The following is a 72089-nucleotide window of genomic DNA, read 5'->3' on the forward strand; positions in this document are numbered from 1 at the left end:
TTTATATGAAATAAACTCTTCTAGACTATGGTGTAGTTCTAGAAAAGGTACCTTTGTTGTGTGATAATGAGAGTGTTGTTAAAATTGCTAATAATCTTGTACAACACTCCCGCACCAAGCACATTGATATCTGTCATCACTTTCTTAGAGATCATGTTGCTAAAGGAGATATTATATTAGGAGTGAGATCAGAAGATCAATTAGCGGATATTTTCACAAAGCCTTTAGACAAAACCCGCTTTTGTATGTTGAGAAATGAGCTAAATATTCTTGATCTCAGAAATTTTACTTAATCATAAAATGGTGATGTCAAGCTTGCACTGCATATTTAAATTTCCTATATTGCATCTAGGGCTTGTCTAACCTAGTTGAGATAACCGCCAACAAAGCGAGTGAAAAAGCTTAACTCGGGCTCAAACTTGACAAGTTCTAGCTTTTAAGCTTTTGGTACTTGAATTTCATTTACTATGCAATTGTTGGTTTCGGAGATATGCATGTGGTACTACACTTAGGGGGAGTATTCAAAACTCAATTCATACATGAAACCTCTAGTGCAACGCACAAATGCAAAATCTCATAATTTGCCTATTTTCTCTAAAAACTATCTAGCCTATGGCACAAAATTTTGAAAAATATGAGAGAATTTGTGAGGATACCAATACCTATCCCAACAGGTGTTCTTTTGTGTGCTTATAAGTTGGGATTTGGTTTGGTTCAAAATTTCCTAGAAAATTTTAAAATTCCCACTGTATGGGCTCACTGGACAGTCCGGTGTGCACCGGACACTGCATTGTGCAATATCCAGTGCACCGGCTAGGCGCGCATGGATCTGTCACTGTGCAACCGTGTCCAGTGGTGCACCGGACAGGCACTGTACACTGTCCGGTGTGCCCATGATGTGTTTTTAAAAAATGTTTTCTTGCCCGCGCGCTACCCAGGGCCTCTGCTCTCTTCCCTATGTCGTGCTCTCTCTTCCTCCACCCTTCTCTCACCCGTCGGTGATCACCGGTGTCGTGCTCCGGCGAGCACCTCTGCTAGGGCTCGTGCTCTTCCCCCTCTGGGGAGCTTCTTTCCTCTCCTCTCTCCTCTCTGTTTTCTCTACAGTGAAGGCAGCTCTCTCTCTCACCCTTTGATCTCAACTCAAAATCACTCAAATCCAGTGCATCTCTATGAAATCCATGTGTGCTTGTGTGTCCCTATAGCTTCCCTGCAGGTTCCCCTCTCCTTTTGGGAGGTTTTCCACTCTAAAATAGTCGTTTCACCGTCATTTGATAAACCCACACGCCAAGTGCTCGGAGAAATGCATAAACCAGTCAAAATAGCTCAAATCGACCCCAACTTTTTACAGCACACTCCAGCTACTGTCAGTACCTCTCACGCCAAATTTCACACCTATCCGATATTCCAGACACCCGTTTCACAACCTATCTATCTTTATGGTGATCCATTTGGAGCCGAGTGCCAAAAATGTTTTTTCTCTGCCAAACTTTAAACCAAGCACTCACTTCACTCATTTTCATACATATATACCTATCTGTGAAGTATCGGCTCATTTCCCAGTCATTTCATGCCCCGTTTCGAATTTCAAACTCTCTGTGACACAATTCACTGTTCAAACATCGTTCTCACGTCGTTTGACCTCTGTTTCTACAAAACTCTTAGTTTTTGTGTCATAACTCTCTATGTATGTATTTATTCGCATTTCATATACTTATGACTATGTGACTAATATGTGCTCACCTGTTATGTCATTTCAGTGATTCCGCCTGCACGCCTGAGCTACTCCTGTCTTGCTTGGTTACTCTCTCTCGAGACATTCCCAGGTAGTTATTTCCCTCTAATCAGCCTTACCTACTGCTCTACTGCTCTCGCTTACCTTTTCTCATTATCTTGCAGCTTGTCAGTATCCAGTTCAGGATGGTGCGGACGAAGAATGTCACACCATCAGGGGGGAGGAGATGACCAGGACCCTCCTCGCCCTTTCAGGCAGGACAAGGGGAAGACTGTCTACCTTGAGCAGCAAGGGGGCAAGAAGAAGAGATGGTTGGACAGAGCCACCCGTGCAGCGATTGCCATTGTAGCAGCATCAGATCAAGTAGAGCAGGTAGGTCAGTTGAGGATTTCCTCTGATAAGATCGCCTTCCGAGTCAGTCGCCTCTCGTCTCAGACTCACTCATCCGCTGCTCGATCCACTCCTTCAGACCCAGTCACCACTCCACCTCCCTCTTTGCCAGCTCCTGCCGCTCTCGAGCCTTCTGCCACATCCGCTGTGACCACCTCCTCCACCACTCCAGCTTCCACTGCTCCTGCTCCCGCTTTCGCTCCACCAATTCCTCCACCTCGCTTTCAAGAGCGTGACAAGACCAAGGTGCGACCACTCGCTGTTGATCCTCGACTTCTTGACCTTCAGCGGGCCACAGCTGCCATGGTATGTCGGTTCAGACACGTACCCGTGCACTCGTGGTTGCCAACTCAGAGAGACCCAGTGGCTGCGCCACTTTTCAGCACCAGGACACAGGAGTCCTTCTTTAGGGCACAGATGTCTGGTCAGATTGCCCTGAGAGCTCACTGGAAATTGGATCTCTCTGCCTTCTGTTCAGTAGCCGGTGCAGAGTCAGAGGGTCACATCACCTATCTGCCAGGTTTATACTCTCTACTGACCTTCGGTGGCAGATATGTTGAGGAATGGGTCAGAGTTTTCTATGCCACAGTTTGGATTGACCCAAATCATCAGTGGATGAGGTTCAGATTTGAGCGTGAGGATATTACTCTGCATGCTGCTTAGATCATAGAGCTTTTTGGATTTCCTGAGTCGTCGATGAGGTTTCACAACTTGTGCTATGGCACTTCAAACCCTCCTCATCGCCCTCACGGCGGACTAGCTCCTGTCACTTCTAACGTTGCCGCCCTATTTCGACCTCCATTCACAAATGGGTCGCGACGTTCTCTAGCAGATTTCACTCCAGCAGTGAAGTTCTTATATGAGCTCATGAGGTGCACGCTGCTACCAAGGATGGGCTACCGAGAGGCTACCACTCATATCCAGCTCTGGCTCCTTGGTCCTCTGATCTCTCACTCAGAGTTTGACGTTGTTGACTTCCTGATCTGTGAGATTTAGGATACAGTTTTGGATGGTCTTTGGGCTCGGCGTCAGCTGCCTTATGCACACTATCTATGACACATATTTACTTACCTGATCTGGCCTTCTCAGTTCTAGGCCATCCTTGAGGCCTCCAGATTGTAGTTTGGTTTCTACCACCCAACTCCTGAGGACACAGCTCCAGCTCCTGTTGATCCACTAGCACCAGATATCAGGGTTGAGGACAAGGCCATCAGACAGTTTGAGGATCAGGATGCTGCTACTGATACTTCCTCTGATGAAGATGAGGATCTAGGTATTCCGCCACCACCTCCTGTGCCACCTCGTTCCCATGATCACAAGGCTGGTGGCTCCAGTGCTACTCCTTCGGCTGCTCCTCCAGCGATAGACCCCGCTCTGGCTGCCATCCTTCAGTCACTCACTCAGCAGCAGGCTCTCATGGTCACAGAGCAGGCCCGTCAGGCATCAGAGCAGGCTAGGTAGGCAACCATTCAGCAACGGTTGTCCGAGCGGATGCTATCTACGTTCTAGACTATTCAGGACCAACAAGACACTATCTAGCAGCAGCTTCTAGCAGACAGTGCAGAGCACCAGGCGTTCATGGCTCATATTCTCTAACACACCGGTGTTCTGATCCCTCCAGTGCAGTCTGCTCCTCCTCCAGCTCTTTAGGCTGCAGTTGTGCCAGCCATTCAGTCCGGACCCCAGCTCCACTCCTTTGGTCCATCCATCTCTCCACTCAGGCTGGTCACCCTGGACTTCTCGACCCAGGTTGTCGGTCCTATCAGCGCTTAGCCACCATTGCCTCTAGCGTCTGCTGTCTCCACTGCTGTCGTGGTTGTTTTTGTGTCTGCTCCAGCTCTAGCAGATCTGCATCGCAGCCAGCGTTAGAGTCAGCACCAGCTCCAGCCTCTACTACAGATCCTAGATCCAAGATTGACTCAGATACTCTACTCATGTTTGCTCTTCTGCCTCGACCGCGACCTGATGCGCCATGTCCTCCTTCTTCTTCTTCTGGGATGTAGGTTCGGGTCACCCTTTTGGTGTTTTATGCCAAAGGGGGAGAGATATGAGTTGTCAGAGCTAGGGGAGTTAGGGAGTTAGTTGAGAGAGCTCTTGATCTTTTGATATAATATAGATGCATGATACTCTCTGTACTAGCTCCACTTTTGTATGATGTTTAACTCACAAACTCTATGATATGCTCTCAGAATGTTTGTTAATGAATGTGTGTGTATTATGTTTTCACCTATGATGTTGTCACCAGTCATTCAGTTCTTGTTCATGGACTTCATTTCATACTTATGTGAACAAGAAACTTATGTTGTGTATGCGCTTATACTTACTATTCTATTACATGACTTTTTCTGTCAAACTTGTTGAGTATCACTAACCATCTTCACTATTGACTAAAAAACAAATAAACTACTCTCACACTCTTGTAGGGTTGTCATCAATCACCAAAAAGGGAGAGATTGAAAGCATCTAGGCCCCTGGTTGGTTTTAGTGATTAATGACAACATAAGACTGCAATGGTGAAAACAATCCCTCAGATGAGAACTTGAAGCGACGGCTGAAAAAGGCAAATCAAAAGATGAAGGTCTTCATATTCCGAGTGTCGGAGGAGTTGTGGACACTTGGTATAGAATTAGGTTTTCTATGTTTATTTTAGTTGTACTATAAAGAGGGGTTGTGATGAGTAGTTTGACCAAGAGAATTCTAATGTAGTGTTGGTGCACATTCACACTCACAACTATCACTAGGTGTCACTCTATAACACACTCACAAGTTAGAACAAAAATGATTTTGTAAAACCAAAGGAAAAAAATGGTTTGTTGTCTTAGGGGCACCGGACTGTCCGGTGTGCACCAGACTGTCCGGTGCGCCCCCTGACAGTGGGGCCAGCCTGCCCCAGGGGTAGCCCCTCTGCCCACGAGAAACTCGAGAGCGACGAGTTCATAGAGCCGAATTTTAGTGCGGCGCACCGGACTGTTCGGTGCGCCGTCAGAGCAATGACTAGCTATCAGAACTAGCCGTTGGAGTGCACCGTTGGTGCACCAGACTGTCCAGTGCGCCCATGCACAGATAGCTCCAGCAACAGCTAGTTTGGTGGTTGGGGCTATTTATACACCCTCCACCAGCCACATTTAGTGTCTTGCTGCCCACATTCAAGTGTATTCATTTCTAGTGCATTGCAAGTCCCACAAAGCCTAGTGAGGTGATTAGAAAATCATAATCCCAAGTCAGGACATCATTAGTGCGCATAAGAGCCACCTAGAGCACACACCACATGCATTAGGCTTCTCTTGGTCAAGTGAAAGTGTATAGCTTGTTACTCTTGGTGATCGGCATCACCTAGACGGCTTGGTGGCGATTGGAGTGCGGTGATCACCCTAGAGGACTTGTTGGTAACCCGACTCAAGTTTGTACGTGGTCGTGAGGGATCCACCGCGCCGGAGTGGCAAAGGATCATCTCATAGAGAGCACTTGGTTCTTGCGAGGACCAAAGGGGAACGATAACCTTGCGCGGGTGCTCCAACGAGGACTAGGGAAGAGTGTCGACTCTTTGATACCTCGGCAAAAAATTGGAGGAGTCTTCTTACCCTTACTTTACATTTCGCATTTACTTTGAGCATTTTACTTTGTGAAATTGCTTAGCTAGTATTTGTAGTAATGACTTAGGGTTGTTGTTTTCTAGTAGTATTTGCTTGTTGCTAGTAGTTGGGTGAAGTTGGGCTCATACTTAGGGTTTTACTTTTGTTGGGAGTTTAGAAAAGCCTAATTCACCCCCCCCCCCCCCTCCTCTTGGGCATCATGATCCTTTCAGACCACACACCTAGAAACGTATCCATAAGTACAGATCAATTGTAGTAATTAGCTCATCCTCCATTAAAAAGGTTATGTGGTAGCACGAAAAAGTTGCTCAATCCAACATTAACAATGGATAGTCCTTAATCAACTCAAGTGGTTTATGTCATCGAGACTCCTCTCGTGACCCTACAACCTATTTAAGTTTCACATTCTTTTTACCAACAACTTCCATTTAGCAACAAATGACACTACCATCATGATTAAAAGACTCTTCTAGAAATGTGGTTGATTAGCTTATAAAGATTCCATACTATAACCCATATGAAACTAGACTCACTTTAAGCATGACTAAGCAATAAACTAGTAATCATTGACCCAACTACATGAGGGACAAGGCATAAGTTAGTAAAACAAGGAAGGTAAAATGCATGAAATCATATCTACTACCCAAATACAGAACCATAAACCACATGAAATCCATAATATAAAATAATATCAAGTTAACATTGCAAAACTTGGGAATACAGGACATTTTTAGTTGGATGCCTAGTGCTTTTGTGGATTCCTCAATTTGATTGCCCTCTGACTCATGTTCTTTGGTTTCGGGCTCCAGAATTTCACTCTTTATCATGTAAACGGATGCATGCATTAGAATGATGGCATGATTGTAGGTGATCATGAAATGCTTATGAACTTGGATGATGCAAAAAAAATTAAACAAACACAACATTTCAAACCATTCAAACATAAAGGTGGTGGCTAGGAGGTGCAAAGTTTAACTTAGTGAGGTGAGGAGTACATATTTCAACATAATTTCCAACTACAGGGGGCATTAACAACTCGATTTAGTTACTAAAAACTGGATATGTAAACTTCACAAAGTTATGTTTAAATTTACATAGAACAGGGGAAATAACTTCATGAGGTAGATTGTCCATTTTAACACCATTCAAACTTATCTTTTGTTTAACTTCATTTTGAGGTTACAAGTGTTGGGGAGAAGGCTTTGCCAAAGGTCCTCATGTAATGATACCTATTGTTTTAAGTTTGTCTCATAAGTTAGTTTCTGAATACTTTGAACATCTGCTTCAAGTTACGAAGGATGAGATTAAGCCCCGTTGGTGAATGAATGTCTGTGATAAGAAGTGAAGGGCAAAACGAAGCTTCATTTACCTTGGGTCATGAGGAGACGAATGGAGCACGACACATCTTATCTACAAAAAGATGGAGATACCATATAGCAATTGTATAAATATTGTATGTAGGAACTGAGGCATTTTTGTATCATATGAAGATGCACGCCTTAGTATCCCTATAATTAGGTGAACAGTACCTATGCAAATGGGATGACATTATTTCTACTCTCGAGTCTATGCGACCCCCGGAGAGCTTTGCCTTTGAAGAGTGGTCAGTGTTTACCTCTCCAAACGCCCTATGGGACCTTCAAAGGTAGTTGTACTCAATAATTTGTAATCCTTCATGTATGCACATTCATATTCGATAAGAACACAAGAAAAGAAAGAAAGGAATATGGAATGCAACTGGCATCATTTTATTTACTGACATACAATTTTGACAGGTTAATTTCTTTGTTGTTTTGTCCTTATCCTCTTATCTGCACATCTTCAAGGATAAGGGAAAAAGATTTTGTCCTTCAGTTGTATTGCCCTAATATGGTTAGCTTTTAATAGGTGACCAACACATAGAGAGCAAGTTAATTCACAACAGGTGTTCATAATTTTACAAATAGCATCAAGATGATTTTTAAAGTTCTAAGCAAGGAAATAAAAACTAAAATAGTTGGTTTTATATTTTTAGCATTTTGTGCCAGTTTCTATGTCGTTAACCATTTCTAGGCAATAAAAAGGAATAAATACATAAACAATAAATATACTTGTTTCATGAGTATATAAATATAAATATGATAAACATAAGTTAAAAGGGGTCGGTAAAAATGGTCTCAGCGTTTTTATTATTATAGGCATTTAGTTATGCATTTAATAAGGTAATACATTTTAAATATATATTAGTTAGGTATCCGATGCGTCGCTACGGTTTTTATATATTACATTGTTAGATTTTGTTTAAATATGATAATTGTTTAAACGCGTTGCAAATTATTGCAATAATACTAACCACAAAAATCCATATATTTCAGCTTTGCTTGTCTCTGGGCTTCTAGATAAAGGATTGGAGCTTATGTAAAACAAAAATTCATTATGAACCAACTCGATTTTGTAGTGACCTAAGGCAGACCCACAGTGCGCGGGATCCAGTCCACCCACCTTGCCGCGGCCAACTGAGCTCGCAGATCAACTACTTCCACCGCCGATCTACGCCGCTCGCCTGAGCCGCTCTCTAACAACCGACCACCAGCGCAGCAGCCAGGGAGCGCGAGAAGCGCCGAAGCGAACCGCTAGGACAGCGACTGCCATTCCTAGCTACCGCCCTCCATTACCAAGAACCACACCAGATGCCAATGCCGTCCACCATCTTCAATTCAGTGACTACACGACTGGCAAGCCATATAGAACCCCTCGTTCCTATATTCTAAATGTAAGCCCTAACACTAGTCAGGTCTTCATCCCAAAGACTAACGGGAGATTCTCCGTCCTCTGCATGAGTATGAACGAGCAGATAGGTCAGCAATTTTAATCCATTTCAGCTGAGAATTCCATTTAAAGTTTACATTAGAACAAGCGTCAAAGAACACATAAATGTAATATGGGGCAATCTCAAACATTTAGGACTGATTTGGTGACCGAGAAATTAAAATAGATCCATGAAGAGAATCCACTTGCTATTCAAAATTGAATAGCAAGTGGATTCTCTTCTATGGATCCCCTTCAATTTTCTGTCACCACACTAGCCCTTATGAATGTCATTTCTGGGTCGAACAGATGACCCACAATTTAATTTACAACAGAAGTCTGACAAAAAACATAAAAAAAATCCAGTCAACCTGCTTCTGAGCAACAGTGACAGAACAATGAAGAGCTTTTTGACCAGGCAACCAAGCAACACAAAGTCGATGGGGCTTTTTGTCCAAGGAATCGGAGCGACAGTCAGGGAGATCATCACCAGTTCTTTCCATTCTAATAGCGGCTTTTGCCGGGTCATTATCCCACTTGTGGGGATTGTTGTGACTTTCACCTAGCAGCAGTTCAAAATAGTATATCTAGAAGTTTCTTCCTCTGTATTGTTGCATCTCCTGCAAAACATATTTCAAACAATAGTAGTCTGATTGCTGTAGTCCAATGTCATGGTATGTACAAAGGCATACAAGAGTCATTTTTTAAACTTACAGGCGCATAATAATAAACAGGACGATTCTGCCCTCCTCCCATCATCATCTGCTGCCCATACTGCTTCATATAAAAAAGTTTAAAAAAGTAAACTTAGGTGGTGTTTGGTTCGCCGAAATGTAACGTAAATGAATTACATGGGGTAATAGATACCGATACTTCTGTTCGGTTGGGCTTTTTCTAGTAATACTACATACTACTATCAAATCTAATTATAACTAGTAACCATTACCGCCGGTAAGAGATCTCATTACCATTCCCTTAACAACGTCTGAACTAAACAGCACCTTAGCCCAGCACTAACTTGGAGCAAATTAACAGTTCACCAGCAAGTTTCAATTTAGATTGAAGTGCTCAAATAAATTAAATATGTGAATCTGCTTGATTGATGATTGCGATGTGTTGTGATTTGTGAATCAATCGAAATATTGAAGACATTACAGAAGAAAGAACAATGAAAGGATAAAGTTGTATTACTCCAATAAAAAAGTTCATAACACTAACCTCCGTTCCAAAGTATAAGACGTTTTAGTTTTTCTAGATACATTGCTTTTACTATATATCTTGTGTAGACTTAAGTGCATGGCACAAGCTATGTATCCAAGAAGGCTAAAACGTCCTATAATTTACTAGAATGGATGAGAGCTTAAAAATACAGCAATTCATGATAGTATATTGAAATCAAATTTAACTGGTCAGTCCTACATAAGAACCCAGTAGCATCTGAAGAAAAAAAATATATAGGATTCAAGATAGTGCAAAAAAAATCGAACAAGTATAGCATTACTTCAGATTAAACAATTCACCAAGACATGATATCCAGGGATGAACTAAAAGGTGAAAAATGCAAAGTTAACTTCACTACAAATAAAGCTTTTCTCACCTGTAGACCAACAGGATGCATGTAACCCTGCTGTGATGCTCCAGGTTGAGCATTATACATGACAGGCTGGGTGCCATATGCCGGTGGGAACTGCAAATTAATTTATGTAAATGCAATGACTATAACGTATTGCACATTCAGAATAGAGGTTTGACTAGTGAGGTACAACCTTAGGAAAAGAAGGAATCAAAACAGTTACACTTCATTAATACTCAATAACAATAAAATAGTATTCCCTCCATTCCAAATTATAAGACGTTTTGACTTTTCAAAACAGTTAACATGATTTATCTAAAAAAGCCAAAACATCTTATAATTGGGAGTACAAACATACCATGAGATACTTTGAGAGAAAAAAAGGACATGAAAGCCTACTTGTTTCAGTGAATATCTGTCTGCAAAATTGTGATCTTACCAACATACTGGTCAGTAAACTTTCAGGTTCTACTTAATATCGTAAACAATTCAGGAAACCAGAGATACCAGTTCAGAAATCTAATATTGGAGAGTTTATAGGGCCAAAACAATAACAATTACATTAAAAATAACAATAAGAATCATTATATAAGGTGCCTGACAAGCAGGTAACTGCTTCTTAATGACCAATTATTTTTGTCGGTAAACTAGTGCTCTCTTCAGTGATGTCTACTGAGAAAACTAACTCATTAATCTGAGACCAGAATTTGACAATCTGCATTTTTGAAATCATGTTCCATCTATTTCATACAAACTTTCAAAGAATAAACACGAAAAAGAAAGAGTGATACAAAGGCTCACCCCCATGCCCACTGGCAAACCAGGTCCAAGTGGTGCTGCTGGAATGTTATTAGTATAGTAATATGATGCATCAGATGATGCAGGGTGTGGTGGCCTCAAAGATGCTGACGGAGTGAAACTCTTGGCATTAGGATTTAGCTTGAATTCCTGATTGAAAAACAACTATCATTTTTTATAAATGCAAAAACAACTAAATGGACAGATGTTCATAAGCATGCAATTATTAAAAAAGGACAATGTACTACCTCTCATCATCACAGATACGAACCATTTTAGGTTCCTACCATATTTAAGTTTGATATTAAATACATAAAAGGTGTGTAGATTAAAAGATTTGGTATTAGCAGATTCATCATGAGAAGTGATCAAAGAACATAACTAACTTTATGTCGGTCAGACCTTAGCATTAGGGTTCAAAGTTGATTTTTCAGAGGTAAGGGATCCTATTGAAGAGCTTGGTGACAAGCCAAGAGCACTCGCAGCTGAGTTTGCAGCAATGCGCTCTGATGTTGACGATGTTGAACTACCAGGTCTTTGAGAGTTAATCACATGTTCCGTCTTAGAAGGATGTTTGACAGATACTGTCAAATCAGGTGTTTCTGGAGATTTGAATCCTTGGCCAGAAGATGAGGGTTCATATGCATATGAACTTGAGGGTGGCCCATCCGACCCTGCAGAAGTACATAGCATCACATATTATGCTATTGGATTGTTGCAATTTAGTAGAGCCAAAGAACAACAGGAACATGGTTTTTGGGTCCCAAGGCGTTGAGGCGTACACAGGCGCTGCAGGACACCATAGGGTTTTAACTACACCATATCGCCTAGGCATCCAGGCCCCAGCACCACAGGATGCCGCAACGTCTCAAAAACCATGAACAGGGAGTCCAAAGGAATTTAATGGAAGGAACTAAGTTGCAGCTATAAATAAGCTCAAAACTATAGAAAATACACATGCCAGGTAGCAAAAAAGAACAACTCCTACAAATTAACATCTCGTACGTAACATATTAATGGATAAATTGGTCGGAGCCCAGGGGAACTGGTACCCCCATAAGATTACAGTGGATCTAACATATCCCGAAGTTTAAAAAATCATGTAATGCATAACACATGAACATGCAGCACGCACACACACACACCCACACAGAGCACAGGTACAATCCGTAAATGCAATGTACATACTGGAACCATCCTTTTAGAATCATATCTTCATACAATTGATAAATAGCAAAAAGGACAAAACAACAGCAATTAGATCCAAGAAACAATGCTTACACAAAGAAAAGGAGAGCTGACATACATCCAAATGATCAAGATAAATGGGATGAGTCACCAAGTCTACAAATACAGAAAATTTCCAATTGATGCTTAATTTACTACTCACCTTCAGAAATAAGAGGTCTTGCACCATCAGATAACTGCTAAATAAAAAGAAAACAAGTTTAATTCTGGTGTGCGAAGAAATTTTTTGACGACTGTATTAAACAAAGTAACATAAACTTACATTATTCTCAGGTTGCAACTTTCTCTTATCCATATTTTCATTACTCCCTTTGCTCAGCTTTCTGTCCAACCTAAGGTGCACAACAATATGTAAAATATGCTTTGTGCATCAGTTATGCTGTCATCTGTGCTAAACATGTTACTAGTGATCTACTTCGGAAACATGTCAAGATCAACCAGTAAACACTGGAGCACACCAGTTCAGGAGTGATTTGATTTAGCTCGCTAACAATTAGTCTAACTGTTGGTCAAAAGTTATTAAGTTGAAATCTTCAAAGAGTGTGTATACCATCTAATTTTGCGAGCATTACTAGAATTTTCGGTTCAGAAACCCCACCTACTGATATACAGGATCAAGGAGAGGAACAAGTACAATGAGCATAGCAGTTATATGCCAAACAACATTTACACTTACACATAATCTGTATTATGCAAAATAGTACACTAGTTGAGACCGCGGAAGGAGTTTTCAAGGTTATCATAAATGTTCATTAAAATAACATGTCAACTGGAGATGTTTATGCTGATAGATTTAATTCGCGTTTTGAAGAAATGATTAGAGAGGACTTTGCTTGGTTAGTCTACATCCTGAAGTTGCCAATGTAAATACTCTAGTGTTATCCAGAGTTTCAAATTTTGGCTGAACCCTGAAGTCAAAGTTAGTTAGCATAGCAAACCAAAAATCAGATATGTACAACAGCATGTATGCAAGATAAAAAAAAATATTGCTAAGTCGGTGGTGCGCATGCTAATTAGCAAGCCCAAAAATATGTTTGTTCCCCATCAATGTATGTGACTAGACATTGGCAAATGAACAAACAATTTCCATTTTAAAAAAATACCCTGTTCTGTTCTATTTCCTGTTTAAAAACTCGACCTGCGGGGGTTAAGACTGCCCCCACGGCATTATAACAAGAAGACCTTCTCATGCAGGTCGACAATGTTAGATACATGTCCCGTGTTCCCTTGTAATGGGCCTGGCCCAGTTGTTTGGTGGTCTATTAATACATTGTCCACCCTATTAGGGTTAGGGTTTTTCATTCCAACTTGGTACCAGAACCAGTTTTACCTTCTCCCAACCCACCCCACAGCCGTCGTCGGACCCCCGGGCATCTCTCCGGCCACCGGCCGTCGGCCCTCCCCTTCCTCCCCCGCTGCTGCTCCCCTTCCACCCGCTAGCGCTGCAGGTCGAGCCAGCAGCCGCGCCACCTGCTGGCCATCGCGCTATCGCGCCTCCCCACGCCGTCGGGCATCCAGACCCGCCGGATCCGCGCCACCGAGACCCTCTCCAGGCCGCCGCCGCGGTGGCGGGACTCCAGGTCAAGGTCACGGCGGCAGCACACTAGCCCTACTCTGCCCTCGCCTTCTCCCTTGGGCGGAAGGCCGGACCTGCTCGTCCACTCTAGCGCTCCAAGCGGCCGGCACTGGCGCTGCCTGTGTGTCTTCACCCCCCTAGGCATGCCGCAAGCCCGCATCGGCCACCGCTGCACCAGCCCCTCGCAGGCTTCGCAGCCTCGTTCTAGCCTTTGCTGCTGCTCCGGCCAACCGCGCCCAGCCGTCGCGCCCCTACCCCGTGCAGCCCCCCTGCAACACCGCCGGTAGGCGGCCCTCTCCCCGCCCTGTGCTGCTCCGCCGTCGCCGCCCATCGTCGGAGCAGCTACAGCCCCCAGCCTCACTCGTGCCTCGGTCGTCCACTCCTTGCCTCTCGCCTCCGTGCGCTCGGCGCGTCACTGCTCCCTCCATGGCGGTACCCATCCCCTACTCCTACGGCGCCACCACGTACGACCTGCCCCCATCCGTCCTTGCCCCTACTCCTCTGACTGCAGCACTCGTACCTTCCACTTCTCCCGTTGCACCTGGCCCCTTCGGCCCCACCTTCGTATTGGCTGCTAGCACCCCCTCCTTCCTAGCTCCGCCTGGTTCCGACGGGATCACTATGCGCGTCTTACTTTACGACGGCCAGCTTGTCCGAGGCACTTTTGTGTCCTTCAATCCGGCCTGGAACCCTGTTCTCCGAGACTGCGTCGAGCTACATCCTCAGGCGGGTCGTCACATGCCTGGACCGCTTGTCTTCCCACGTGCTTTGATCGCCTCCCTAGCGATCGAGCCCCCGTTGTCTCCCTCCCTTCCCAGTAACCACGTCAGAGCTCCTCCTCTGGCTCTTTCCGCACACCAAGGTTATTAAAGCGGTAAAACGTTAAAACGTTATGAACCAACTTTTCAACGTTTAAACGTTTAAACGAACGTTGAAACGTCTTTTCAGACTTGATATAGAATTTCAAATATAGAATAAGTTCATACACAAGTTGAGTTCACAAACCAAATAGCATTAGCATAAAAAGAAACAGATCAAGTTCAACAACACAAGTTCAACCACACAAGTTACAACTTTTATGCATGTTTAGTAACCATCATCGAACTCATCAATATTAAGACCATGAGCAGCCACGCCTTGATCATCACCATCTTTTCCACTATTGAAATTCATTGTGAGGCTTGCTAGTCTTGCTCAGCAGAAGTGAGGCAGAGTAGAGCAGCGCAGTGACAGGTGAGGCTTGCGCACTGGTGTCTTGCTCAACACTGGGCAGTGGGCAGCGGCTACTGGCTGGGAGCAGCGCAATGAGGCAGAGCAGCACAGAGGTGAGGCAGAGGCGCAGAGCACTGGAGGCTGGCGGCTCTGGAGCACTGGCGATGGCGGCGCACTAGACTTTGGAGCGACGGCGGTGCACTGGACTTTGGACTGTGGGCGGAGGGAAGAGGGAGGAGGGAGGAGGGGGGACAGCGGCGTACCTGGCGACTGGCGGCTCTGGACGACGGTAGCGGCTGAGGACGACGCACGACGGTAGCGGCTGAGGACGGCAAGGTGGCTGGTGGCCTAGAATTTAGGGTTTGAGGACGGCTAAAGGCCCATTAACATCTAGAGCGTCCATAGAACGCCTAAATGTCCAAAATGGACGTTCTAGACCATTTTCTTAAAACGTGCGGATGTTTTAGTCCCTAATCACGTTTTACTGCTCGACGTTTTAATAACAGTGTCGCACACCCTGCAGCCTCCCCACTGTCTCCCTCTCCCACCGATTGGGTGGTCGACTCTGGAGCCTCCTTCCACACTACTCCCATAACTAGTTCGTTATTCCACTCCCATCCACCACACCCCTCACATCCTTCCTCCATCGGCGTAGGCCGTTCCACCCTCTCGATCACCTCAGTAGGTGCATCGGTTCTTCCAGGACCATTCTGCTTTAACGACGTCCTTGTTGCTCCCGGTCTGACTCATCCCCTCCTCTCGATTCGTCGCTTTACTAGTGACAACCACTGTTCTATGGAGTTCGACCCCTGGGGACTCACCATACGCCACCTTCCCACACATGTTGTGATTGCTCGCTGTGACAGCTCCGACCCCTCTATTCTCTTCACTTGCCCTCCACTCCCCCCATCAGAGTAGCCTCATCTCCTGCACTTACTACTACCACCACATACTCTTGCTACTACCACCACCTCCTCCGCCATTTGGCAGCGTCGCCTCGGGCACCCTGGACCTGACGTAATGTCCCAGCTTTCCAGCCACTCAGACATATCCTATACTCAGGGCTCTTCTGAGCGCCTGTCATGCTTGTCAGCTCGGTCGTCGCTCCTATCTTCCTTTTTCCACTTCCACGTCCAAGGCTGTTCAGGCCTTTGATCTTGTCCACTGTGATCTCTGGACGTCTCCTGTCCTCAGCCTCTCTGGCTACAAATACTACCTGGTCATTCTGGACGACTACTCCCATTTTCTTTGGACTTTCCCCCTTCGGCTGAAATCCGACACATTCACCACCCTCACTCACTTCTTCGCCTGGGTCTCCACCCAGTTTCGTCGCCCGGTCCGTGCACTGCAGTGCGACAACGGACGCGAGTTTGACAACCACGCCTCTCGGTCATTCTTCCTCACCAATGGTGTTCAGTTGCGTCTCTCGTGCCCCTACACCTCCGTCCGTCTCTCGTGCCCCTACACCTCCGTCCAGAACGGTCGGGCAAAGCGCATGATTCGCACCACCACCAACATGATCCGCTACCTTCTCTTCCAGGCGTCTCTCCCTGCCAGCTACTGGGCAGAGGCCCTGCACACCGCCACCCACCTCCTCAACCGCCTCCCATCGAAGGCGGTGAGCCACCCCACCCCCTACTTCCCCCTGTACGGCACAGCCCCCTCCTACGACCACCTTCGCGTGTTCAGATGTGCCTGCTACCCTAACACTTCCGCTACTGCTCCCCATAAGTTGTCTCCACGCTCCACTCGCTGCCTCTTCCTTGGCTACTCTCCTCACCATAAGGGGTATCGTTGTCTTGACCTCACCTCCCATCGCATCATCTCTCGTTATGTTGTTTTCGACGAAGATGTGTTTCCCCTTGCTGGCTCCTCCCCACCCACCGATCTCGACTCCCTCCTTGAATCTGATCCGAGTACCCATCCTTCTCAGGCACCTTGCCTCGCACCGTTGCCAGCACCTCACGCAGCTTCACCGCACTCGCACGCGGCCCCGTCGACCCCGTCCATGCCACATGTGGTCTCGATGCCCCCGCTCGCACGTCTGCATGCGCCACACGCGGCCCCGTCGACCCTACCAGCGCCATGTGCAGCTCCGTCGACCCCACCTGCGCCACGCGCGGCCCCGCCAACCACGCCTGTGCCACGTGCGGCCCCGGCTACTCTGGCCCCGTCGACGAGCGAGAACCGCTTCGCTGACCCTGCCCTCGTCTACCACCGCCGCGGGAGCGCTCCTCCGTCGGCGCCCACAAACTCGGGCCCCTCAACGAGTGCGGCCCGATTCGCCGACCCCACCGTCGTTTATTATCGCCGCAGGCTGGCCACGCTAGTGGCCCCTGAGCCGTTGGTGTACCACCCGGTCGCAATTCACCGCGACCCCGGACACATTCACCCAATGGTGACTCACCGCGCTGCCGGTGTTCTTCGGCCTGTCGATAGGTTGATCCTGGCCGCTGATACGACCACTACTCCACCGGACGCCTCCCCGGTCCCCTCCTCCATTCGCACCACCCTCGCTGACCCAAACTGGCGTCAGACCATGGAGGAGTACGTGGCCCTACTGGCCAACCACACCTGGGACCTGGTGCCGCGCGTCCACCCGGCACCAATGTGGTCACCGGCAAGCGGCTGTTTCACCACAAGCTGACTTCGGATGGCTACCTCACCGCTCTCAAGCGGATTCTGCGATACCTCCGGGGCTCTCTCGACTACGGCCTCCTCCTCCGCCATCCTCGACGTTGGATCTTGTGGTCTACACCGACACTGACTGGGTCGGCTGCCCCGACACACGCAGGTCCACTTCGGGCTATGCCGTGTTCCTGGGCGCCAACCTCGTCTCTTGGGCCGCCAAGCAGCAGCCCGTCATCTCCCGCTCCAGCGCAGAGGCCGAATACCACGTTGTGGCCAACGGTGTGGCAGAGGCTTCCTGGATGCGCCAGCTCCTCCACGAGCTCTAAGCCCCTTCAGCGCGCCACCCTAGTCTATTGCGACAACGTCAACGCCGTCTACCTCTCCACTAATCCCGTGCAGCACCAGCGCACGAAGCATGTGGAGATCGACCTGCACTTCATCCGGGAGCGTGTCGCCGCAGGCAACGTTCGGGTCCTCAGCGTCCCCACCACGCTGCAGTTCGCCGACATCTTCACCAAGGGGCTACCATCCAGTGTATTCCTATCCTAGACTTTCGGTCCAGTCTCAACATCTGTACAGGATAGAGTTGTGACTGCAGGGGGTGTTAGATACATGTCCTGTGTTCCCTTGTAATGGGCCTGGCCCAATTGTTTGGTGGTCTATTATTACACTGCCCACCCTATTAGGGTTAGGGTTTTCCATTCCAACTGACAAAACCCCCGAACCCATGCCCCACCCATACACAGCGGCACCGTAGCCCATGTGAGAACGACCGCGATCGGGACCGAGCCTTAGACCTGTGCTTTGGCGTGGGACAGACGAGGGGATTTTTTTAACCACAACCTGAAAATTCGCTCCCACGACATGAGGAGTGCTACTCAGACCACCTAACCAACTCGGTTAGAGACCCTTTCGCCTATTTCCTGTTTAATATTTCTTATTACATGAGGGTTGTGTATTCCCATCTCTAACAGTGAAAACATGTGTAAATCTAAGAAAATGTAGGTTTTGATACTACTTACATTACATACAAATTACAAAACATGCTTCAACACAGTTTCATTAAAGTTCACACTTTGGATGGGCTAAGCAGACCACACATCTGCTGCGCAGTTGTTTATCATTCAATAAGTACAGTTTCAACAGACACAGGAGATACCAACTACATATGGCCAGCCCAGAAAAGCGTACTTTTAATGTTAGCATAAATCAATAGATTATCATTAGGATTGTAATGGTTAAGTAATATAAGTTATACAATAGAAAACATTTCAAAAGCAGCAAGAGCAACAGGCCTTGGAGCAATTGGTTAGACTAAAGCATAGCATCTATGAACTCTTGTTTATTATAAGGGTCGAACCTTGTACACAAACCGGGGTTAGTTATTAGCATGCACGTGCTTATTAAGGTTTTGCCTTAGCGACACTTAAGCGGTAAGGTGTGCCAGCCAGGTGAGGCGTCCTCCGCGCCTTACTCAGGCGCATAAAGTGTCACCTTAGGCGTGGGGCGTTTGTGAGGCGTCCGCAGGGTGACGCCTTGTGAAAACGGCAGGAGGATGAGGTGGCGGGTGGCACGCAGGGCGTAGCGGCGGCATGCAGGTCAAGGTGCAGGGCGTATCAGTGGCGGTGCTCAGGGCACAGCGCATGGCCCGAGCCAGCCAGCAGAGGAGGAAGGAGAGCTGCAGGGGAGGGAGAAGGATAGCTGTGGGGGAGGGCGAGAGCTGCTGGCAGCTGAGATGTGTGTGGTGGCTGGTGAGGTTTTAGCCATAAAAATTTGTGTTGGGCTGGGCTGACTGGTTATGGGCTTCCTTTTTCCTTATTTTCCTGTTTCTCTCTTCTACTAGGCTGAAATGGGCCTACTAGGCCTTACAACTATGCTAACTTGCTTATTAACTTTGAATTAGTGATATATAAAAAAATATTTGGACTATTTTTATATCTATCTATACAATTAAGGTGTCGCCTCGCCTTAGGCTTTACCGCTCAGGCGCTCACCTTACTGCCTTAATAAGCATACAATTGAATCATTTTTGCGGAATATGTTACCCTTCTTCAAATAACAAGTATAAACCTGGTGGTCTCCCAGAGGATTAACAAGCACCAAATACCATTGCTGGTGAATTGACAAGGGATTAGGGGTATGAACATGACAAGATTTGAAACCAGCTTGGATACAATTGAAAGTAGACGAACAAGAAATGATATTTAGTCCTAAGCAAGTCAGGATAGACTTTCATTTGAAAGCAGATCGCTAATGAAAATAGAGCTTGAGCTCAGACTAAGGGGGTGTTTGGGACTGCTCCAGCTCCATAAAATTTGGTAGAGTTAGTGAAGCAGGTCATAAGGTGCTCCAGAAAATCGTGGAGCTGAAGTTGTGAACTTTTGTAAGACATTTAGGTAGGTCATTCCATGTATTCTTTAGATTAAAAATATTTTTTAACTATTTAAATTTAAATTATAAACTACAACACGTTGGAGCTGGAACCTGGAGCAGTCCCAAACACCCCCTAACTAAAGCTAAATCGATATGCAGCTGGCTAGATTGAGTTTAGCTACTGGTCAACAATAAATAGAAACTTCATCATGGGAGATAGTACCTGCAACAAGTAACATGAGATCATTGGAACCGCCTTGAAATCAGCTACTATTATATACAGATCTTACATTAAATCATATGCACATAATGACATAATTGAAGACTGAACAACCCAGGTGAAGAGCATTCAGTACCTGTTTTCATCATTGGACGAGAGTCTATCTGGAAGGTAATCAGATGTTGGCTGTCTAACGCTATTGGTTTGAATAGTGGCAGATGCATCAATATCATCAAATATGTGGGATGATGATTCTTCATCCTGAACATCAAAGAAACAAACCAAAAAAAGTGCAGATGTCATGCTTCGAAATATTGCATTAGATTGCTATTGTTTATGAATGTAGTGCGTCAATCAGATCATAGAATAACTACTCTCTGGAAACAAAAGGCTCTTAACAAAAATGTAATTTGACTTGTAAGATTCTCATAGAATAGAATGGAAATATTGTTGATAAAAGGCAAACACTCCCCAAGGTTTCTTCAAGATAAAAGAAACATGGAAAAAGCAAGACCTCGTAGTCTTATACTCTTACATTCCATGTTTTTTAGAATATATCAACTATCAAGTCAAACTTACAGCAAAAAAAACCAGCAAAGTTGCACAGTAGACTAACACCTAAAAACAATACTTCCCCAATGTCACAATATAGGGCCTGTTTGGTTCAGCTTTTTTCTGACCAGCTTTTCTGAAAATCTAGTTGTGGGGAGAATCTGGCTGTGTAGAAAATCTGAGTATCATTAGGATTACGTGCAGAGGAAGATAAAGTTGTCCATAGGGCTCAGGATCTATAATGTAACGGATTACTACTATTGCGACGACTCAACCGATTATCTGTTTATGTTGATTTTGAATGGTTTTTACCCAAATGAATTTTATAGAAGCTGGCTGAAAAGCCGAGTGTTTGGCAGTCCGCAGCAACTTTTGGTGGTCAGAAGCTGCGAAAAGCCGAAACAAACAGGGGCATAGTGTACTTTGACCATCAATTATTAAAAATATATGTATGTTCAATGCACAAAAGATGCATCAATAGATTCTTATTTCACAAATGTTGCCATAACCATAATTAGCATTAACTTTGTAGTAATTGATAACATATTGCAAGCAAGATTAGTGGCCAAAGTATATCTTGGAAGACTCTATGGAGTACTATACTTATGTACCATTGTTGATGAACATCCCAGCAAATCCTTGGGAACAATATTGACTGTCCTGTTAAACAAATCAACTTGGTATGTACTGCTTGGGACATTAGTAAATGGTGGCTTGTACTTGCTGTTATCGGTGTCTCTACGCACTGCTGAATATTTTATCTCTTCATCATGGTCCAAGTCATCACCCAGGAATAAGCCTCTCTCCTGCAGACATAATCACAATACTTAAGATTTTAAATGCTAAGAATGTGCCTGTATACTATATTTTTATGCACTTCAGTCTTCATTATACTTGCAACATTCAGACCAAAAACAGAAGCCTAGGCTTACCTCTGCAAGATGAATATCTTTGGTATCTTCTCCTTCTATTTCTCTAGCTATTCTCGAAGCATGCTTTTCAAGCTCTCTCATATGAGGACCTCTCTCAAGCTTTGTGGTATAAATTTCTTCATTGAATGTACTCTTTACCCCAAACAAGGCTGCATTGGTTTCGAACTGATCCCAGCTCCTGCAAATCTATGGATTGTTATATCATGCAGCCGTGTACAACCAAAGCAAATAATGTCAGAGATGTTTCAGCAGTAGTTCTATCGATGCAAGCACTTAGGACATCAAACTACAAACATAAGGTGCTTACAATGATGAAATCGCATATTGATGTTCAACATTACCATCTAGTCTACTGAGTTGCATGTACCGACTACTCGACTAGTTCAACCCAAAAAATTAAGCTGATGGGAAGAGGCATGCAATTCACTTATGTTCCAACACTCCCTACGTGGACGCTCCCGGCTCCATCAAGCCTCAGACATGGAATAAGAGCGAGAAACAATTATTTTATGTAATTGTGCTAATCAAAAAAATCTCGACCTGCGAGGGGTAAGACAGCCCCGGGCATTGTATTAAGAAGACCTTCTCCCGCAGGTCGAGAAAACCCCTGAACCCCTGCCCAACCCATATACAGCGGCACCGTAGCCCATGTGAGAAACGACCGCGACCGGGACCGAGCCTTAGACCTGTGCTTTGGCGTGGGACAAATGAAGGGATTTTTTTAACCACGGCCTGAAATTCGCTCCCACGGGGAGTCGAACCAGGACCTGAGTGCTACTTAGACCACCTAACCAACTCGGCTCGCTAATCAGGATTCGAACACCATATTGAGTTGCATGCACCAACTAGTTCAACCCAAAAACATAAGCTGATGGGGAGAGATGGACAATTCACTTATATTCCAACACAGTCCACATTTTCATAGTTTATTATGTCATGCTTGGGCCACTTTTTGCTGCTCTGGAACTAAATTATACAATATATGAGCATGAGAAACAATCAACGGAAGCTGATAAGCAGAATACTTGCTTAACTCACAATCGTACATTTCAATGACTAAGGTGGTTGGTTATTGCAGTTAAAGGATGAGAGGAAAAGACTTATATTGCTTCAGTACATCAAATACCTATTTCCCTTTCTGTCATACTTCTCCAGTTCGATACACTCTGAATCTCCTTCATCTGGTGCCCAGCGCTCAAGTTCCCTCTCTTCAAGGTAATGAGAGCGGGAAATGGCAGAATCAATCAGCAAGTCCTTCCTTTTGTCATGACCAGGACCTTTTGGCAGCTCATCACCGCCAAGTGCTACATCCTGACAATTCATATTGGGTAGTCACTACATAATTACATTAATGGCATATCAATGGGATAATAATTCATGACACCTTGTCAATTCAATCCATGAACACATCAAAAGTACCCCCACAGAAATCAATCAAACTAATAATTAGAAGGAATAAAAAAATAAAAAAATTTGCAAACCATAGTGCAGACCCAGTGCCAAAGGCTCCCACATGAGTGGGTCTAGAGAAGGGATAAAGGGAGGCAAGCCTCCCCCACAAATGCAGAGAGGTTGCTTCGAAGTTCGAACTCGCGACCTGGTGACTCAGTGAAAAAGCTCTCACCACTGCAGCAGGCCTGCCCTTCTATGTAAAAAAATTTGCAAACCATAGACAAGAAAAACAAGAATGGAGAAAGAAACCTTGGCAAAAACTTGTACAAGCTCCCTTGCTGGTATTATCATAGTCTCAGGTTTCTTTACAACATCAGAAGCAAATCTTTGTCCTCTGGCAGAACCATCCTTTATGACCTGAGCCATTTTTAAGACTACTCCTGTAGGAGAATCTTGAAGTTAAGAATTGAAAGGAATATGACAATACAATTCAGGAAACAGTGCTCGAATAGAAAACTTTAAAGGATTCTTAAAAGCTACGTCAGGAACTGAGAAAAAAGAGATAGAGGTGTACCGAAGTCTTTGTCAGAGTTTGTTGCATGGAAAATTCCAGATATTATAGAGCCATTTTTCACATGCACGTTGACATGATGCCCAATAAGTTGTGTTAGAACATAGATTAGTCGGTCCCTCGAATGGCTTCCATGCCCTAGTTTGATGTCATTTCCTTATCAATAGAAAACATTATCAACAATGGCTCATAAATGTTGAAGCATTAAACCATTTAATATAAGATGTGATGTTTACCTGAATTGGTAAAACCGCCAGATGATGACCTCACGATTTTACTTTCATGCCTTCCACTACCCACCCTATCCAGCTTTAGATGGGGGAATCCATTCACAGAACCCCTACTAGGAGGGGCAATTTGCTGTTGATGACTCATCATTCCTAATTTCCTATAATGGAACCCAGAAATAACGCTGGGTCAAGTATAAGTAAGAAAGCTATCAAATGAATTGCACTGGTTACTTGTGACAAACTGTTAGAGAACAAATACTTAAAAAGCTGAGTAGCTCATCATCATACCATGACATTAAGGTCACAATTATCTTAAACACATGGAGCACTATGTAAATGGATGTATAATATTGCAAATACATATAAAGACCCAAGTACATTGTTGGCAAATACCAGTATAACACAGAACATATATATATATATATATATATATATATATATATATATATATATATATATATATATATATATATATAATACACACATACATATATATATATATATATGAAGATCTGCATACATTGATATCTAATATTGGAGTTGTATCTAAAGATTCTGATGCCCTGCATAAAATGTCTGTCACTAAGGCATATGCCACATATCTAGATCAGAATTTGTATTATATCAACCAAATAAAGTCATAAAGTAGAAAAATGTTGCAAAAAGTGCTACTTGACATTTGTATTGCACACAATTTGCACAGGTTTTGCCATGACGAGTGAACAAAGGTATAACTAGGTAGCTATGTAGCACAGATACTCCACCTTGAGGCTGTATCCCATATCTGACATGTATCCGATACAGATACACCTCAGATACTTCACGGAGGCGTTTCCCTCCCGTATCCACGTTTTTCTTTCTTCCTATTCATGCACAATACAGCTCTGGATACATACTGGACCAAATTGGATACGGCCCAGCCCAATACACAGCCCAAGAAGGATGAAAACCCTATCCCCACCTGGCCACCCCCACCCGACCACGTCTATCTCGCAAAGCTGCCTAGCATGTGCGTGTCATTGTGTGTGTGTAGTTTTCGCTCAGAAATGAACTAATGCAAGCTTGAAGTACCGTTCAAGCAAAACGTGCTGTGAGAAAGAAAATTTATGCACGGTAACATATGAACAGATGCATTTGCACGAGTTCCTTTCATGTAGAAATCATTATGGTAGTACATAAACTGATCCATTCACAAGGAGTGTAATCAGTAGCAGAGCGCAACCAAGAAACAAGGTACGGCTGGACAGAGAGGAGAGGATGGCCGTTGCCTGGACCACTGCTGGTTGGGGAGGGAGGAACGCTGAGGGCCGCCGCACGGACACGACGCGCAAGAGCGCATACACTGAGGAGGACCGCCGCGCGAGTGCGAGGACGCCGAGGAGGGCTGCGGTCTGAGGCCGGCAGCCGCACGGCGCAGTTGCGCACACCATACATGGGAGCTGGAGACTGGAGGGTGGAGCGCTGCGCCAGAGCGGACGAGCCGCAAATGGAGAAGCAGGCTAGGAGAAGCTGGAGAGGGGAGCTGGAACAGTGGCTGTTGGCAGCAGAGAAGCGGGCTGCGGGAGTACGTGGTGCGGCGTGCAGGAGACTAGGTGAGGTTGAGAGAGACAACGAAGAAGAAGACAGGCGGGCCAAAGTATGGCGTGAGCCATAGCACGCCATACAGGGCGCTCCGCCGTTGAGTGTAATCACGGAATGTTTGTGTAAGATGTTGAAAACAACCGAATCATATGAGACTACATAAAATTATGTAAGACTAAGGGGGTGTTTGTTTGGGATTATAATCTGTCCAGATTATATAATCCAACATATTTTGAAGGGAAATTTGGATCCATACCATTAAAAGATCACCACTTTGGATCCATACCATTACTATCTCACTTACATGTGGGTCCACATGAGTCAATGACATGTGGGGTCCATGGTATATATCTAAAGTTTGGATCTTTTAATGGTATAGATCCAATTGTTCCTATTTTGAAAGTTCAAAATATGTTGGACTTTCAAAATATGTTGGATTATATAATCTGGGCAGATTATAATCCCAAACAAACACCCCCTAAGACCATACCCATCATCTTATTGGACTTGCCAAATGCAACATCTGGCAACTAGATACTACCTTATTGCTAAGTATAATAAAATAGCATTAGCTACATACATCAGGTAGCGCTGGCCAAGGCCAAGTCATGATAGATGCTACTTGGATAAGCTAAATAACCAGCCAAAACAAAGATAGAAAACTACATTACAATAAGCGCACAGCTACCAGAAGAACATGATATAAGCGCATGGAACCAAAATCACGGCAGCGGGCCCAAAACAAAATTCGGGCAGAGGAACTGCTCGTCTGCTCCCATCCTTTCGAGCGGGCGAAAGGGTGCGGATGGACGCACCGCCCGTCCCGAATCCTGATCCAACAGAAGGAGCAGAAAAGAGGAGAGAGGCCCCCGCACGAGGGACGGTCAACTACCTGCTTCGTTGGAACCCTAGGGTTCCGGTGCCGGCCGGATCGCCGCCGGGAACGGGAGTACGAGTCGAGTTGGCGAGGGCCTCCGGTAGCGAGCTGACACGTTAATCAAGTGTGGGTACGGGCGAGGGGAGGGAGACGCGGCCGCAGGAACCCCGGCCTTGACGACGAAGGCGCGGGGGTGGGGGCGGGGGCGGTGGCGGCGGGAGGTGGGGTTGGATCGTTGCAACAGCCGCGGTCGGGGAGGCGGAAGGAAGTCCAAACTCCAAACGAATCGGGGCAGCCTGTGCGTGCGATGCGACGGCGTGAGGTGAGGTGTTAGTTTCCGTTGCCGGGTTCGGGCTTCCGCGGGTGCGTCACGCGGGCAGCCTGCCGGGATGTGCAAAATACCCTATATCTAAATCCCGAATCTGAATTACTCGAATCCAAAAAATCCTATCATAATTTTAGGTAATAATTATATAAACTCGAATTTAGTTTAGCTAGTTTAGGTAATGTTACCCGGTACTCGCGGAATTACCCAAAATACACAGACATGAAGTGGTTTGATACAATATAAATATTTTATTTGGAACAAATTAATAGATATTTAGGCTAACTTAATAATAGATTTGTTGTAAAATAATATGAAGAGCTTTTTTTATATTTCAGATTATTCGGTTTGTTCGGGTTTTAAAGGTTGGAACCGAACCCGACTCATACCTTAAAATATAGCACATATAGGAACCGAACCTAAACTCGAAAACTTGTTCGGGTTTGGTTCGGGTTTCGGTTTAAGGGCATGTTTGGTGCGTGGCCTAAGCCGCCACGGCGCGCTATAGTTTTACCGCGCAGGTGTGGCGGCCGATTCGGCCGCCGTGGCTTAGGCGCGCCGCGATGCCGGATGCGCCACACCAAACTGGCCCTAAAAACCAAACACGGCCTTAGGGGATGGGGATGGTGAAGTTTCTTTACCTATGGGATGTAAACGGGAAAACTCTTTCCCCAACTAGTAAACGGGGACAGGGACAGAGAAGCATTTCCCCATCCTGTTCTTCGCGGGGACTCGTTAAACTTTCATGCGATAATGTTTTCGTGTACTAGTTAATGATAAAAATAAATAATTATTTTGTCAAGTGATCACATATTGTACAAATGTGTCATTTTGATGTACGCATAATGATTTCTTATATCTGACAATGTGTATAAGTGACAATATTTTGCATTAATAATAAAGACGTATGTCCTAATTATAATTTAAGTGGAGACGAAGATCCCCGCGGGAGATTTATCCCTGTGGGAAATGTGGATGGGGAAAAAATGTCCCCCGCAAACGTTTGTGGGGATCCCTGCGGAAAAAAATCGTCGCGGGGATGGGGAGGGGAGGTATTCCTCGGGCGGGAATTCCTCATAGCCTCGTGCGTCTATCTCAAGTGATAGCCGGGTTTGTGACTTGACCATGGCTAGATGTTGGGTAGGTGCCACTGTGCTCTAGACACGAATTCTCCTCCCTTCTTTTCTCCTGTATAAGAGCAACTCGAGGAAATGAAGAGACCCAATCTAATGATTTTTATTTTTTAGGGTGTTGAGCACCATTTGTGGCACTAGGCACAACTGAATGGTCTAGCTCTATGGCCGAACGGTCCGCTCCTAGGCGTGGACGCTCCGTGATTAAATCAGAACAGGCGTGATTAACACCTTTTCCGCGCGTGTTTATTTCTCTAATCTCGCGGATTCTATTGACAAATGATTAAGAACGGGTCCAAATCTCCCCCCATATATGAAGGGGTACGCCCGATTGAGCACATCAACAATCAAATCAAAATCAATATATCTTCTGTTCCTTTCCTTTTTGCCCTAGGAGTAGATAGTAACGTACATGTCTTCACCTCTCTTTGACTCTATGCCGTCTGAAGGCATTTTGGGTGGCCTGGCGATCCCAAGAAAAACTCTAAGATCTCTCCTCCATGACAGGGTTCCTCCCGAGGGGTGAGATTCAGGTGCAGTTGGCGAACGTCGCCACTCTGCACAGACACGGACCATCCGGCGCAGCACACGAAACCTCGCTCCTGCTTCCAGGCCGCAGACCGTCGACCCTAGGCCACGGATCGTCTGCACCGCTGTAGAGAGCCCGCCGACGCGGAATAACTCCTGATTGTTTGGCGCCTAGATCAGTACACACTTTTTGGCGACTCAGCTAGGGAAAAGGCGTTTGGATCCATTGAATCAGCCCCTAATGGTTGGTCCCAAAGACAACTCCGATATTTCCCCAGCAATATCATTGAGACGACTATGGAGGCACTGTTGGATGATGAATAGTAGGAATTCGAGGAGTACATAGAACAACTGATCAAGGAGGTCGGGGTGAAGTACTTGGCAAATTTCATGGTGGATAGGAACCAGAAAATCGTCCGTATACAGGAGACTAATCTGGTGTTACTCCGACTGTAAACCTTGAATAATACCTTAAGTAGTTTTAGCTAGTTTATTGTTTTATAAGAATTATAGTAAGGATCTTTAAGACTTTAGATATACAAGATATGGTATTAGAGTTATTTTTAGTATGTGTTTTAGTGTTGAGACATGTCCTTTTGAATAAGTAGGATGGTGAATTATTTTATCTGAATTGCTCCTATTGGGTTATATAATAATGTGAACCCCATGCTCAATGAATTTCATACATGAAAATAACTATGTGAGCAAAGTAAAAGAAAGGAATAAATAAAACATAAAATATATTTGCATTTGTGCTGGTATTTTGGTTGTGCATTTTGAAATTGAGCTAAAAATCTAAAATGTGGATTTGAACGATTGGAAATTGAAACCTAGGAAGAATATGACTAAGTCAATTATTATCTCCTAAGTAAACAATATAGAAATAACATAAATAACATTAAATGTAACCGTGAGAGTTGCCTAATATTATAACTTTAGTGTACAATTTAGAAACTGAAATTCAAAACTTGAATTTGAGTTTAGTTTGAAATCCTAAAAGTAAAAAAGGGGAAAATAGAAAAGAAATGGAAAGAATAAGAGAACCTAGTCGGGCCTAAGTTATCCAATTCAGTCCACTACCGCAACTCACCCACGGCCCACCTTGCCTACCGCGTGGGATTGCCATGCCGCGGGCGCTCAGCCATTGTGCTGGGGATCCAGGTGTCAGCGCCAATAACCTGCAGCAATGCGCGGTCTCGGCCCGGTGTCGCTGCTGCATGGGACTCACCCGACTCCAGCCTCTCCCCTCTTTTATTTTCCTCTATTTCGCTTACGCACGAGCCCCACCTTGTCAGTTGACTCTATAGATCTTCACCCCCTGCAATAGCTGCACGCCATGCCTGCCGCCATGGATCTCGCAAATTCGGTTACTACACCTTGTGCCGGTGTCACACCCGGTTCTGGAGGCAAAACCGAATGCATAGCATATGTGGGTCAGGATCCATTTTCCAAACATATGTTGACGTCACAAGTGTAATATATCAAAAGACAATGCAATAAAGACGTAAAAAGGAGTAGATTAACTTTATTACATCATCTGGATCATAGTATCTTAAACAAGTATCATTATCAAAAGTACGGCAGAATTAAACATGGACACTCTTCCACAAGAAGTTTACTGGCGCATCGTTAGACTCAAAACTCATCAACGTCATCTGCGAAGTCTTCGTCATCACCATCTGATCAAAATATTAGCAAGGGTGAGCTCACTTATGGTTGGGGCTCAGCAAGTGGGGGAAATAATGCAAGTTAACAAGGTAGGTTATGGATAGGCGGTAAGCATTTTAGTTGGTCAATATTTTATTAGCAACACCTGTCTTACTAATAAGTGTGTATCCCAAATATCCCAACTAGTCAAAGGCATAAGATTATATCAAAAAACACTTAAGTGAAATCACTTAAGTAAACCACTGGTAGATCATCGGATCACGATTTATTTTCCATCTTTAAGTTCAATTATCATGTGAGGGTCTAGGTTGCTCTTAACCGTGAGCACGGCTGACATATTAGTTTTACACTCTACAGAGGTGGTACAACTTTACCCACAAGCCGTGTATCCCATCTAGCCTGGGTTGATCGGACCCATAAACACTGCCTAGGTGAATGGCTAGGGATCCACTATGAGGCTTTCACAAAATATCCTTAGTACAAAGCCACACGCTAAGGTTTTCACGTCAGTATTGATGGCCCTCTGGGTGAGGTAACTTAGCCAAGACTACCACCCCATGTTAACATGAGCTGCCACCAAACCACTACCGCCCCCTCTTGCCCATCTTTCAGGTAGAATTGCTAAGCACTAAGTCTATAGAGCTAATTACCAAAGCCAGAGCCATTATAGCACTCGTGATTGCACTGTTATCCTGGGTGGTCACTCCATGTTCCATTTAATACAAAATGTTCTTGTTTAACCATCGGGTTAACATCATAAATAAAACTTTATTTCTGGAACATAGTGTCATTAAAAGAGTGACATCATATTTATCAAGTTGAGCAGTAGCAAAAATTGCTAAGCATAGCATTTATCCCAGGATAATTCAAGGAATAGGGTTGGTAATTCTAGGAAATCCTTATTTAGGCAAATCCCATCAAATTATGCAATATATCCAAAAAGTAAACATTATTATATGCATTATTTGGGTACAAATAGAAATGCAGAGGGAGAATCTACTTGCCTTGCTCGAAAGTGTCCTGTGGGTTATCCTCGAACGTGTTTGGTTCGTCTACCTCATAGTCAACTTCTAGCATCAATTTGCGTATCGTACATACAAAAGAATATGTATGCCAAATAAATAAACATACACCATTGCATGGGTAATCATTCACCATTACATACACATTCATATATCACACACTTATACTCATAGATATGTCTAAAGCATAAATATTTATTAATCCACTATATTTCCACTTTGAGTTATTATTGGTGAAAATATGAGTAGGTGACTATGACGCTACTTTATCTAGTATAATGTAGATAAAATGTCTTAACAAATTTTACGGAAAATAATTATTAATTATTTTCTTTATTACTTAATAATAGTCCTCTGGGTTTTATCCTTTCCTTTCTAAATAGAAATTATACGTATAGCTAAAAAATGTTTATTTCTAAATCATCTAGCATTAATATTTTAGGAATTAATGTAGATTACTAATTGGACTTTAGTAATATAATCATGGTGATTTTGACATAAATAAATATTTTACTAATTCTAAGTAATTAATTGCTATAGGTATGAACACATTTATCATGACTAGTAGAAACCTATATTTTTAATCTGACAAAAAATACGTGGCCTATTACTTCTTCCACTTTCTTATATCAATAAAATTATACTTAAATCGCCACTAACAATATCGTTCCATGTGTTAAAGCAAAGTTAATCATAAAGGTTTGTATTATTTAACTCACCAAGTTAGTGAATCGTGACGTTATTTATTTTTGAAATATAAAATAATACTCATGTACAAAATATTATTGCAGGGCTAGTTCACGATTTAGTGTATACATCGGGGTCTCTTTTCAATAGTTTCTGAACTGAAAAACATATAAACTAAATTTACACAAAACCAGGGGTTAAAACGTAAAATAGTCATCTTCTACCTTGGGCTTGGTCTCGTGCTTGCGCAGGAAGCTCGATAGGGGGGAACAAGCGAGTAGGGCGAGGCGCGGCCAGGACGGGCGCGGACGGTCCGGCCGGGGGGTGCGGACGACGAGCGCGGCGCGGCGGTATGGCGAAGCTCCGGCGAGGTCCGAGCACGTCGAGTGCTAGCGAAGGAGAGAGAGCGCGAGGAGTGAGAGAGAGGGAGCTCGGGCAGGGAGAGGGAGAGAGCTCAGCCAGCCTACTTATAGAGCGAGAGGGGAGAGGAGAGGGCGCATGGGGAGGAGGTGGCCGATGGCTTCAAGGCCATCAAAATGCCAATAATGGCATCGATTTCCATTGATGAGGAGAGGAAATGGGGGGAGGGAGAGGAAGGGGAGGAGGCGGTCATTTCCGACTCGGAGGGACTCGAACGGGCGCGACCAGGGACGTGGGCCGGGGGCGGCTCAGCCGCCGAGCGGCGCGGTGGTGCGGGGACGGGCGCGGCACGGAGGCGGCGGCACGACAACACGCAGGCGCACGCCAGGCGCGGGGAAGGAGACCCGCGGGTGGGCCCCACCTGTCATAGAGAGGGAGGGAGGGGACATGGGGCGCGACTGCTGATGGGCCCTTGTGGGCCGAATTGGTCGGTGGCTAGGGTTAGGGTTTCGAGGTTTTCCCCCCTTTTTTGATTTTATTTTCTATTTATAAATATAAATAAATATATTTTAAATAATTCTAAAAATCATAATAATTATACCAAAATTATTTATAACTAAATATTTATTTTTGGACCAATATTTCTATATTAATTAATTGGATTTTCAATATAGAAAAATTTCTACGCAACAACCACAAATCAAATATGAGCAAACGAAATTATTCTAAATGCAAATAAAAATCAAACAGTTGGAAGAAAAATTCATTACCATATTTCCCACTAATAATCTAAATGCATTATTTTTTGTTGATGGTTTTGTGGCTTTTACAAACCTACCCCCTTAAAAGATTCTCGTCCTCGAGATTAAGGAACTTCTGAGAATAACTAGGGGAATTCTACTCTGAGTTCATCTTCCCTTTCCCAAGTGGCCTCATCTTCCGAATGATGACTCCACTGAACTTTATACATGTTGATAACTTTACTTCGTGTAATTCTGCGAGATGTTTCCAAAATTCTGATAGGGTACTCCGAATAAGTCAAATCCTCCTTAACATTGAGTTCTTCCATAGGTAATTGTTCCTCTGGTACTCTTAAGCATTTCTTAAGTTGTGACACATGAAATACATCATGCACATCCGACAAACTATCGGGTAGCTATAACTGGTACGCTACTTCACCTTTTCTTTCCAAAATTTTGAACGGGCCAATATAGCGAGAGGATAGTTTACCCTTAACCTTAAATCTTTTCATTCCTCTCATCGGTGAAACTTTAAGGTATACGAAGTCTCCTACTTCAAAGATCAACTCTCTTCTTCTATTGTCAGCATAGCTTTTCTGCCTCGACTGTGCTGTTTTCAAATTCTCTCTGACAATCTGTACTTGCTTTTCTGCTTCTTGGAGAATTTCTGGACCAAATACTTGATTTTCTCCGGTCTGATTCCAATAAAGTGGTGTTCTACACTTTCATCCATAAAGTGCTTCAAATGGTGCCATTTTTAGACTTGCTTGGTAACTATTGTTATATGAGAATTCGGCATAAGGCAAACTCTTATCCCAGCTTCTACCATGCTTTAGAGCGCAAGCTCTTAACATATCCTCCAACACTTGGTTTGTTCTTTCCGTTTGCCCATCAGTTTGTGGATGATAAGCTGAGCTAAAGTTTAGCTTGGTATCCATGGATTCATGTAGTCTTTTCCAAAAGCGCGAGGTAAATTGGGTTCCTCGATCTGATACGATCTTCTTTGGTACTCCATGCAGACAAACAATCCTTGACATGTATAACTCTGCTAACTGGGCTCCTGAGTAGGTTATCTTCACAGGTATAAAGTGTGCCACTTTAGTCAACCTTTCCACTATAACCCATATTGAATCATAGTCGTCCCGAGTACGGGGTAGTCCAATTATGAAATCCATACTGATTTCTTCCCATTTCCATTCCGGTATCTTGAGAGGTTGTAGTAATCCTGCTGGTCTTTGGTGTTCGGCTTTAACTCGTTGACACACGTCACATAGTGCAACATGAGTAGGCACATCTCTTTTCAAATTGTACCACCAATACTTTTCCTTTAGGTCCTGGTACATCTTAGTACTTCCAGTGCGAATAGAGTAAGCTGAATCATGGGCTTCTCTTAAAATAAGTTGGCGTAAGTGCTCAATTTCTGGTACATAGATTCTCTTTTTAAACCATACTGTGCCTTGTTCATCTTCTATGAAATCTGGGGCTTTACTCAAACTAATTTGTGCTTTAATTTCCTTGATTTTCTCATCAGATTCTTGTCCTTTACAAATCTCTTGTTCCAAAGTAGATTCAACTTCCATAACTGTTGCTTCCATATTATATAGCATACCAAGGTTGAGTTGTTCCATTTCCCAGCACAATTCCTATGACATCAAATGTGTAGTGATGTTGTTCACTTGACCTTTACGGCTCAAAGCATCTGCCACTACATTTGCTTTTCTTGGGTGATATTGTATTTCCAAATCATAGTCTTTGATTAACTCAAGCCATCTTCTCTGTCTTAGGTTGAGTTCTTTCTGTGTGAAGATACATTTCAAGCTTTTGTGATCTGTGAAGATTTTACACTTGTTTCCAATCATGTAGTGCCTCCAAATCTTCAAAGCGTGCACTACAGCAGCTAATTCCAAATCATGGTAGGATAATTCATTTCATGCTTTCGTAACTGCCTTGAAGCATAGGCAATCACTTTTCCTTCTTGCATTAACACACATCCAAGTCCTAGATGTGATGCATCGCAATACACATCAAACCCTTCATGAATATCAAGCATAACTAACAATGCTGCAGTGGTTAGCCTCTCTTTTAATTCCTCAAAACATTTCTGACATGCTTCATCCCACTTGAACTCTTTACCTTTCTCCAACGGTGAAGTAAGGGGTTTCACTATTTTGGAGAAGCATTCGATAAATCTTCTGTAGTATCCTGCTAATCTAAGAAAACTCCTGATCTTAGACACATATGTGGGTAGTTTCCAATTTAGTATTTCACTTATTTTACAGGGGTCTACTTTGATTCCTCCATCGGTGATAATATGACCTAGGAAAGCGACCTCCTTCAGCCAAAAATCACACTTCAAAAATTTCACATACAACTGATTGTCTCGAAGTTTCTATAGAACTAATCTCAGATGATCTTCATGTGCCTCTTCATTCTGAGAGTATACTAGTATGTCGTCGATGAATACCACCACAAACTGGTTGAGGTATTACATGAATACTTTATTCATCAAGTTCATAAAGTAAGCTGGTGCATTAGTCAGTCCAAAAGACATGACAAAAAACTCATATAGTCCATCATATAGTCCATATCTTGTGGTGAAAGTTGTTTTAGGTATATCTTCAGTCTGACTCTTCAACTGATGATAGCCTAATCTTAGATCTATTTTGAGAATACTTTATCTCCTCTCATCTAATCAAACAGATCTTCAATCCGAGGTAACCGGTACTTGTTCTTAATTGTTACTTCGTTCAAGCTTCTGTAGTCCACACACATTCTTCTTGAACCATCTTTCTTGTTTACGAATAGAACTGGGGCTCCCCATGGAGATGAACTGGGGTGAATAAAACCTTTTTCTAATAATTCTTCTATTTGTTTCTTCAGTTCAATTAAATATTTGACATCCATTCGTTAAGCTCTTATTGAAATTGGTGCAGTTCCGAGTAATAGTTCAATGGAAAACTCTATATCACGATCAGGTGGCATACCTGATAATTCTTCCGGAAATACGTCTAGGTATTCACACACTATTTTGATGTGCTCCAAAGATTTCTCTTCCAACTGATTTACCATTGCCTTTGCTGTTGCTGGCATACTGACATTGACTTCAATTATTTCTCCTTGCGGACTGGTTAATGTAACCATCCTTTTTGCACAGGATATTACTCCATCATACTTGGTCAAGTAGTCTTTTCCAAGTATCACATCGATTCCACTTGATTCCAAAATTATCAGCTCTACTAGAAAGCTTAGGCCCCTAATTTCAATCTTAGTCTGAGAGCATGAGTGAGTTGCTCTAAGTTCACTTCCCGGTGATCGAATTAATAGTTTCTTATTCATGGGATAGTTTGGTATATTATGTTTTTCCACAAATGACTTTGTTACGAAGGAGTGAGATGCTCCAGAATCAAATAAAATTGAGGCAAGTATGGAGTTAATAAGAAACATACCATACACCATGTTGGCATCCTCAGAAACTGATTCTGCTGTCACGTGATTGACTCTTCCCCTACTCTGGTTCTGCGGAGTCTTGTTCTGTGCAGATCCACGAGCAGGTGTGTTCTGGTCAGTCCTCTTGTTGCTATTCTTCTGGGGTGTCTGTTGATTACGCCTTGGGCAGTTGTTAGCATAGTGGCCAAGTTCGCCACACTTGAAACAACCATTAGGTTGGACTGGAGTAGTTGTGCTGTTGTTCTTAGTCGGTGTGCTCACGGTGCTTCCTTGATGATTCTGTTGTTGGCCACTAGACCTTTGACCAGTCTGAGTGTTGTTCCTCTATTGGTTCTGATACTGGTTGCTCCTTTGACCTTGTTGTTCAAAGCGTTGTGCTTGATAATTGTTGTTCCCACTCTGGTTTCTGGAGCGGAACTAAGAACCTTGGGAGTTGTTCTGACGGGTATTCCTGTTGGTCTGCCCTTGGAACTTTCTCTTGTGATCTGACAACTCTTTCCTTTTGCTTTCAAGGCCAATTGCCTTGTTAAGCAAAGTCTGGAAGTTGGGAAAGCTGTGACTCTATAACTGGTAGTTCAAAGGTCCAATCAAACCTTCCAAGAAATGTTCTTGGCGCTTCTCGTCAGTGTTCACTTCTTCTGGGGCGTAACATGAAATCTGGGTGAAGCGATCACGATACTCACTAACCGACATGTTCCCTTATGTGAGGGAAAGGAACTCCTTCTTAAGCTTCATGATTCCTGAGGGAATATGGTGAGCATGGAAGTTCTCTTGGAATTCCTGCCAGGTTATGGCATCAACATTAGCATGTGCCGCGGTGAAAGCATCCCACCAATCGAACGCGACACCTTCAAGTCTTCCCGAAGCATACAAGACCTTCTCTCGGTCATTGCACTGGGTGATGTCTAATTTCTTTCCAATGACCTTAAGCCAATCATCGACACCCAAGGGGTCAACTACATGAGAGAAAGCAGGCGGGTGATGGCTCATGAAATCCCGATGCTTATCTCTAGCTTGCGGTGCTTATTGTTGTTGATGCTGGTGTTGCTGGTTCTGTTGATTATGTTGTATCTGCTGCACCGAAGCAGTGAGTCCTTGCAGAAGCTGCATCTGCACTGCTATGAATTGCTCCATATTGGGATTGGGTGGCGGTGGTGGCAACTGCTGACCACGCTGGTTCTGGTGGTTATTGGGACCTAAGCGAGTGTTCACCATCTAGTTGGTTAGAAAGTGCAATTCCGGGGTAAGTGATGAGTAGAGAAGATTCTAGGGGGATAGCTTATTATTAAGGTTAAGTGTATTTTTATGCTCTTATGGCCATCATTCCATAAGACCATTGCACTCAAGCAAAAATCCAAATCAAACATTGCAAACAACACCATCACATGGTTGGCATAATATTGTAAGATGTTCATCGTCTAACGCGAAAATCAACTTATTACAATATAAATGAAAAATCTATAGCAGTCTGGTGATGGATCCTGGTTCTCCATAGCGGATCCTCTTGCGGGGAGGGGATAACGCCATGGCAGGGACTTGAACTTTAGGGGGATTCCTTCCATCAAGCTGAGCTTCGAGGGCTGCGATCCTTGCGTGTGCATCCTTCAGTTCCAACTGTACCCTAGAGAGGTCCAGGGTAGCACTATTTAGGTCGATATTAAGACCTGCCACCACACCAGCTAGGGTGTTGAGGCGATCTTCATCAGCTCCACCTGGAACAATGCTGGTCTGGCTTTCTCCACGAATACGCAGAGGAAGATGCATGTACTTCGTGTTGTGCAGCTGTTGCCTGTAGGTGTGGCTGAGGGACCACAGAGTTCGCATAACAACATCACGGACCGAAGCAGCGTAGGTGGATAGCGGCGTAAGAGACTCATGAGCTGATAGAGTCCTGAACCCTCTATCACCTGCATCCATCACCCTGATATGAATGCGAGTGATGTAGTAGCAAGCCCGAGGAGGCTCGTACACTTGCCTTGTCTCATACAGGGGTCGGACGTAGGTTCCCAACGTATGCAGAACATCCTGCAACAGGTTAGGGAAGTGCCCTGTCTCGATCATTGATGTATAATGTTCAGTGACAGTCCATAAGCCCCACATAGTGGTCCTGCAATTCATTGTTGGCTTCTTCGTTGACGTTCTCCTCCTCTTCTTCTTCTTCGTCTTCATCATTGTCGCTAGAGTCGTTCGGGTCGTCGCCTCTGGGAGCAGGGGCTTGGACTACTGGTGCAGGCGGTGCTGAAGCTGATGATCCAGCTGCGAAGGCTAGTGATTCTGCCAACGGGGTGGGCGTAGGCAGAAACTCTGAAAGTTGCTTAGAGGGGGGGGGGTGAATAGGCGAACCTGAAATTTAAAAACTTAAACTTGCACAAAGGTCGGGGTTAGCGTTAGAATTAAATTTGTCACACCCGAGTTTTAGGGGCCCGGGCGCGAACTCAATCATCAGGTGTGCTGGGACCAAGTCTCACACATATGATGAATCATGGTGCAGGAACGAATGTCACATCTTTACTATATAATATGAGTTATGTACAAAATAAATAAATAATTACATCATAAAGAGACAACAATCCAGCAACCTAAAGTTGACTAGGAGACGACGACCTAGACCTCTCATGAACACATCACAACATTCTCCATGTGCCTCATCCTGCAGTACCTATTGTGCGGGTGTGAGACAGCAAGAGTGATCTCACGTATATTCATCGCTCAACAAGTTGTGGGGAATAATGTGCATGAACTCGCCAAAGGTGGGAGCTCATGTGATGTATAAGGATGATCAACAATAGGGGTTAAAGCTGAGCATTGCTTTTAATAAGTTGGTCAAATTTTATTAGCAATTACTAGATGTAAGTAAATACCAAACCATAATAATAGAACAAAATTAATAATAAATCCCATGCAATGCAAATGACAAATTGAATTTAGTTCCATAGTTTAATCATGCGAGAGTCCTGAGCTGCTCATGACCATGAGCTCGGCTAGTATACCAGTTTTACACTCTGCAGAGGTGGTACCCTTTACCCACAAGTCATGTTACCCATCTACCATGGGGTTGTACGGGCCCCATACACCTCTACCAAGAAAACGAGGAAGGGTAACACTACGAGGCCTTTACCTAGTTCCACTAGCTTCAGAAAACCCGCTACAGTTTCTAGGAAGAGCAATGCAGGAATCCCCCGTCTGACCGCCATCGCAGCAAAATAAACCCGGTAACCTCCCTACACGCCTAATCCCCTACTGCCCTTGCCTCTATCAGGTAAGGTAGTCCTCCACTAACTTTCCTAGTTAGTCTGCCAAGGGCGTCCCATTCCACCCTTGTGGTGGCACTTGTTTCTCAAGTTAAGCTCCATGTTCCAATTAAAAATAATGATCTTGACATGAACATAATTAAAATAACAGAATAATTGGAACATGGACATAATGTGATATTAATCCCAAAACCATATAGAGCAATAGAAAAACTATCCAAATGATTCAGGGGTGAACAAGGTAAAAAGGATAACCAGTCTAGGGTGACCTATTGGGTCCCATCAAAATTAAACCTATGCATGAATAAGTGATAATAAAGAACATTATTGGGTAATAATAGTGGTCAAGGGCACAACTTGCCCTAGACTTGAGATTTCAGGTACTAGGATGATCTTCAGATGACTCGTAACCTCGCGCTAGTCGTAGCAATACAAACAAACATGGTATAGACAAAATTAACATCACACCAAACATAAGAACAAATTGTATAATAATAATCTACACGTTTCTATGAGATCGTGGGTTCGAGAATCACTAAGATCGGAGTTATGGTTAAGAAGTTATGATTTATGGAGGTTCTATGTGGTTTAAATATTAAATTATATTATAAATTGGTTAGTACACATCATATGAGAGAATATCTTATAAATAATTAACTCAACTTTAATCTAAGTCATTACTTGATTATAAATCATCTTTTAGACCAAAGAAACCCTAAGATCAGGATGCTATATTAATATTAGAAAAGCTAATCCAGAAAACATATTAATCAAATTAGTCACCTAATTATAAAAGTATGGGATATCATATAATCAATGTTGCTACTGCGTAGTAAATATTTATACAAAGCTAATGCAACTTGAACGGAGTGAAACAGAGTTAAAATGAATTAGTTATGATTTTCCGAAGTTAGTTAGTACCTAGAATAGAGTAATTCAAGTGAATAATTTTAATTCAATCTTCATGGCTAAACAAAGGCACTAGATGATGAATGAAAGTCGCCTAGAGGGGGGTGAATAGGGCAAATATGAAATTTATAAACTTAAGTACAACTACAAGCCGGGTTAGCGTTAGAAATATAAACGAGTCCGAGAGAGGGGGCGAAAAACAAACCGTGAGCGAATAAAGAGTGAGACACGATGATTTGTTTTACCGAGGTTCGGTTCTTGCAAACCTACTCCCCGTTGAGGTGGTCACAAAGACCAGGTCTCTTTCAACCCTTTCCCTCTCTCAAACGGTCACTTAGACCGAGTGAGCTTCTCTTCTCAATCAAACGGAACACAAAGTTCCCGCAAGGACCACCACACAATTGGTGTCTCTTGCCTTGGTTACAATTGAGTTTGTCACAAGAAGAATGAGAAAGAAAAGAAGCAATCCAAGCGCAAGAGCTCAAATGAACACAACAAATCTCTCTCTCTAATCACTAAAGCTTTGTGTGGAGTTGGGAGAGGATTTAATTTCTTTGGTGTGTCTTGTATTGAATGCTATAGCTCTTGTAAGGTGTAGAAGTGTAGAAACTTGGATGCCATTGAATGTGGGGTGGTTGGGGTATTTATAGCCCCAACCACCAAAAATGGCCGTTGGAAGGCTGCAGTCGCATGGCGCACCGGACAGTCCAGTGCGCCACCGGATACTGTCCGGTGCGCCAGCCACGTCAGCAGACCGTTGGGGTTCGACCGTTGAAGCTCTGACTTGTGGGGCCTCTAGGCTGTCCGGTGGTGCACCGGACAGGTCCTGTAGACTGTCCGGTGCGCCACCCGCGCGTGCTCTGACTTCTGCGCGCACTGTGGCGCATTGAATGCGGTTGCAGTCGACCGTTGCACGCGAAGTAGCCGTTGCTCCGCTGGCACACCGGACAGTCCGGTGAATTATAGCGGAGTGCCCTTGGAATTTCCCGAAGGTAGCGAGTTCAGCGTCGAGTGCCCTGGTGCACCGGACAGTCCGGTGCGCCAGACCAGGGTGCCTTTGGGTTGTCTTTTGCTCTCTTTGTTTGACCCCTTTCTTGGTCCTTTTATTGGCTTATTGTGAACCCTTGGCACCTGTAGAACTTATAGACTAGAGCAAACTAGTTAGTCCAATTATTTGTGTTGGGCAATTCAACCACCAAAAATCAATTAGGAAAAAGGTGTAAGCCTAATTCCCTTTCAATCTCCCCCTTTTTGGTGATTGATGCCAACACAAACCAAAGCAAATATAGAAGTGCATAATTGAACTAGTTTGCATAATTGTAAGTGCAAAGGTTACTTAGAATTGAGCCAATATAAATTCTCATAAGATATGCATGGATTGTTTCTTTATTTTAACATTTTGGACCACGCTTGCACCACATGTTTTGTTTTTGCAAATTCTTTTGTAAATTCATTTCAAAGTTCTTTTTGCAAATAGTCAAAGGTAAATGAATAAGATTTTGAGAAGCATTCTCAGGATTTCAAATTTTCTCCCCCTGGTTCAAATGCTTTTCCTTTGACTAAACAAAACTCCCCCTCAATAAAATCCTCCTCTTAACGTTCAAGAGGGTTTTAATATACCAAATTTGAATATACTACTTTCTCCCCCTTTTGAACACAATGAGATACCAATTTGAAAATCTTAAAAGTAGGTGGTGGTGCGGTGCTTTTGCTTTGGGCTAATACTTTCTCCCCCTTTGGCATGAATCGCCAAAAACGGATACTTGAGTGTAATATAAGCCCTCTTAACTAATTTTTCCCCCTTTGGCGAACATAATATGAGTGAAGATTATACCAAAGTTGGAGAGTTGCTCGGAGCGATGGCGAATGGTGAGTGATTTCGATGGAGTGGAGTGGAAGCCTTTGTCTTCGCCGAAGACTCCAATTCCCTTTCAATCTATGACTTGGTTTGAAATATACTTGAAAACACATTAGTCATAGTATATAAAAGAGACATGATCAAAGGTATATTAATGAGCTATGTGTGCAAAACATCAAAAGAAATTCCAAGAATCAAGAATATTCAGCTCATGCCTAAGTTTGTTAAAAGTTTGTTCATCTAGTGGCTTGGTAAAGATATCGGCTAATTGTTCCTTGGTGTTAATATATGCAATCTCGATATCTCCCTTTTGTTGGTGATCCCTAAGAAAATGATACCGAATGGCTATGTGTTTAGTGCGGCTATGTTCAACGGGATTATCCGCCATGCGAATTGCACTCTCATTATCACATAGAAGAGGAACTTTGGTTAATTTGTAACCATAGTCCCTAAGGGTTTGCCTCATCCAAAGTAATTGCGCGCAACAATGGCCTGCGGCAATATATTCGGCTTCGCGGTAGAAAGAGCTACGGAATTTTGCTTCTTTGAAGCCCAAGACACCAGGGACCTTCCCAAGAACCGGCAAGTCCCCGATGTGCTCTTTCTATTAATTTTACAACCCGCCCAATCGGCATCCGAATAACTAATTAAATCGAATGTGGATCCCCGAGGGTACCAAAGCCCAAACTTAGGAGTATAAACTAAATATCTCAATATTCGTTTTACGGCCGTAAGGTGAGCTTCCTTAGGGTCGGCTTGGAATCTTGCACACATGCATACGGAAAGCACTATGTCCGATCGAGATGCACATAAATAGAGTAAAGAACCTATCATCGATCGGTATTACCTTTTGATCGACGGATTTACCTCCCGTGTCGAGGTCGAGATGCCCATTGGTTCCCATGGGTGTCTTGATGGGCTTGGCATCCTTCATCCCAAACTTGGTTAGAATGTCTTGAATGTACTTCGTTTGGCTAATGAAGGTGCCCTCTTGGAGTTGCTTTACTTGAAATCCCAAGAAATACTTCAACTCCCCCATCATCGACATCTCGAATTTTTGTGTCATGATCCTACTAAATTCCTCACAAGTAGATTCGTTAGTAGACCCAAATATAATATCATCAACATAAATTTGGCATACAAACAAATCATTGTCAAGAGTTTTAGTAAATAAAGTAGGATCGACCTTTCCGACTTTGAAGCCATTAGTGATAAGGAAATCTCTTAGGCATTCATACCATGCTCTTGGGGCTTGCTTGAGCCCATAAAGCGCCTTAGAGAGTTTATACACATGGTTAGGGTACTCACTATCTTCAAAGCTGGGAGGTTGCTCAACATAGACCTCTTCCTTGATTGGTCCATTGAGGAAAGCACTTTTCACGTCCATTTGGTAAAGCTTAAAGCCATGGTAAGTAGCATAGGCAAGTAAAATGCGAATTGACTCAAGCCTAGCTACGGGTGCATAGGTTTCACCGAAATCCAAACCTTCGACTTGTGAATATCCCTTGGCCACAAGTTGGGCTTTGTTCCTTGTCACCACACCATGCTCATCTTGCTTGTTGCGGAAGACCCACTTGGTTCCTACAACATTTTGATTAGGACGTGGAGCTAAATGCCATACCTCATTCCTAGTGAAATTGTTGAGCTCCTCTTGCATCGCCACCACCCAATCCGAATCTTGAAGTGCTTCCTCTACCCTGTGTGGCTCAATATAGGAAACAAAAGAGTAATGCTCACAAAAATGTGCAACACGAGATCTAGTGGTTACCCCCTTATGAATGTCGCCGAGGATGGTGTCGACGGGGTGATCTCGTTGGATTGCTTGGTGGACTCTTGGGTGTGGCGGTCTTGGAACTTGTTCATCTTCCTCATCTTGATCATGAGCATCCCCCCCTTGATCATTGCTCTCCTCTTGAGGTGGCTCAACTTCTTGATCTTCTCCTTCATCATTTTGAGCCTTATCCTCATCTTGAGTTGGTGGAGATGCTTGTGTGGAGGAAGATGGTTGATCTTGTGCATTTGGTGGCTCTTCAGATTCCTTACGACACACATCCCCAATGGACATGTTCCTTAGTGCGACACACGGAGCCTCTTCATCATCTATCTCATCAAGATCAACTTGCTCTACTTGAGAGCCATTAGTCTCATCAAACACAATGTCACAAGAAACTTCAACTTGTCCAGAGGACCTGTTAAAGACTCTATATGCCCTTGTGTTTGAATCATATCCTAGTAAAAAGCCTTCTACAGCCTTAGGAGCAAATTTAGATTTTCGACCTCTTTTAACAAGTATAAAGCATTTGCTACCAAAGACTCTAAAATATGAAACATTGGGCTTTTTACCGGTTAGGAGTTCATACGATGTCTTCTTGAGGATTCGGTGTAGATACAACCGGTTGATGGCATAGCAAGCGGTGTTGACCGCCTCGACCCAAAACCGATCCGAAGTCTTGTACTCATCAAGCATGGTTCTTGCCATGTCCAATAGAGTTCGATTCTTCCTCTCCACTACACCATTTTGTTGTGGGGTGTAGGGAGAAGAGAACTCATGCTTGATGCCCTCCTCCTCAAGGAAACCTTCAATTTGAGAGTTCTTGAACTCCGTCTCGTTGTCGCTTCTAATCTTTTTGATCCTTAAGCCGAACTCATTTTGAGCCCGTCTCAAGAATCCCTTTAAGGTCTCTTGGGTATGAGATTTTTCCTGCAAAAAGAACACCCAAGTGAAGCGAGAATAATCATCCACAATAACTAGACAGTACTTACTCCCGCCGATGCTTATGTAAGCAATCAGGCCGAATAGGTCCATGTGTAGGAGCTCGAGTGGCCTGTCAGTCATCATGATGTTCTTGTGTGGATGATGAACACCAACTTGCTTCCCTGCCAGACATGCTCTACAAACCCTGTCTTTCTCAAAATGAACATTTGTTAGTCCCAAAATGTGTTCTCCCTTTAGAAGCTTGTGAAGATTCTTCATTCCAACATATGCTAGTCGGCGATGCCAGAGCCAACCCATGTTAGTCTTAGCAATTAAGCAAGTGTCGAGTTCAGTTCTATCAAAATCTACTAAGTATAGCTGACCCTCTAACACTCCCTTAAATGCTATTGAATCATCACTTCTTCTAAAGACAGTAACACCTACATCTGTAAAAAGACAGTTGTAGCCAATTTTACATAATTGCGAAACCGAAAGCAAGTTGTAATCTAAAGAATCTACAAGAAAAAACATTTGAAATGGAATGGTCAGGTGATATAGCAATTTTACCCAATCCTTTGACCAAACCTTGATTTCCATCCCCGAATGTGATAGCTCGTTGGGGATCTTGGTTTTTCTCGTAGGAGGAGAACATCTTCTTCTCCCCTGTCATGTGGTTTGTGCACCCGCTATCGATGATCCAACTTGAGCCCCCGGATGCATAAACCTACAAAACAAGTTTAGTTCTTGATTTTAGGTACCCAAATGGTTTTGGGTCCTTTGACATTAGATATAAGAACTTTGGGTACCCAAACACAAGTCTTGGAGCCCTTGTGTTTGCCCCCAACATACTTGGCAACTACCTTGCCGGATTTGTTAGTTAAAACATAAGATGCATCAAAGGTTTTAAATGAAATGTTAGAATCATTTGATGCACTAGGAGTTTTCTTCTTAGGCAATTTAGCACGGGTTGATTGCCTAGAGCTAGATGTCTCACCCTTATACATAAAAGCATGATTAGAACCAGAGTGAGACTTTCTAGAATGAATTCTCCTAATTTTGCTCTCGGGATAACCGGCAGGGTACAAAATGTAACCCTCGTTATCCTGAGGCATGGGAGCCTTGCCCTTAACAAAATTAGACAACCTTTGAGGAGAGGCATTAAGTTTGACATTGTCCCCCTTTTGGAAGCCAATGCCATCCTTGATGCCAGGGCGTCTTCCACTATAGAGCATGCTTCTAGCAAATTTAAATTTTTCGTTTTCTAAGTCATGCTCGGCAATTTTAGCATCTAATTTAGCTATATGATTATTTTGTTGTTTAATTAAAGCCATATGATCATGAATATCATCAAAGTTAGCATCTCTACATCTAGTGCAAATAGTGACATGCTCAATGGTAGATGTAGAGGGTTTGCAAGCATTAAGTTCAACAATCTTAGCACGTAAAATATCATTGTTATCTCTAAGATCGGAAATTGTAACATTGCAAACATCTAATTCTTTAGCCTTAGCAATTAATTTTTCATTATCCTTCCTAAGGCTAGCAATAGAAACATTTAATTCTTCAATCTTAGCAAGTAATTCAACATTATTATCTCTAAGATTGGGAATTAAAACATCACAAGCATTTGAGTCAACCTTAGCAATTAAACTAGCATTTTCATTTCTAAGGTTGACAATAACATCATGGCATGTGCTTAGCTCACTAGATAGTTTTTCACATTTTTCTACTTCTAGAGAATAAGCATTTTTAACCTTAACATGCTTTTTATTCTCCTTAATTAGGAAGTCCTCTTGGGTGTCCAAGAGATCATCCTTCTCATGAATAGATTAATTCATTCAATTTTTCTTTTTGTTGCATGTTTAGGTTGGCAAAAAGGGTACGCAAATTATCCTCCTCATCACTAGCATTATCTTCATAACTAGAGCATGCATATTTAGTGGAGGATTTTGATTTCACCTTCTTATTTTTGCCGTCCTTTGCCATGAGGCATTTGTGGCCGACGTTGGGGAAGAAGAGGCCCTTGGTGATGGCGATGTTGGCGGCGTCCTCGTCGGAGGAGGAGTCGGAGGAGCTCTCTTCGGAGTCCCACTCGCGGCACACATGGGCATCGCCACCCCTCTTCTTGTGGTACCTCTTCTTTTCTCTCCTCTTGCCCTTCTTGTCGTCACCCCTGTCACTATCACTAGATAACGAACATTTAGCAATGAAATGACCAGGCTTACCACATTTGTAGCACACCTTATTGGAACGGGGCTTGTAATCTTCCCCTTCCTTTGTTTGAGGATTTGGCGGAAGCTCTTGATGATGAGCGCCCTTTCCTCATTGTCGAGCTTAGAGGCGTCGATGGGTTGTCTACTTGATATAGACTCCTCCTTCTTCTCCTCCGTCGCCTTGAATGCGACAGGTTGTGCTTCGGGCGTGGAGGGACCATCTAGCTCGATAATTTTCTTTGAGCCTTTGATCATCAACTCAAAGCTCACAAAGTTACCTATTACTTCCTCGGGAGACATTAGTGTATATCTAGGATTACCTCGAATTAATTGAACTTGCGTAGGATTAAGAAAAACGAGGGATCTTAGAATAACCTTGACCATTTCATGGTCATCCCATTTGGTGCTCCCGAGGTTGCGCACTTGGTTCACCAAGGTCTTCAAGCGGTTGTACATGGCTTGAGGGTCCTCGCCTTGGTTGAGTCGGAACCGACCGAGCTCCCCCTCAATCGTCTCCCGCTTGGTGATTTTGGTCACCTCATCTCCTTCGTGCGCGGTCTTGAGTACGTCCCAAATCTCCTTGGCACTCTTCAATCCTTGCACCTTGTTATACTCCTCTTGACTTAGAGAGGCGAGGAGTATAGTGGTGGCTTGGGAGTTGAAGTGTCAGATTTGGGCGACTTCGTCTGAATCATAGTCTTCATCCCCCGGTGATGGTACCTGTACTCCAATCTCAACAACATCCCAAATGCTAGTGTGGAGTGAGGTTAGATGATGCCTCATTTTATCACTCCACATATTATAATCTTCACCATCAAACATAGGTGGTTTGCCTAATGGGACGGAAAGTAAAGGAGTATGTTTGGAAATGCGAGGGTAGCGTAGGGGAATCTTACTAAACTTCTTGCGCTCATGGCTGAAAGTTCCCTATGCCTTGGAACAGGATCTGGATGTCGCCTAGAGGGGGGGTGAATAGGCGAATAATAATTAATCACTTTATAACTGGAAATTCTTACTCTACTCGAAGACTGGATTGCAGTGGAATGAAGGACCCTTCGAGTAGGTTGCAACAGAATTGAAGTTCCTGTCTTAAAATACCCTGCACTTCAAAGACAGCTTATACCACATATAAATATTGAAGTGCAAGTATAAACAACAAATAAGACAGAGAAACAGCACACAGCACAGAGCAGAGCACACAGACACAGGGATTTATCCCGAGGTTCGGCCAAGCCTGAAATGCTTGCCTAGTCCTCGTTGGAGTTAGCCACACCTGGGCTTGGAGTCTATTTCAACTCCTTCCTCCGTTTGCTCAGATCTGTCAGTATGACAGATAGAGCCTTCCACTATGTTGAGTTGGGTTACAACAAAGCCGCGGCTGCTTACAATCTTCTTGACAGCACTCCGGCAGAGTAACAATGCGCTCAAGACTTTGCTCTAGCTCTTTGCAGCACCTCTCCACTCTCTAAAGGCTTATAACTTTGCCTTCACACAAACTAGAGAGATTTACACAAGAGGGAGAGAGAGAATCGATCCGAGTGATGTATACAATTGTTGGCTGCACTTGTGTTATTGTTTGAGGCGCCTAGGGGTCCCTTTTATAGCCCCAAATGGCCTAGGAGCCGTTAGAGCTTCATTTGGAAGCTCCCAGCCTTCCCTGGTTGCGGGTGCACCGGACTGTCCGGTGGCGCACCGGACAGTGAACAGTAACGGATCTGATTGACAGTTTCCTTCTCTGAAACAGCTAGCCGTTGGTGCACCGGACAGGTTACTATTCACTGTCCTGTGCACCGGACAGGTCACTATTCACTGTCCTGTGCACCAGACACAGCTACTATTCACTGTCCTGTGCACCGGACGCTGCGACTATTCACTGTCCTGTGCACCGGACGCTGCGACTATTCACTGTCCTGTGCACCGGACACAGTTACTATTCACTGTCCTGTGCACCGGACAGAGTTACTATTCACTGTCCTGTGCACCGGACAGCTACTATTCACTGTCCTGTGCACCAGCCAACAGCACACTAAGTGCTTTTTCCTCCGTTCTTTCTCCGTTTGACTTCAACTTTTGGGAGGATTTTCCTGAGACTTAAACAAACACATTTAGAGTATAATCCAATTGATTTAGTCCTAGAAACTTACATCTTTCTTGTTCTACTCCTAGCTTTTCTGTTTCTCCTCCAACAGAGCTCAGAATGGTACTTTCTCTACAGAAAGAGTTAGAGAGCAAACCAAAGCACCAAACTTGTAGTAAGAGGTGTATGCAAAATGGTTGAACACTCAAACCTTACATACTTAACCTTTTTCATCGTTTTACCCAATTTGGCTTGTTTGAGGTCGATGTTGGACTCTAAACCATCAAGTCAACTTGACTTGATCTAGATTGACATATCTGAGCCCCAACCCCCGTTCACTTCTCGAGCTTGATCTTGAGCCTTATGTAGTGATCCTTGATGCACCATAAGTCTTCTTAACTCGATCAACCTTGACTTTGCAAGTCTTCTTCTTCACCCCTGGCTTTGGGTTCCTGATCTCCTTGACCTTCTCCCGTGCACTCGATACCTCGAAGCTCTTCTTGCCTCCATCCTTGGCTTGATCGGTTGTCTCTGAGTTACGCACACCAAGTCTCACTTAAGCAATGTCCATCTTACTTGTGATGTCCATTATCTATAGATAATCCAGTCTTTGGACCATCACACTTGTTCACTTGTGTTGAACCCTGTTAGCTTTGCATTAAGCACCTGTTCAACACTTAGCACACTTGTTAGTCCTTTAATTGGGTTGTCATCCAAACCACCAAAACCCACAAAAGAGCTTTCAATCTCCCCCTTTTTGGTGATTGATGGCAACACAATTAAAGCTTACACAACAATAAGATTTAAAGCACAAATTTTGAATTCTAAGTTTATAGAATGCTCCCCCTAAATATGTGCTTACATTAAAATCTTAACTTTGGCCTTAAATGCCAAAATGCACATACTTAGGCTAATTCGAAGCATTGCTACACCTTAGCACCTGTGGGATGCATTGTGTGAAGAATCAAACCGTGATGCATATAACACACAAATGCACAGAATCAGAGTTAAACACCAATTAATAAATATACCATAGGAATATCAACCTACCACTATTCACCATTAAGATACCGATTTAAAGCGCCAGAACCACATGAATATCTATCACAGGATAAACACAGTAGATACCAATTGATTCATATCAATGGAAGCACTAATTTTGCATTATCACCATATAATACAACAAGAAGCATATGATAAGTATTATCAACAAACTAACACATTTTTCTTTAAGATCAAAGGAACTCAAGGAAACCCCTTTGAGTCCTTTAGCACACAAAAAATTAATCTTCACCCTTAAGATAAGCTTTCCACTCAGGTCGAGGTAAGCTTTAATGCACAAATTCTCCCCCTTTGACATCAAACACCAAAACCATATTCAAGCAAGAACATAGGATGATGTCAAGGGACAACAGGGTATTAAGCAGGGAAAATGCAACACTCTAACATTACTCCCCCTTACACATTAAACATATGCAACACAAGCATTGGAGAAAAATTAAGGTACAAATACGCAAAAAGGTCAATACCTCCTTTTGTACCTTTACCATGTTATGGTGTACTTTCCATCTAAGTAGGCGGAGTTCCTTTTGTCATCAATTCAAGATTTCCATCTTGAAAGTTTTATCTCTAGGGAGCTCCTTTACACTTATGTCTGATCCTTTATCCTGACCTTTTCTTGTTGAACTTTAGATACCAATTACTCGACTTGTGGAGGTACCCAAGTCCTGATCGCTCCATTTCTTGCTCATCTTCCCTTTTCCACCTTGAGACTATATAGGATCACTCAAAAAACAGTTAGTCTCAAAAGACACAAGTTATGTGTGCTCCCCCTAAAGTTGTGCATCAAGTATTTGAATGACTTGCACCTTGCACATTCTAGCATCCTCAGAAGTAAAGGGGAAACATACCTTGGTCTAGGCATAATATATCAATTACATCACAAAAAGATACCAATTGAATAGATGAGATAATACAACTTATGACTAGTGGAAACAATGCATGCCTCATGATATATAACATTTAAAAACACCAAGGCACGCTTCACACATGATGATCATTGCAACACATATACCAATTGAAAAACGACAAGATCATACATATAAAGCACAATGTCTAAGCACACCATGATTAAGAAGTATTTTCTTAGGTACACCAAAGGAAACAACATTTTAAAGCATAAAGCACCTAAGCCAAGATACTACCAATTGAAAGGCAAGAACATAGCTATGATCACAATCAACGGAACTTCAAGATATTCAATGAAATTGCATAGTTCCATTCTCCATACCTTTGCCTTTTACCTGAATGCCATGAGATTCATTCTTTTAGGTAGTGTGTAGTGAGAGCACCTGTTGTCACCAATTTAGGGCTCCTTTTGCTCATGCACCTCATAGCTCGAGAGGGTGCATTAGAGTCACAACATGGATTTCTTGTTTTGGTATACACAGAGTACCAAGACAAAGTAATCATGTGAACATGGACTAAACAAAACTATCATGCTTGCACATAGGTTAATCATTAAAAAAACACATAGCATGACTTACAAAAAGATACATGTTTATCCACATACACTAAGAGAGTTAATCATGGTGGATATATCAAATGAAAAGCTACCCATTGAATGATTCAAGAGATATTCCCTATAAAGCACACAGTTACGATTAAGCAAGCATGATTATGATCTTGAAAATCATGGATCATTAATTGAAAGATATTCAACACAAGCAATCTCAAAAGCATAACTACTCCAAGGATAGGTATAGCACGACAATGCAACTTAAAAGCAATGCTGATTAGAAATAATGCACTTAAGATACACGGGTACCGTCCTTTGGAGAGCAAGTTGCAGATTCTCATCAAAGTCCTTCGCTTGATTCACCAATAATGATCAAGGACATCTACAACTTATTTAACTCGAGATGAACATGGGATTAGTATTGCACAATAATTCAACCTTGGGTCAATAAATAGACATTAAAATTGATAGCTTAAGCATAGAGTTTGAATTAACCATCTTAAGCTCTCCCAGGGTCTCCAGTCCATCTCGAGGCACCTGCATGGTCTAGTTGGCACGGTTTGGTACCCATCTCGAGATGGGTCCATAACGTTCATCTAAAAGGGCCTTTGGTACCCAAATAGCAGTTGTGCTAGTTCTAGGTGATCTCATTACTGATCTAGCACAAGTGTATGATTTGGGTCTCCTAAGCGAATAAGATTGAGATAAATTTACTTGTTTAGGAACCTTACCCTTCTTACATACCTTAGGTAGATGACCATGCTCACCACACATGTAGCAGAAGCGTCGCTCAACCTGACTTGACACTTGTTGTTTGTCTTTTTGCTTAGTGAGGGTCATCTTGGAGGGTGCACGTCTTTGATTCTTCATGAGCGGACATGAAGTGATCATATGGTCCTTATCGTTGCATCCAAAGCATCTCCTCATTCCTTCATCCTTGTCTTTGTGTGGACAAGACGCAATGAAGTGACCTAATTCCTTGCACTTGAAGCACCTCCTTTTTCCTCTTCCCTTTTTGCTCTTGGATGACATAGAGAGATGATCAGTGCAAACAACATGACTAATTGAATTTTTACCTTTTTCCTTGTTCATGTTGATTTCTTCATTTATTGCTTTAGGAACATCCTTCTTATGGAGTTTAACACTTGCTGCGGTTTCTCCCGTCTCAAGCTTCTTCACCACGCGTCCGTGGATATCTTGAGGAGGCTGAGCAATGCGTCTTCTCCTTAGTTGCTTTGCTTTCTTGTTCCTTTCTTTTGATCCTGCAGCTTGATGCTCATTCAAAAATTTGCTTTCTTTTGAGCAACAGGGGTTAGCACATGGTGATATATTATCTAAATGTGCACATGTGCAAGAATGAGGTTCACATGAATTTAAGTTTGAAATTACAACTTCATGAGCAACATTAAGCATGATATGGTCATCAACTAATTCATTATGAGAATAAGATAGCATATCATATTTTTCACTTAGAGCAAGTTTTTCTAAATTTATCATTTCTACTTGACTCTTAAGCATAGAATTCTCAGTTTTAAGTTGAGCAACATCAGATAATACATCATGATTATTTCTTTGCTCAAATAAAATAGATTCATACCGTTGGACCAAATTATCATGAGAGCACTTTAGCTCCTCATGTTCTTTGGTCATCTTCTCCAGGCTGTCGTTGGTTTTGATGAGAGTCTCCTCTAGCCTGAGAAGCGTCTCGCCTTGTTCCTTGTTCCTACTCAACAACTTAACCAAGAGCACTTTGTCTTCTTTGTTGAGATTGGTGTAGAACCGACGAATCTCCTCTTCTTCCACATCACCGGTCTCATTTTCCCTGTCATTATTATTAGTGGAAGCAATACAGGAAAATGTACCTTGTGGTGATGAAGACTCATCCTCGCTATCATCCTCATATTCCTCCTCATCATCGCTTTCGTCTCCACTATCATTGTTAGCAATAAGACATTTATAACTAGTGGAAGATAAACCTGTCGGTGAGGTGGATTCATCGTTTGGTTGCCATCGTTTTTCCTCTCCCTTTGAAAGGTTAGTACCACAAGCAACATAGGGAGTAGAAGTAGTACAATTGGACTCAGAATATTTTATTTTAATTCTAGTCCATAGATCATGAGCATCAACAAATAAATCACTATCACTACTCATGATGGCAAAATAAGCACCTCTAGAAAGAGAGTCAACTAAGATGTTGCAAGCATGGTGATTAAGAGATAGACATCTTAGTTCAGTATTAGAAGGGTTTTTACTAATATTAGAGGGAAAAATACTTCTACTAAAGATCTGTCTCAAATCAGGATCAATATGCATGAAAGCATTATAAATAGAGACAGACCAAGATTTATAATTAGAACCATCGCCTAAAAGAAGTTCTAGAGTTACCTCTTGTGACGACATCGTCATCTCCGGACGGCTAAGCCCACACTGGAGAGGCCTAGCTCCGATACCAATTGAAAGTTCCCTATGCCTTGGAACAGGATCTGGATGTCGCCTAGAGGGGGGGGGGGGTGAATAGGCGAATAATAATTAATCACTTTATAACTGGAAATTCTTACTCTACTCGAAGACTGGATTGCAGTGGAATGAAGGACCCTTCGAGTAGGTTGCAACAGAATTGAAGTTCCTGTCTTAAAATACCCTGCACTTCAAAGACAGCTTATACCACATATAAATATTGAAGTGCAAGTATAAACAACAAATAAGACAGAGAAACAGCACACAGCACAGAGCAGAGCACACAGACATAGGGATTTATCCCGAGGTTCGGCCAAGCCTGAAATGCTTGCCTAGTCCTCGTTGGAGTTAGCCACACCTGGGCTTGGAGTCTATTTCAACTCCTTCCTCCGTTTGCTCAGATATGTCAGTATGACAGATAGAGCCTTCCACTATGTTGAGTTGGGTTACAACAAAGCCGCGGCTGCTTACAATCTTCTTGACAGCACTCCGGCAGAGTAACAATGCGCTCAAGACTTTGCTCTAGCTCTTTGCAGCACCTCTCCACTCTCTAAAGGCTTATAACTTTGCCTTCACACAAACTAGAGAGATTTACACAAGAGGGAGAGAGAGAATCGATCCGAGTGATGTATACAATTGTTGGCTGCACTTGTGTTATTGTTTGAGGCGCCTAGGGGTCCCTTTTATAGCCCCAAATGGCCTAGGAGCCGTTAGAGCTTCATTTGGAAGCTCCCAGCCTTCCCTGGTTGCGGGTGCACCGGACTGTCCGGTGGCGCACCGGACAGTGAACAGTAACGGATCTGATTGACAGTTTCCTTCTCTGAAACAGCTAGCCGTTGGTGCACCGGACAGGTTACTATTCACTGCCCTGTGCACCGGACAGGTCACTATTCACTGTCCTGTGCACCGGACACAGCTACTATTCACTGTCCTGTGCACCGGACGCTGCGACTATTCACTGTCCTGTGCACCGGACGCTGCGACTATTCACTGTCCTGTGCACCGGACACAGCTACTATTCACTGTCCTGTGCACCGGACAGAGTTACTATTCACTGTCCTGTGCACCGGACAGCTACTATTCACTGTCCTGTGCACCAGCCAACAGCACACTAAGTGCTTTTTCCTCCGTTCTTTCTCCGTTTGACTTCAACTTTTGGGAGGATTTTCCTGAGACTTAAACAAACACATTTAGAGTATAATCCAATTGATTTAGTCCTAGAAACTTACATCTTTCTTGTTCTACTCCTAGCTTTTCTGTTTCTCCTCCAGCAGAGCTCAGAATGGTACTTTCTCTACAGAAAGAGTTAGAGAGCAAACCAAAGCACCAAACTTGTAGTAAGAGGTGTATGCAAAATGGTTGAACACTCAAACCTTACATACTTAACCTTTTTCATCGTTTTACCCAATTTGGCTTGTTTGAGGTCGATGTTGGACTCTAAACCATCAAGTCAACTTGACTTGATCTAGATTGACATATCTGAGCCCCAACCCCCGTTCACTTCTCGAGCTTGATCTTGAGCCTTATGTAGTGATCCTTGATGCACCATAAGTCTTCTTAACTCGATCAACCTTGACTTTGCAAGTCTTCTTCTTCACCCCTGGCTTTGGGTTCCTGATCTCCTTGACCTTCTCCCGTGCACTCGATACCTCGAAGCTCTTCTTGCCTCCATCCTTGGCTTGATCGGTTGTCTCTGAGTTACGCACACCAAGTCTCACTTAAGCAATGTCCATCTTACTTGTGATGTCCATTATCTATAGATAATCCAGTCTTTGGACCATCACACTTGTTCACTTGTGTTGAACCCTGTTAGCTTTGCATTAAGCACCTGTTCAACACTTAGCACACTTGTTAGTCCTTTAATTGGGTTGTCATCCAAACCACCAAAACCCACAAAAGAGCTTTCAATGGCGCTTAGAAGTTACGGACGACGTGTCGGAGCCGGAGGTGGATGGCGACGAAGAGTCGGTCTCGTAGTAGACCACCTTTCTCATCTTCTTCTTCTTGTCACCGCTCCGACGCGACTTGTCGTGTGAAGGGGATCCCTTCATCTTGTTGGCGGACTCCCCGGATGGGGCCTTCCCATGGCTTGTAGCGGGCTTCTCGCTTGTCCTGATTTCCCTCTTGGCGGATGCTCCCGACATCACTTCGAGCGGTTAGGCTCTAATGAAGCACCGGGCTCCGATACCAATTGAAAGTCGCCTAGAGGGGGGGGGGGTGAATAGGGCGAATCTGAAATTTATAAACTTAAGTACAACTACAAGCCGAGTTAGGTTAGAAATATAAATGAGTCCGAGAGAGAGAGGGCGAAAAACAAATCGTGAGCGAATAAAGAGTGAGACACGATGATTTGTTTTACCGAGGTTCGGTTCTTGCAAACCTACTCCCCGTTGAGGTGGTCACAAAGACCGGGTCTCTTTCAACCCTTTCCCTCTCTCAAACGGTCACTTAGACCGAGTGAGCTTCTCTTCTCAATCAAACAGAACACAAAGTTCCCGCAAGGACCACCACACAATTGGTGTCTCTTGCCTTGGTTACAATTGAGTTTGTCACAAAAAGAATGAGAAAGAAAAGAAGCAATCCAAGCGCAAGAGCTCAAATGAACACAACAAATCTCTCTCTAATCACTAAAGCTTTGTGTGAAGTAGGGAGAGGATTTAATCTCTTTGGTGTGTCTTGTATTGAATGTTATAGCTCTTGTAAGGTGTAGAAGTGTAGAAACTTGGATGCCATTGAATGTGGGGTGGTTGGGGTATTTATAGCCCCAACCACCAAAAATGGCCGTTGGAAGGCTGCAGTCGCATGGCGCACCGGACAATCCGGTGCGCCACCAGACACTGTCCGGTGTGCCAGCCACGTCAGCAGACCGTTGGGGTTCGACCGTTGAAGCTCTAACTTGTGGGGCCTCTGGGCTGTCCGGTGGTGCACCGGACAGGTCCTGTAGTTTGTCCGGTGCGCCACCCGCGCGTGCTCTGACTTCTGCGCGCACTGTGGCGCATTGAATGCGGTTGCAGTCGACCGTTGCGCGCGAAGTAGCCGTTGCTCCACTGGCACACCGGACAGTCCGGTGAATTATAGCGGAGTGCCCTTGGAATTTCCCGAAGGTAGCGAGTTCAGCGTCGAGTGCCCTGGTGCACCGGACAGTCCGGTGCGCTAGACTAGGGTGCCTTTGGGTTATCTTTTGCTCTCTTTGTTTGACCCCTTTCTTGGTCCTTTTATTGGCTTATTGTGAACCCTTGGCACCTGTAAAACTTATAGACTAGAGCAAACTAGTTAGTCCAATTATTTGTGTTAGACAATTCAACCACCAAAATCAATTAGGAAAAAGGTGTAAGCCTAATTCCCTTTCAATGAACAATATTAAAACAAAATTATTACAACTGGAATGGATCAATTTGGAGTTAAGATGAATTAGATATGAATTATACAAGTTTCTGGATTTATTTTTCTATTAAAAATTAATTTCTAAATTTATTTATCCAATTTCTTTGTTTTCGGGGCTGAGCACTAATTATAGAGAACAACGGGAGCAGAACCAGAAGTTTTCTCCAGACTCAGAACAACCCAGAGGTGTATTGTGGGTTGATTAGGTGTAAAGGGCAGGGGCTCTTTTGAAAACTAGGTATGACGAAGGTGTACGGTGCACTATGAGCCGCCAGATCTATTTTCAACGGTTAGGATTAGATTCAGTTTTATAATCGAACCGGTACACCGTGACCACCTGATTTCCATCCAACGACCCAAAGTAGATCGCGAAGCGGTACACACAGGTGGCCACTGGATTGCAGATGAACGACCAAGCTTTAATGTATCCAAGATCTAATCCTATCCCTCTACATTAGATCCAACGGTTACCATGCGTCCTAACCGAACCGTTACGTGGCAGAATAATCTAGCCACTGATTTCATGATCAATGGCCCACGCCAGTCGCCCCCAACCCGGGTTAAGACACGACGGCACCACCTTGCGGCCACGACGGATCCCCGCTGGAGTGCGCTGTTTTGCCCCCAGGTGATTCACGTATCCTACTAACTGTTGCTATGAGTGGAGGGGACCAAAGAGGAAATTACACGGACCATCATACCAATGTTGCGCCACAGGGAGGCCCGACCACGCCTTGGCGCGGTTCCGCGGAGGAGGATGGGCGGCGGTGACCGGTTGACGACGACGTGGACCCTACAGAGCCCACGATCTGTGTTGCGCAGCTTCCACCACCCCAGATCTCCGCTCTAAACCAAGCTTGGCTATCGATTCGATGGGCAGGGCGAAGGTCGACGACAGCGGACCAACACCCACAGAGTCACGGCGTTGCACGGTATGCGATGTCTCACGCTCCGCCTACGGCGACGGCCTGGTGAACTTGCGCGAGGTACATGAAATAGGAGAGGGCGCAGGTACCCAGAGGGGGTGGGTCTTATCCCCAGGACGAGGTGGGGTCCGAGCTCAATCCCGCCGCGCGCGGTTCTGTTGTAACCACCCACCGCGAGGAAGGGGTAGAAGAAATAGCTGACAGGTGGGCCCCACACGTTGGCGAGGCGCACAGGCGTGCGGAGAGAAGAGCTGCGGCTGACACAGGGCCCCGCCCGTTAGTGGGCGTGAGTGTGGGGCGCGCAGGTGGGCTGCGGTTCTAGGTGATCTGGGCCGAGAGTACAGAGATGGGCCAAGCCGAGGAGTGAGTGGGCCGCTATGAAGGAGATTCGGCCCAAGCGCCAACTTATTCTTTTTCTATTTTATTTTCATATTTTCTGATTTCTAACTTTAAATTCAATTCACATTCAACTCATGTTTTGAATTCCCAAATTTCCAAATGTCCAAATAAATCCTAGTGTGAATATAAACCCTGTTGTATACAATATTATTATTTATTCTTTTTCCTATTATGTATTTATGGGAGGAATAAATGACTTCCATAAAACTTTCTTTCTCAATTTATATTATTCTTTATGCTTTTCATTTAAAATTTTGAGGTCAAATTTTAAGTTATGTTAAAAATGCCTCACCCAAATTATAAGCAAGGAATGCATCTGTTCACTGTTTATTTATTGGTCATTTAACTAATTTAGTACTCTCAATTGATTATGAAGAGGAAAGGGTTCTAATGAATTCCAAAGGTTTTAAAAATTCTAGAAACATTATTATAGATACTTTTATGTCTTTATTTTATTATTTTTTCTACCAATTTTGGGCTTTACAAATCCCACCCCCTTAACAGAAATCTCGTCCTCGAGATTTGTAAGAAAAAGGATGTATACCCATAGTCTCAGAACATATGCACAAACAAAAATCTCGGCATGATGCGTAACTCATTAGCAAAACACAAGGTCAAATAGACCTTATTATTATTCCTAAAATAGTAAAATACTAATTATTAACTAAAATAACATTTATGTCTTACAAATAGTAATATATATATATATTTATGTATCTTGGTGGAGCTGGTGGTGGTGGTGGAGGTAGTGGGTGTTGTTGTTGTTGTCTTTCAAACCGTGCTTGCCTCATTTCTTGACGCATCTCCAGCCGGTCCTGACGCATTTCCTGGTGTTCTTGCCTTATTTGATTTTGCATTTTGTTCACCATGTTTGTCATTTATTGTAGTACCAGCATTTGGGCGGCAACCACTGGGTCGGTTCTAGCCGGTGGAGGATTTAGAGGATTCATTTCTGTTTGTTGTTGCCTGCTAATCCTCCTGTTGTGGGGGGTCGACTAGTGAATCGATTCTTCCTTCCTTCCTGGTATTGACCATCTGAGTTAGAAGCATATGGTAAGATAGTTTTGCAATGGAAATTATTTGGTAGGCAGAACGAATAGGCTAGTAGCTGGTTATGAACTGAAGATTCTTTGGTAAGGCTTAATTTGTTGTTTTATGTCTAGATTGGGGTAACTAGTCGTATAAGGTGAATTTCCAAAGGTAAGATAGAATCTATCAAGATGAGATAGATATGGGTGAGGTATACTACATGATGTAGGTCAAAATCTAGTTTGATATTAGGTGGGGATAGACAGATTAGACAATCCATCATGACTCTATTGGCTGGGTTAGATCATATGCTCATGGTTGAGTTGGTTTAATGCACTAATTTAGGTTTAAGTGCATGAGGGGATAACAAGGTTTATAGAAGTAGGATCTAGTTTATTTCACTAGTGTTAACTTGTTAAGTGTCTCACATTTGATTGAATAAGCTCTAGATTAGTAATAGTTGAGTGTGTTATGTCAAATTTTAGTTGGGTGACTTTGTTTTAGGTCAGACTTGGAAAAGCAAATATGTATATCATTGGAATTATGTAGATCAAGCTGGTAGATTAGAATCCCTCTTTTTTATAAATAGCTTAGGCAATTTATCAAGAATGTGTAAGTCGATTGTATATGGTCGAGTTTGGCTGAGTTGATCTAAGTCACCAATTTAGGCTTAAGTGAATTAAGAGTATGGCCTTTTCTTTTGTACCAGCACCGAGTAACTCACACTAGATTAGATCATAATAGATTGGATCACATTAGATTCTATGATCATATTTAAGAATATCATTTAGTTGAGCATACCAAGCTAATTTTATCCTTATGAAATTCTGGTATTTTTTTTATCTAAGTGGAACTTCCAATTAGTATTTTTTATACACCTAATTTTTTTCATGCCATTAGCAGGTGTGGCATAGAAAACAAGGGTACAGTGCATCAGGTTTTAGCTATTAGGTGAGTGTAGAGCAGATTTGGGGTAAAAGAAAGTTAGGTAAGGAAGACTTTTATTCCGAGTGGTAGGTCTTGATTCATCTGAAGATCTGTTTGTACTCATATCCTTCATTGTCGAAGTTAACCTTCTTCTTGGGTCTGGTTTAGGAACCATTAGTCGTGGTGTTAGGTGCCATTATCTGAGTTGGGATAACAATTGCGGGTACATGGGGTAGGTAGATTAAACAGAATTCTACTTTGCTTTTGGGATAAATGGGTTGGGCAACTCATAAGCTAGGTCATGGTTTCATGGACGAGTTTAAGACACCAATTTAGGTTTAAAACCCATTTATAGGAATATGGTATAATCTATGTTACCAGTATTAACTAACTTGTTTAAGTAACTCCCTTTAGATTGGATCATAGTGGATTGGGTAGGGTCTAGATTAGATTGGATATAACAGGATTAGACTAGTTTAAGTTAGATAGATCTACCAGGGTAGAATAAATACTATTAGGATATGCTAGAATCTTTTGAGATAGGATGAATTATATGGTATAGGTAGATTAGAGTCTATAATAGGTTGAAACAGAGGGGTTATGCAACCATCTGATGGTTAAGGTAGTTGCATGAGGCCGAGTTGGTCTGTCATTCTTAATTTAGTGCAGAGTGAATTAAGTTAAAACATATTTTATAGGAGTAGAATCTCATTTATTTCATCAATATTATCCTTCTTGTTAAGCAACTTACATTAGATTAGCTCAACTTGAGGTTAGCCTTCGTTAGGTTAGATTAATCTATCACATTAGATCAGATCTAAGTTATATTTGTGTGACTAGATTAGACTAGAGAAGATCTCATTATTTTGAATTAGATCTTGGATGTTATTTTAGGATGAGATAAGTAAAGTTGTTAGGATAAGATGATTCCTTCAAGATAAGATGAATCTATTAAGATAAGAGAGAGTCTTTTAAGATAAGATGGATCTATTAGGCTTGATATATTCTAGTGGGGTATTCTTAGTTGGTCTAGTTTATCTTATAAACAAATTATGAGGATAAGATAATAATTTTTTAACATAAGATGAACCTATTAGGATAAGATAGATTCCTTTAAGTTAAGAGGGATCTATTTAAAATAGATACACTTTAATGGAGGATATTCTAGGTTGTTTAGTTATCTTATGAATTTTATTTATTTATATTTATGCCTATATGTATATGCAGATGTAATTGTGGACATTACTCCACAACTCATCACACTCAATCAAAGATCCAAATCAGACATGTATCACAAGAACAAACATTCAAGCATACAAATATTTTAAAAAATAGTTTTGATTTTTTTGTTCCTAAGAGTAGGTCTCCTATTCCTAAAGGTCACTTTAGGCACATGATTTCAAAGTATGAAATCCACATTTGTCTTTAGAAGGAAAAGGTAAGAATAATTAGAGTAAAGCGGAAATAGATGAGAAAAGATTAAGAAAAGTTTAGAAAGGGTCAGAGTATCAAAGGTAAGTAAGTATTGATTATCCAGTTCTATCTAGGTTTCGTCCTACAGTCAATATTCCTCTGATACCACTTCTGTCACACCCGGGTTTTAGGGGCCCGGGCACGAACGCAATCATCAGGTGTGTTGGGACCAAGTCTCACACATATGATGAATCATGGTGCATGAACGAATGTCACATCTTTACTATATAATAGGAGTTCTGTACAAAATAACAGGTGTGCTGGGACTAAGTCTCACACATATGATGAATCATGGTGCAGGAACGAATGTCACATCTTTACTATATAATAGGAGTTCTTGACAAAATAAATAAATAATTACATCATAAGGAGACTACGATCCAGCAACCCAAAGTTGACTGGGAGACGACGACCTAGATCTCTCACGAACACATCACAACATCCTCCATGTGCCTCATCCTGCGGTACCTATTCTTGACTTGTGGGGGGTGTGAGATAGTAAGAGTGAGCTCACGTATGTTCATTGCTCAATAAGTTGTGGGGAATAATGTGCATGAACTCGCCAAAGGTGGGAGCTCACGTGATGTATAAGGCTGATCAACAATAGGGGTTAAAGCTGAGCATTGCTTTTAATAAGTTGGTCAAATTTTATTAGCAATTACTAGATGTAAGTAAATACCAAACCATAATAATAGAACAAAATTAATAATAAATCCCATGCAATGCAAATGACAAATTGAATTTAGTTCCATAGTTTAATCATGCGAGAGTCCTGAGCTGCTCATGATCGTGAGCTTGGCTATTATACCAGTTTTACACTCTACAGAGATGGTGCCCTTTACCTACAAGTCATGTTACCCATCTACCATGAGGTTGTACGGGCCCCATACACCTCTACCAAGGAAGCGAGGCCCACGCCAGTCGCCCCCAACCCGGGTTAAGACACGGCGGCGCCGCCCCGCAGCCACGACAGATCCCCGCCGAAGTGCGCCGTTCTGGCCCCCAGGTGATTCAAGTACCCTATTAACTGTTGCTACGAGTGGAGGGGACGAAGGAGGAAATGACACGGGCCATCATACCAGGAGTTGCGCCACAGGGAGGCCCGACCACGCCTTGGCGCGGTTCCGCGGAGGAGGATGGGCGGCGGTGGCCGGTTGACGACGACGCGGACCCTCTAGAGCCCACGATCCGAGTTGTGCAGCTTCCACCACCCCAGATCTCCGCTTTAAACCAAGCTTGGCTGTCAATTTGATGGGCAGGGCGGAGGTCGACGACAACGGACCAACACCCACAGAGTCACGACGACGCATGATATGCGGTGTCTCACGCTCTACCTACGGCGACAGCCTGGTGAACTTGCATGAGGTACATGAAATAGGAGAGGGCGCAGGTACCCAGAGTGGGTCTTATCCCCGGGACGAGGTGGGGTCCGAGCTCAATCCCGCCGCGCACGGTTTTGTTGTAACCATCCACCGCGAGGAAGGGGGAGAAGAAATAGCTGACAGGCGGGCCCCACAAGTTGGCGAGGCACGCAGGCGTGCGAAGAGAAGAGCTGCGGCTGACACAGGGCCCCGCCCATCAGTGGGCGCGAGCGTGGGGCGTGCAGGTGGGCTGCGGTTATGGGTGATCTGGGCCAGGAGTACAGAGATGGGCCAAGCCGAGGAGAGTGAGTGGGCCGCTATGAAGGAGATTCGGCCCAAGCGCCAGCTTATTCTTTTTCTATTTTCTTTTCATGTTTTTTGATTTCTAACTTTAAATTCAATTCACATTCAACTCATGTTTTGAACTCCCAAATTTCCAAATGTCCAAATAAATCCTAGTGTGAATATAAACTCTGCTGTATACAATATTATTATTTATTCTTTTTCCTATTATGTATTTATGGGAGGAATAAATGACTTCCATAAAACTCTCTTTCTCATTTTCTATTATTCTTTATGCTTTTCATTTAAAATTTTGAGGTCAAATTTTAAGTTATGTTAAAAATGCCTCACCCAAATTATAAGCAAGGAATGCATCTGTTCACTATTTATTTATTGGTCATTTAACTAATTTAGTACTTTCAATTGATTATGAAGAGGAAAGGGTTCTAATGAATTCCAAAGGTTTCAAAAATTCTAGAAACATTATTATAGATACTTTTATGTCTTTATTTTATTATTTTTTTCTACCAATTCTAGGCTTTACAAAATTCAAGTGCGGAAGATTTTTTCTCTTGCCAAGAGTTGCTCAATTGATGCGGATGACGTTTGGGAGCAAACTCAAAACAATATTAGCAAGGAAACTTTAGAGAGAGGAAATAGGGCAAACAAATCAAATGGAAATCAACACGAGTGAACACGGTGATTTGTTTTACCGAGGTTCGGTTCCAAAGAACCTAGTCCCTGTTGAGGAGGCCACAAAGGCCGGGTCTATTCCAACCCTTTCACTCTCTCAAACGGTCACTTAGACCGGATGAGCCTTCTCTTTAATCAATTGGGTCACTAAGACCCCGCAAGGACCACCACACACTTAGGTGTCTCTTGCTAGCTTTTACAAAGCACTTAAGAATAAGAATGGGGAAGAAGAAAGCAATCCTAGCAACAAGAGCAACAAAAGAACACAAAACACTCTCTCTCAAGTCACTAAGCAATTGAGTTGATTTTGGGACTTGGAGAGGATTTGATCTTTGGAGTGTGTCTTGGAGTGAATGCTTTTGCTCTTGTATTGAATGTGAACTTCAGAAAACTTGGATACCATTGAAGGAGGTGGTTGGGGGGTATTTATAGCCTCCAACCACTTCCTAGCCGTTGGCTGAGTTTGCTGTTGATGGGCACACCGGACAGTCCGGTGGCGCACCAGACAGGTACCGTTCACTGTCCGGTGCGCGCCACATCGGCACGCCCATTGGGGTTTGGAGCGGTTGACCGTTGGAAGTCTTTTGTCCCGTAGCTGCACCGGACAGTCCGGTGCCACACCGGACTGACTTCCGAGCTCTGACTTCTACCGTGCACTGTTCACTACTGTTCACTTTTACAGTTGACCGTTGACGACGGGTTACTGTTGCTCCGTTGGCTCACCAGACATGTCCGGTGCACACCGGACAGTCCGGTGAATTATAGCGTAGTGCGCCCTGCGAAAACCCGAGAGTGGCCTATTCGCCTGGTGCTTGGCCTGGTGCATCAGACACTGTCCGGTGCACCACCGCAGCACACTCTCAAGTCCTTTGCTCCAAATTTTCTTTGAGTCCTCAACTAATTTATTTCTTAGTTTGTGTTGAACCTTATGCACCTGTGATAAATGACATCTTGTCAAACTAATTAGTCCACATGGTTTGTGATGGATGTCAACCACCAAAATCGATTATAGGAAATGATTAAGCCCATTTCCCTTTCAAACTCCTCTGAGCTGTCTTCCAGAATGACTCCGTTCACACGAATGCGGGGGAGATCCACAGGGATTTCCTCGACTACCACTGGATAGACAGGAACTTGCCGTGGCGGAGGGATGTAGTTGGTGTGGGTCCGGGTGGTTTAGATTGTACGAACCATCTACAAGAGAAATTGTCAACTCAGTTGAATTTTAAAGAGGTAAGGTTAATAAAATAATTTTGTAAGAACAAAATTGGCATGTTTTGAACAGACTAGGCTTTCCATTTCTAACTAGTCTAACGACCTAGAGTCAGCATAGCTTTGATACCACTTCTGTCATACCCGGTTCTAGGGGCAAAACCGAATGCATAGCATATGTGGGCCAGGATCCATTTTCCACACATATGTTGATGTCACAAGTGTAATATATCAAAAGACAATGCAATAAAGGCATAAAAAGGAATAGAGTAACTTTATTACATCATCTGGATCATAGTATCTTAAACAAGTATCATTATCAAAGTATGGTGGAATTAAATAGGACACTCTTCCATAGGAAGGTGACTGGCGCATCGTTAGACTCAAAACTCATCAACGTCATCTGCGAAGTCTTCGTCATCACCCTCTGACCAAAATATTAGCAAGGGTGAACTCACTTATGGTCGGAGCTCAGCAAGTGGGGGTGTTGGGTAGGGATGGCAATGGGTCGGGTTCGGATCGGGTATGATAAATACCCGCCCGCGACAATACCCGCGGGTATTACTCATACCCGCCCACGTCTATACCCGCGGGTAGGATTTTGTACCCGTGCACGTACCCATCGGGTATCGGGCGGGTATCGGATACCCGCGGGTATAATTACACTCCACACAAATAAAACACATGGTTGACAAATGACAAGGTAAAACAAAAAAAACAAGACATAATAAATCTGATTACTGTTACATAAGCAAGCAATATATGAGTACATAGCGTTTACACTTGAACCAAACTTCAAAGTATTCAAATTATTCACTTCAACAAAACAGCAAAGGTCTCTTAGAGTCTTCAGTCTTGGACATGAACTTGGACTGTTGGGCAGCAAAGAACAAAAACAGCAAGGATATTTTAGTGTACACATGATTTTCTTTAGGCAGCCGGCAGGGACCAGGGTCGCTCACTCGCTCCTCGGATTGGAGGGACGCTGACGCAGGATTCTTGGAGACCGGCAGACGACAGGGAGCCAGGGACGCTGACGCAGGAGCAGGATTGGAGCCTCGCAGGTGCTCTGCCTTTCCATCCAGTACAAAGCAAAGTCTGAATATTTACAGGGTAATGAAAACAGCAAATAATGAAAAAACTGAAAAACTAGTGAAGTACTACGGATTACCCTCGTGTGCTAGGCCTTTCATCCGTACATCATTAACGATGCCTTGCAGAAGTTATTGTTGTGGTGTGCACCTGTTATCAAAGATTCACTAGCATCTCTCCTTCCACAAATTCCAAGCACTGTAGGTTATTGTACTTGCTCGCTGCACCTCATCCCCTATTGGAGGGATTGCCGGATTGGATACTGGCTGGCCGGCGCTCGGTTTTGGTGGTGGCGGCTGATGGTGGAGGCTGGCTGGCGGCTGGCGCTCGGTTTCTGGTGGTGGCGGCTGAGAGACAGAGAGACGGTGACTGGCTGACTGCGTGTGAGACTAGGGTTTCCGGTGATTGGTGAATAGAGATGGACATTGGGCTGGGCCGCAGGTTTTTTGGTGGGCTGAAATTGAAAAGTGAAAACTGAAATAATTTCGGATATCCGCCAAGACCCGCGGGTGAAAGATAAAACCCGTACCCGACCCGATTTTATCACGGGTCGGGTATGGGTGAGACCCGCGGGTTAAATTTCGTACCCGAACCCGAATCCGACGGGTCGGATATCCGTGGATACCCGAACCCACGGGTAAAATTGCCATCCCTAGTGTTGGGGGCCTTCGTATTCCGAAGGTCCTCAAAAACATGATTTGACAATATTTTTCAAGTATGGTATATGAACAGGTACCTTCGGAATCGGATCTAAACCATATACAATGTAAGAAGCATGAACGATACGAAGGGTGATGCAGTCCCAAAGCCACGCGCATGGGAGCTTCGACATAGCAGCAGGAAAAGGAACTGACTTAAAGGGGAAAAGGCAATATGGACCCCAATGGATTGTTCTAAAGTTAATAAAAAATGTAAAGGGCATGAATGTAATTTCTCACAGGCTGCGTCATGTGCCTATAAATAGATGAACAGTACCCCTGTGTTGTTCACGTTGACTTGTACTTGTTCTTACGTTACGCTTGTGCCTTCGCTTTCTGTCAAGCCGAAGGTACAATCTATAATTTTATATTGTTTTCATTCATTCGGGATAATATTATAAAAAATGGGTTAATAATGCTGTATAATTATTCATGTTGTTTTTATGTTTCATATGCTTCTTCTTTCATTAATATATATTGCAATGATGAAGGTATGTCCTTCATGACCTTCGTCTGCCTTCGTCTGAGGATCATTGTGTCCTAAGGGTAAAAATGCTTCATAGGACGAAGGGCATTAACATATAACATTCTGTGTTGCCTTGTTCTTGATTTATAGCATTTGAGAACAAGTCCCCAACAGGGGGAAATAATGCAAGTTAACAAGGTAGGTTAAGCATTTTAGTTGGTCAATATTTTATTAGCAACACCTGTCTTACTAATAAGTGTGTATCCCAAATATTCCAATTAATCAAAGGCATAAGATTATATCAAAAACCACTTAAGTGAAATCACTTAAGCAAACCACTGGTAGATCATCGGATCACGATTTATTTTCCATGTTTAAGTTCAATTATCATGTGAGGGTCCAGGTTTCTCTTAACCGTGAGCACGGCTGACATATCAGTTTTACACTCTGCAGAGGTGGTACAACTTTACCCACAAGTTGTGTATCCCATCTAGCCTGGGTTGATCGGACCCATAAACACTACCTAGGTGAATGGCTAGGGATCCACTATGAGGCTTTCACAAAATATCCTTAGTACAAAGCCACTCGCTAAGGTTTCCACGTCAGTATTGATGGCCCTCTGGGTGAGGTAACTTAGCCAAGACTACCACCCCATGTTAACATGAGCTGCCACCAAACCACTACCGCCCCCTCTTGCCCATCTTTCAGGTAGGGTTGCTAAGCACTAAGTCTATAGAGCTAATTACCAAAGCCAGAGCCATTATAGCACTCGTGGTTGCACTGTTATCCTGGGTGGTCACTCCATGTTCCATTTAATACAAAATGTTCTTGTTTAACCATCGGGTTAACATCATAAATAAAACTTCATTTCTGGAACATAGTATCATTAAAAGAGTGATATCATATTTATCAAGTTGAGCAGTAGCAAAAATTGCTAAGCATAGCATTTATCCAGGGTAATTCAAGGAATATGGTTGGTAATTCTAGGAAATCCTTATTTAGGAAAATCCCATCAAATTATGTAATATATCCAAAAAGTAAACAATATTATATGCATTATTTGGGTACAAATAGAAATGCAGAGGGAGAATCCACTTGCCTTGCTCGAAAGTGTCTTGTGGGTTGTCCTCGAATGTGTTTGGTTCGTCTACCTCATAGTCAACTTCTAGCATCAATTTGCGTATCATACATACAAAAGAATACGTATGCCAAATAAATAAACATACACCATTACATGGGTAATCATTCACCATTACATACACATTCATATATCACACACTTATACTCATAGATATGTCTAAAGCATAAATATTTATTAATCCATTATATTTTCCACTTTGAGTTATTATTGTTAAAAATATGAGTAGGCGACTATGACACTAGTTTATCTAGTATAATGTAGATAAAATGTCTTAAAAAACTTTACGTAGTCCTTTGGGTTTTATCCTTTCCTTTCTAAATATAAATTATACGTATAGCTAAAAAATGTTTATTTCTAATTCATCTAACATTAATATTTTAAGAATTAATGTAGATTACTAATCAGACTTTAGTAATATAATCATGGTGATTTTGACATAAATAAATATTTTACTAATTCTAAGTAATTAAGTGCTATACGTATGAACACATTTATCATGACTAATAGAAACCTATATTTTTAATCTGACTAAAAATACGTGGCCTATTACTTCTTCCACTTTCTTATATCAATAAAATTATACTTAAATCGGTCTCGTGCTTGCGCAGGAAGCTTGATAGGGGGAACGGGCGAGCAGGGCGAGGTGCGGCCGGGACGGGCGTGGACGGTCCGACCGGGGGGTGCGGACAACGGGCGCGGCGCGGCGGTCTGGGGAAGCTCCGGTGAGCTCCGAGCATAGTGAGTGAGAGCGCAAGGAGTGAGAGAGCGCAAGGAGTGAGAGAGAGGGAGCTCGGGTAGGGAGAGGGAAAGAGCTCGTCCAGCCTACTTATAGAGCGAGAGGGGAGAGGAGAGGGCACCGGGGCGGAGGTGGTCGGCGGCTTCAAGGCCATCAAAATGCCAATAATGGTGTCAGTTTCCATTGATGAGGAGAGGAAATGGGGGGAGGGAGAGGAAGGGGAGGAGCCGACCGTTTTCGGCTTGGAGGGACTCGAACGGGCGCGACCAGGGACGCGGGTCGGGGTCGGCTCAGCCGTCAAGAGGCGTGGCGGCGCAGGGACGGGCGCAGCAACATGCAGGCGCGCGCCAAGCGTGGGGAAGGAGACCCACGGGTGGGCCCCACAGGTCATAGAGAGGGAGGGTGGGGACATGGGGCGTGGCGGCTGATGGGCCCTGGTGGGCCGAATTGGCCGGCGTTCCGAGTCCCCCTTTTTTGATTTTCTTTTCTATTTAAAATTATAAATAAATATATTTTAAATAATTCTAAAAATCATAATAATTATACAAAAATTATTTATAACTAATATATTTATTTTTGGACCAATATTTCTATATTAATTAATTGGATTTTCAATATAGAAGAAATTCTATGCAACAACCATAAATCAAATATGAGCAAACAAAATTATTCTAAATGCAAATAAAAATCAAACACTTGGAAGAAAAATTCATTACCATATTTCCCACTAATAATCTAAATGCATTATTTTTAGTTGATGGTTTTGTGGTGTTACAGCCAGCCTATTTAGGCAACATAGCCGCATGCCGGTGCTACTATTCTTCCCCTCGTCACCGAGGCCGGCACGCATCCGCGCGAGAGAGAGAAATCGAGTGGAGGGGAGAGCCGAGGTCATCAGTGGGTCGTCGAGATTGGACTACGGAATCTGTCGCAGTCGCGCCCTCGAAGACAAACCTGAGCGATTCACTAGGCTTCACGTGGTATGTTGCGATCTCGGCGCTCGGGGAATCATTGCCAGTGCCACTGAGATCGTTCATCGTCGTTGGTGGGTCGCCACGGTCCGCCAAGCGCCGTGGCCAGGGTGACTATTGAAAGGGAAATATGCCCTTGGGTCATTTCTATAATTGTTTTGGTGATTAAGTGTCCAACAAAATTGTTCTGAACTCTTATGTGCTAAACAAGCAAAAGGTGCAAATCAAAGACAAGGTATGTTTCTAGACTTAGTGAATTGTTTTTGAGTACTAATATGATTATCTAAGTGCTAGAAACAGTGCCGAGGAGAGAAGAAATGAATTGGAAAAGAGTTGGCTATGTAACTCCAGCTCGGCCTGGCACACCAGACTGTCCGGTGGTGCAGGCGAGCCTCCGGTGAATTACCTACTCTCAGGAATCGACGGAGTCGTACGACTATAATTCATCGGACTGTCCGGTGGTGCACCGGACTGTCCGGTGAGTCATCCATGGCGAACTCGTCGCTCTCGGGAAAAGTAACAAGGCGACATGGCTATAATTCACCGGACTGTCCGGTGGTGCACCGGACTATCCAGTGAGCCAACGGCGCCCACGCCAACGGTCGTCCGCGCGATCAACGCGCGACACGTGGCTGCTCCAACGATCGGCTAGGTGCACCGGACTGTCCTGTGTGCACCGGACAGTGTTCGGTGCGCCAATCGGCTCTGAGGAGCAACGGTCGACTGTGCCTGAGTTGGAAGGAAATCGTGCATCAGACAAGTACAGTGGATGTCCGGTGGGGCACCGGACTGTCTAGTGCGCCACTCGACAGAAGGCAAGGATAGCCTTCCATGTTGATCTCCAACGACTCCTAGCTGCCTTGGGGCTATAAAAGGGACCCCTAGGCGCATGGAGCAGGAACTAAAGCATTCTCTAAGTATACTAAGACATCCAGACTCCGCTCCCACGCATTTGATTCGTCGTGTTAGTGATTTGAGCTCCATTCGAGTTGTGAACTCCCCTTGTTGTCATTTGAGCTCAAGTCTTCACTTGTGTGCGTGTGTGTGCTGCAGATTGAATCTTGTGTGTGTTGCTTTTCCTCCCTTACTTCTGTGTTTCGTTTGTGATCATCACTGTAAGGGCGAGAGGCTCCAAATTATGGA

The 72089-nt window shown here is 43.5% G+C and overlaps 1 protein-coding gene across 4 annotated transcripts; it reads right to left on the minus strand.

Annotated features, from left to right (window-relative positions):
- Window positions 1-8553: 8553 nt before the first annotated feature.
- LOC103654662 (polyadenylate-binding protein-interacting protein 4) lies at window positions 8554-26572 on the minus strand. 4 transcript variants are annotated; one of them, XM_008681499.3, is made up of 15 exons: window positions 26284-26572; window positions 23817-23968; window positions 23584-23736; window positions 23319-23449; window positions 22744-22928; window positions 21618-21795; window positions 21297-21491; window positions 20270-20394; window positions 12384-12453; window positions 12264-12297; window positions 11276-11547; window positions 10877-11023; window positions 10100-10189; window positions 9217-9276; window positions 8554-9122 (listed from the first exon to the last, which is right to left on the minus strand). In XM_008681499.3, exons 2-15 carry the CDS (start codon window positions 23956-23958, stop codon window positions 9090-9092), a joined length of 1815 nt encoding a protein of 604 aa, XP_008679721.1. In that variant the 5' UTR covers window positions 23959-23968; window positions 26284-26572; the 3' UTR covers window positions 8554-9089. The 4 variants fall into 4 exon arrangements, with proteins under 4 accessions (XP_008679721.1, XP_020408448.1, XP_008679723.1 ...); XM_020552859.3 differs by having other exon boundaries at window positions 12264-12300; window positions 26284-26561; XM_008681501.3 differs by having other exon boundaries at window positions 23817-23992; window positions 26284-26556.
- Between the last annotated feature and the right edge of the window lie 45517 nt (window positions 26573-72089).

Source organism: Zea mays, chromosome 4 (genome assembly GCF_902167145.1).
Source record: "Zea mays cultivar B73 chromosome 4, Zm-B73-REFERENCE-NAM-5.0, whole genome shotgun sequence".
Taxonomy (NCBI): domain Eukaryota; kingdom Viridiplantae; phylum Streptophyta; class Magnoliopsida; order Poales; family Poaceae; genus Zea; species Zea mays.

Coding starts and splice junctions, on each gene's coding strand:
- LOC103654662 (XM_020552859.3), bottom strand. CDS start 23,958: ATGATGAGTCATCAACAGCAAATTGCCCCTCCTAGTAGGGGTTCTGTG. Junction 23,450..23,583: donor AAACTCTGACAAAGACTTCG/GTACACCTCTAT, acceptor ATTCTCCTACAG/GAGTAGTCTTAAAAATGGCT. Junction 22,929..23,318: donor TTGTACAAGTTTTTGCCAAG/GTTTCTTTCTCC, acceptor ATGAATTGTCAG/GATGTAGCACTTGGCGGTGA.